Source organism: Lissotriton helveticus, chromosome 12, assembly GCF_964261635.1.
Source record: "Lissotriton helveticus chromosome 12, aLisHel1.1, whole genome shotgun sequence".
Taxonomy (NCBI): Eukaryota; Metazoa; Chordata; class Amphibia; order Caudata; family Salamandridae; genus Lissotriton; species Lissotriton helveticus.
Window position 1 is genome coordinate 262,661,639 of NC_136073.1, and position 72,089 is coordinate 262,733,727.

The window sequence follows — 72,089 nt, forward strand, 5'->3', positions numbered from 1 at the left end:
GTGGCCCAGATGTTCCTGAGCCTCCCACCACTCGAACAACGCCTGGCCAGCATCTATATGGTCCAACACTTGATCACGTGGTATGAGAGCCAATATCACCACCCTGGCAAATTATATAAAATACTGGAAAAGGTAATACTAGATAGATGGATGAAACAGGGCCCAGAACTCATTAACACCATTTTAGACTTCCGTCTCCAATATGAACAATTCCTGTCCGCCTCAATGACACCCGATCCTCGCCCCAGAGGACAGTACCCTCTGCGAGAGGTCCACCCCATAAGAAAACAAGATGGCTCTGTCCAGCGGGTACATGTCTATACCCCTCTCACCAAGCTAGAAATACTGGAAATGAAGAGATTGTTACCTTCCCATGATAAAGACCCGGGGGGGTTTTACAGAGAAATAAAAGATATACTCCGTATAGGAGACTATACTTACCCTGATATCCTAAGGTTACTAAAGGTCTTGTTACCAGCAGCCATTTACGAGAAACTTAAAGAGAAAGACTGGGATGTGGGAGATAAAACTTTGAAATGGGCAGAGTTGCAAGCTGAAGATGCAGGTAGGGCCCCGGGGGATGGCCTTGGTGAAAAAATTAAGGGGCTCCCCGAACTCCTTATACAAATTTTACCAAGACTATTACGACCAAAAAGGAAGACTGGGATGCAATTTCAGCATGTAAACAGAAACCAGAGGAAGACACGAGCGATTACTACACTAGGTTGGAGAAATGCTTCGCTGTCAACAGTGGTTTAAAACACAGTAGTGAAGCCTATCCCCACCTTTTTGTGACCAAACTGGTAGATAACGCCCTTCCTCAGATTAGGAATAGAGTGCTGAAGGTTGAGAGTACTTGGCAAGCAAATAGCCCCTCACAAATGTTACAGATGTTGCAATACCACCAAAATAGAATAAGGGAAGAACAAGAACAAGAAAAGAAGCGCATGAAGGATACAAAAATGAAGGTGCTAGTTGCCCAAACAGTACCTGCAAACACGAACAAGAATGGTACCGCACCCACTAAAGGGACCTGCAATTATTGTAAACAACAGGGTCACTTTGTAAGGGAATGCCCCGTCCTAAAGCACAATATAGCCACAGGTAAAACAAAGGAACGGCCCTATACACCTAGACAGTACAACACTCAGCAGACACAAGCCCCCACCCCGCAGCAGGTCCAGACGGCCGCTGCCGCTGCACCTCAAATGTATTAGTACACGCAGTCAGACTACCCAGAATACCAATCTTTTTCATGAAACAGCCTCGAGAGGGAAGATCGCTTGCCCCTTATCCCAGTTCCTGTGGACCAAGAGGGTCCTTATGTACATGCTCGTTTGCTGGGGCAAGATAGAAAGTTTCTGATTGACACAGGGGCAAGCAGGACTACCATCAGTCATGACGAGGTCCCAGGGGCACCTCTCTCGGGCACACAGAATATATCCCTGGGATTTTCTGGAAAGCCAATTGTCAACAAAGTATCAGAACCAGTCTCTTTAGGGGTGGGTCCACTGACACGCACCACAGACCTACTACTCACTAAAACATGTCCAGAAAATTTACTAGGTATAAAGACCCTAAAAGAACTGGGAGCAGTTATCTGTTGCTCACCAGAAGGAGTAAGACTGTTTTTGCGTGATTTCAAAGGGCATTTCACGGTTAGAGATTTTGATCCCAGACTTCAGGATGTCCCACAGTATCTATGGGCACAAGGTTCGACTGACGTAGGTTACATGGATATAACACCACACGAGGTCACTCTTAAGGAAGGAGTAGTCCTACCCCGAATACGACAGTACAGGATTCCACCTGAGGCTGAAACAGCCTTATTAAAAATAATTCAAGAACTCATTGAACAGGGGGTGGTGGTGGAGACAGACTCGAATGTGTGTAACTCCCCCGTCCTCCCTGTTCTTAAACGCACAGACCCTCAAGCACCCCCAGTTTACAGACTAGTAGTTGACCTTCGAGAAGTGAACAAATGTGTGGTCCCACAATACCCAGTGGTCCCAGACATTTCCTCATTATTTACTGCCATTGATTCTGAGGCAACATTTTTCACGGTCATTGACCTGAAGAATGCATTCTTCAGCATTCCAATACATCCTGACAGTCAATATCTTTTCGGATTCAGTTTAAAAGGACGCAGCTTCAAATAAGAGCTCCCCAAGGTGTTACAGAAAGCCCCAGTGTTTACAGTCAGGCATTAAAGAGACAACTTGACAGTATAAGTATGCCTACCAACACAGCATTAATACAGTACGTGGATGACATTCTCATCACAGCAAGATCAGAACCTGACTGTGAAAAGGCTTCCCTCACGGTCCTTCACTTTCTGGCGGACAAGGGGCACAAGGTGTCCCCTTCGAAGTTACAGTTCTGTGAACAGCAAGTGGCTTACTTAGGGCACTTGCTGTCCAAGAAGGGTAGGCAGCTGACACAAGAACGAATTAAATTGATTTCCAACATTTCACAACCCAAAACACAGAAAGAAGTACGTGCATTCATTGGCCTTACTTCCTATTGCAGACAATGGATTCCCCAGTATGCCCACATAGTCAAGCCACTCATACAATTGACTACATTGGAGGCGGCCACCTCTAACATCCTCCCTTGGACATCAGAGCACACCCTAGCATTTGAGGAACTAAAACGGGCGTTATGTCAAGCGCCAGTTTTAGCCACTCCTGATTACAAGAAACACTTCACCCTGTTCGTGACAGAGCGGGATGGAACAGCACTATCTGTTCTCACACAAGACCAAGCAGGGAAACACAAGCCATGTGCTTATTTTTCTAGTACACTGGACCCTGTAGCACAGGCTCTGCCAGCATGCTTGAAATCTGTTGCGGCCACAGCTTTGGCCATAAGACAAAGTGACTCGATAGTGCTGGGACACTCCCTGACAGTACAAGTACCACACGCAGTGGAAGTTCTCCTGAATAGGACACAGACACAACACCTGACTGTAGCAAGATTGACAGGATACGAGCTGACACTATTTCAACCCCACATAGAGATTAAAAGATGTAACATACTCAACCCTGCCACTCTTTTACCCTGAAGCACAGATGACACCACACCCCATGACTGTGTGGAAATAATAAATGTAGTGACGAAGCCAAGACAAGACTTGACAGATGTTGCACTCCCAGACCCTGACATAACGTTTTATGTAGATGGATCATGCATGAGAACAGGGGCAGGAGAATTAGTGGCAGCATACGCCGTAACTACTGACCATGAGATCATAGAGACACAAAGAATAGATATCCTGTCAGCACAAGCAGCAGACCTCATTGCTTTAATGAACAACAGGCGCTATACGGACTGGGGTTCGTAGCCACAGGGCTGGACGGTAAAGATTTCGGACACTCTCCTCTCTTACGACATAGGCGGAAGATTGGGAATATCTATCTAAGATACCTATAACACCGCTCGTTGAAGATATTACAGTTAAACTCAGATCTAGGTGCACAACCTATGGATGGTGCAACCTGGACACTGCATATTAACTTTAGTCTTGAGGAGATTTTGCCTAAAATTGACTCTATCGCAGTCATCATAAATACTTCTCTTAAACTCAGATATAGGTGCACAACCTTTGGATGGTGCACCAGGGACCTCTTTCTTCCGCACAGGATTACGCAAGAACGACTAATGAACGACTAATAATCGTCAAATTGACAGCATGCAGCAAATCCAGTTCTGACATCCACGGGAAGTACAGAATCGATATAACTCTGATACCTGGCTACTCATACTTATTTTACGTTCTTATCACGGTTTCAAACACCACAATACCAACAACAGGGATCTACTCATCTGTGCCTTCGCCACTTGATCAACTATACTACAAAAGATTTTCATACTACACTTGCCCTGAAGAAGTCCCTTCTGGGACGAAACGCGTCAGCTGTTCGTTTCTTTCTATCTGAAAAGAAAAAAATAAAGGAATCAACCACACAAGACTTTTTGGACATTACTTTCTATATTTGTGGAACAAACTTGTGGTTTCTTTGCAATTGTGATATGGTGCACCTGTGCTTTTGTCAATATATCTTATGGTCCGTTTTGGGACCAATACTGTGATGGTGGGTATTTTTTCAGTGTGCACATAACCCCTAACCATTTACTCATAAGAGGGATAATATTACTGGGATTACTGTGGATCAGGTGCATTTCCTATGAAGGTTCCGCCATCTACCATGTTTCAGTCTCATTGCTTTAACGCAAGCCTGTAAACGAGCAAAACAGTTAAGGGTTAACATCTACACTGATTCACAATATGTGTTTGGGGTAGTTCATGACTTTGGGGTACTATGGAGGGAGAGAGGTTTTCTGACCTCACACGGGGCCAAGATGCAGCATGGCCCTCTCATACAGGCCTTGTTAGAAGCAATACACCTACCTACAGCCATAGCGATCCTGAAATGCAAAGCACACACCAAGGCCACAGATGTCATTTCCCAAGGTAATGACCTGGCAGACCGAACTGCTAAACAGACAGCTCAGACTCTAATTGACATAACAAACTCACAGGTATTACCACTGACAAGGACTATGACAGTCAGGGATCCCTCCAAAGATGTACAAGATATACAGACCCATGCCACCCCAGATGAAATAAAGAAATGGACTGAACAAGGAGGGGTCCGGACTGACCAGGGTTGCATGACTAAAAACAAAAAGACATGGTTCCTCCCAGATTTTATGGTACAGGTGATAATAGAGACAGCACATAGCCCGGCACACTTGGGAGAGAAGGGAATGTTGGATGGCCTGCAGAATATCTGGCTTAACAAACACTTGCGAGCGGCAGCAAAGCAGAAAGTGAAGACTTGCATGATTTGTTGCCAATTCAACCCTGGAAAAGGCATCTCAGTGGAACAGGGTGGATTTCATCCCCCTGATCACCCTTTTGAGGTTCTCCAAATGGATTATATCCAAATGGACAGATGTAGAGGTTACAAGTATGTCCTGGTAATAGTGTGTGCCCTAACCAGATGGACAGAAGCTTACCCCGTCCCAGATTATACTGCAGTTACAACAGCCAAACAGTTAGTGAGGGAGTTCTTCCCGAGATACGGGTTGCCACGTGTCGTTTACTCAGACAATGGCCAGCCCTTCTCCTCTGAGCTCATGAAACAGGTGTCCCTTCTGTTGGGATATACCTGGAAGTTCCATTGTGTAAGGCATCCCTAAGCAGCAGGTTTAGTAGAGAGACATAACCAGACCCTCAAAACAAAATTAGCTAAAATCTGTGCAGAAAAGGGCGTGGATTGGATGGTAGCCTTACCGGTTGCCCTCTTTTACATGCGCATGGTAGCTCATTCTAGAACCGGCCTATCCCCATATGAGGTGGTCTTTGGAAGACCGCCGAATATGTGGGGTACACCAATGCCTAAAAGAATAACTGATGTTGACAGAACTATGCTCACAGATTACCTGGCTTCCTTGATGTCTGCACTACTCTCTTGCCGTTCGCAGGTTGCCGCTGTCTTCCCTGACAACACCCAGGTCGAGGACCATGCCATAGCCCCAGGGGACTGGGTGCTAGTGAGGAACTTCGACCGGACGAGCCCTCTGGACCCCAGGTGGAAGGCACCAAAATTAGTCCTGCTGACGACAAGGACGGCCATCAAAGTCGAGGGAAGAAAGGGGTGGCTGCATGCCAGTCACTGTAAAAAATACTTTGGGACTACCGGAACATTTGCTAAAAACAAAGACAGTACAGACTTTGAGCCCCCCTTTTTGGAAAAGACTCCCCAGCAAGAGTACACTTCCAAACTGAGATCTAGAAGGTCAGTCGACGTTTGATTGTCTAAGTCCGCTCGGTGGTGAAGCGGTTGAACATGATGTCTGACTTGAATAAACTAGTGAACAGTAAAGAAAAAAGGACTAATATGAGAGAGAAATACTGCAAGCTATTACACAGCAGATGTATAGTGTCTCTGATTATTGTAATTTTTATGAGCATTGTGGTAATTAGTATTGGCTGGTTCTTACATGTTCTCTATCCACCTGCTGTCTCACAGAACGCCACCACAGTACACTCACATGTTGAGCTCCCAGTACACTTAGAGAACAGAAGAAATGAATTTAAGAACAATACTTTCATCACCCTTTTACAACAACATCAACTGGCCATAAACACATCCAACTGCTGGGTGTGCGGTCTTCTTCCCCACACAGTTGCCAAAGGCATGCCTTTCATCACTCTCCCTTTTTCTTATGAAGGCTCTTGTACTGGTTGGTGGGAAACAAACAAAGCTTCCTATATGGCCAACACGGACACAAAAGAGCAGTCTCAGCTCCGATATCACCTATACATTTTATGTTGGCGAGGTGAAAAGAACAGGGCATGTGGTACCCCACTAGAGCAGGAAGCCTATGCTGACCACGGTAACAGATCTAATAAGTTATATTATCAGTATATGGACAGGAGAAAAAGATCCGTTTCACCTGTTTTTGTGGCATCAACGAAAGCCCCTTTTTGTGTCCAAAGTAAAGGAAAGATACGTATGGGTGATAGCATCTGCAATCACACAGTAAATTTGAATGGAACAAACAATGCACGGCTTATAGCCGCACAGGGCACCTACTTCATATGTGGGGATAAAGGTTATACATGGCTCCCACAGGGCTGGTCCGGCACTTGTTACATTGCTTTTCTCCTTCCCCCCACCTACACTGCCCCTGCGGACTATCATGAAATTGAGCCTCTGACTGTCTATAACAGACGGCGAAGGGGGGTCATAGATACAGAAGATACAGCAGGGCAGGAGGTGGGAGACTTCTTTGCCGGAGTCATTCCATTTTGGGGTCCAATGGTAAACAGCAGGAACATCCGCCACCTCACACGAGTGGTGCAAAATACGATAGATGCAACGGCAGGTGCCCTCTCTAATCTCACAGCCAAGGTGGTCGCGGATAGACTCATGACCCTACAAAATCGCATTGTTTTAGACATCGTCCTGGCTGACCGTGGTGGTGTATGCAGATTGATCTCCACGAGTTGATGTGTGTTTATTCCAAATAACGCACCTACGGTATACCAGGCCATTGCCAAGCTACACAAGATGTCAAGTCAGCTAGACATGGATAAAGGAGAATGGTCCTTATGCAGCTGGTTGTGGGGATTAGTATCAACATGGGGATGGAAAGTGTTGACTGTGGTAGGATCAATACTGTTTATCATCTTCAGTTGTTGCCTCTGCATCCAATCTGGCCCGGCCATCTGCGGTCTGTGCGCCACTGCCTGCATTCCCCGTCCACATGTGCAGAGCAGAAAAAATGAAAAGATCATGTTGCAAGAACACATTAACGGCCTGATGAAAATAGAGGTGTATTAGAGGGGTGCGCTTGGGGATAAGGAGGGAATGAAGAAAATTACATATTTATATGTATTTGTGCCCCCACGCGCTACCCTCTCACCATCTGCCATGTTGAATAAAAACCCCTGCATTACTTCACATTCAGAGGCCTTATTTCTCTGTCACCAGGCCCCTCCATGCCAGACCCTGAAAAAGGCACATGTTACATTTCTCTGCAGCACATTAGATATTTTGCTGAGCAGTCACGGAGAAGAGGACCAGCCCGGGGTGTCTTAACAGTGTCAAACAAGGGTCGACCTGATAAAGCTGCATTCCGGCCCTGAGCAGGAGGCGAGCAGAAGCCCCTCTGCAGAGATAAGGCCCAGTTTTGCTGACGGCTCTCAAGGATAAGTGGGGCCCATGTCAAGGGAAACCTCCAAGACAGTTACACAAGGGGTGGACAGGAAGGGCCAAACCAACTTGCTAGTATGAAGCAGCAACACTTCTACAGATGAGAGCAATCTGCATGCTGCCCCGAGCTAGAGATAAGACCAGACATGCTAGTCACTCTGACACCCAGGGCCCTCCCTGACCAACAGAAAGGAAACAGCCCTCGTGTAAAAGTCTGATAAAGTTACGCAAACAGGCAGTGCGAGTTTTAGCTGACCTTGCTGCCCCCTCTATGCACCCACCCACCTATGACTCATTACAGTGAACGCCTACATGCTCATATCTTTTTCTTTCCTTCTGCTTGGAGGGCTCCTCCCTATGTATGCAAAGAATGTATAAATATTGTACTCTGTGAATAAAGCTCAGAACTCTCCTGAACCTGCTTGGTGAAAGGAGCTCTCCCTTAACTCGAGTTAATGCAATAAAGCCCATTGACTCTAACACCACGGACTCTGCTCCTCATTTATATTTGATCCTTTTTGCATCTATAGAAATTATGATAGTGTAAATAATTTATTTACCACAGGGAGATCACTACAATCGTGACTAGCCTCTCGCAAAGATTTCCCTAATTTGTAGGATACTTAAGTGAGGGAGCCACAGTTTCTCTTGGAAGCCGGATCCTTGTGTTGCCCAATGACGGGATTGTTTAATTTCAAAAGGTGCCAAATCTTGCTTCAATCAATCAATCATTCAATCAAAGAACTTGTAAAGCGCGCTTCACACCCGTGAGGGTCTCAAGGCGCTGAGGGGAGGGGGGTGCCGCTACTGCTCGAAGAGCCAGGTCTTCAGGAGTCTTCTGAAGGTGAGTAGGTCTTGGGTCTGCCGTAGGTGAGTCGGGAGGGTGTTCCAGGTCTTGGCGGCGAGGTAGGAGAAGGATCTGCCGCCGGAGGTCTTTCGTTGGATGCAGGGGACAACGGCGAGGGCGAGGCTGGCGGAGCGGAGCTGAGCTTGCGGGTGAGGGTGTAGAAGCTGAGTCTGCTGTTGAGATAGGCTGGTCCGGCGTTGTGGAGTGCCTTGTGCGCGTGGGTGAGGAGCTTGAAGCTGATTCTCTTGCCAATGGGGAGCCTGTGCTGGTCTCTCAGGAGGGGGTGGTGTGGGTGCGTCAGGGCGCGTTGAAGATCAGTTGGGCGGAGGCGTTTTGGATGCGTTGTAGTCGACGCAGGTGTTTGGCTGGGATTCCTGCATAGAGTGCATTGCTGTAGTCTAGCCTGCTGCTGACGAGGGCCTGTGTCACTGTTTTCCTTGTTTCGGTCGGGATCCACTTGTAGATCCTGCGGAGCATGCGGAGGGTGTTGTAGCAGGAAGAGGAGACGACGTTGACCTGCTTCGACATGGAGAGGGAGGAGTCGAGGACAAATCCTAGGTTGCGTGCGTGGTTGGTCGGTGTCGGTGCTGTTCCCAGCGTGGTCGGCCACCACGAGTCATCCCAGGCAGAGGGGGTGGGTCCGTGAATGAAGACCTCCGTCTTGTCCGAGTTCAGTTTCAGACGGCTGCTCCTCATCCAGTCGATGACGGCCTTCATTCCCTCCTGGAGTTTGGTTTTGGCGGTGTGCGGGTCCTTGGTGAGGGAGAGGATGAGCTGGATGTCGTCGGCGTAGGAGATGATGTTGAGGTCGTGCTGGCGGGCCACTTGTGCGAGGGGGGCAATGTAGATGTTGAATAGCGTCGGGCTGAGGTATGAGCCGTGGGGGACGCCGCAGATGATGTTGGTGGCTTCGGATTGGAAGGGTGGGAGGCGGACTCTCTGGGTTCTGCCGGAGATGAAGGATGTGGTCCAGTCGAGGGCCTTCTCTTGGATTCCGGCTTCTTGGAGGCGTGCTTTTAGAGTGCGGTGGCAGACAGTGTCGAAGGCGGCTGACAAGTCCAGGAGGACTTCCACCTCATGCCTATTTCTTTACCCAACCGTCCTACATTTTTCATCCCCCACTTTCTCCCTTTTTATAGCACCACTTTCTCCCTTTGTCACTGTTTACCTGTTTCTCTTTTCTCCTTTCTCCCTCTTTTATTTTCGTCCTGTGTCAATTCTCTGACTACAGAGTGTCCCATTTATGAAAGTTCCACAGTTGTAGTGTTACAATATTTATGAAATGTCACAGACAGCTTATTTTTCTTTAACAAGAGTTCAAGTTCAAGTTCAAGTTCAGAAATTTGTATAGCGCACTACTCACCCAGAGGGTCTCAAGGCGCTTGAGGGAGGGGGGGGGTGCTTTACTTATCGAAGTTTTTAGTTGCTTTCTGAAGGAGAGGTGGTTTTGTGTAAGGCGGAGGTGGGTGGGGAGAGAATTCCAGGTTTTGGCCGCTAAGTAGGAGAAGGATCTACCCCCCATGGTGGACTTATGGATGCGCGGAATATCGGCGAGGGCTTGGTTGGACGTTTTTTAATGTGGTCGTTTTTCTTTCATTCTACCCCCATTCTTTTTTTTTTTTTAATTTCCTTGAGAAATGTTTTTCCTGAAAAGCTTCTCTTTGCTACGACCCTCTCTAACAATCTTGTAATTGTGATGCACGTTTCCATACTAAGGCTCTCGTTAGGAATGGCCTCTTAATTCTGATTGAGCCAGTAACTATAGAATTCTGAGATCCGGGTGGTCATTGGATCTGTATTTTTCCCAGATATCCTGGACCTATTTGGACACCACGGATCACCAAATGCTGAAAATGTTAGTGGAAAGAAATATGCAGCACAGTTCTTCAGATACGATATTGTTTATAAATTGTATCTATAAAAATGTGAAAGAAAAAGTCCAGCTAGAAAAGTTGATAACATTATTTTGCCTTACTTATAGTTAAAGTACTTAATAACACAATGCAAAATACTTTCTTAATCTCTTTAATTAAGAAAGAGATGTTGAAAAGTACTGTGACACCAATATTAGTCAGGGCACACATTTGTTGAATATGTTGAAAGTGTCACAAAATGTAGCAGTGACTGATTCATGCACTTTTGCTTTTTTTTGTAAGCAAAGCTGATGCTCACACCATATTCCAGCTTCGGGATAGATAACGTACTCTCCCGTGGCACTGTCTGCAATAAGCTGCTTGTAGATTGCACCAAGCACAGTCTCTTTATCAGTGGCGGCTGGTGACATTTCAAAGTGGTGAGGCATAAAACTATGGGCTAAGTTTTATATAATAAGCGAGTGAAGGGAGACAACCTGACTACTTAGAGAACGCAAGTAGTAGCAGACCAGACAACGACCCCCTCCAAGGAGGAAAACTCCTTAACTTCCAGCCAACAGACAGACTCCTTGTGTGCACACACAAACGCAGACAAAAAAGCAGACACACTGGCAGGGGTAATACAACACCACACACTCAACAGTTAACACACACAAACAACCCAATACACACACGTACAAATGCAGACCACTCAACACTGCGGACTGTTTATATCTTATCTAATGAGTGTGTGCTGTCAGACATCAAACATAAAAGATTCTGTAAATCCATATGCCATTTCACAAGAGTCTCGTGGCATGCGTTGCAGCACGTCATCGGTCTTCACAAATGACAGATTTGTGGTTAATATTTTAATTCACTCTTTGCAGCTTCTGGAATATTTACATTACAAATTTATGACGGTTTCTGAGTTACACATGGAATGTTTAGGCAGTGTCCAGACTAACAACAAACATACAGCATATCGAATCGTATGGCACCAATGGGAACTTCGCACAATTTCCAAAGCCCCATTTTCCCAAAACTCCAATCAATTAGGTCTTGGATTCCAGGATCACGCATGGTCACGCTCACATCCCATATTAATAAATGTTTCTTTTAATCAGCTCCAGAACGAAAGACTATTTACAATGTGCCGTTGACTGGCAGAATTGTCTTAGAGTATTCCTGCCCGTTGGATGTATTTTTCACGACTGTTAAATCAAGTGGAATTAATTAAATACTTTGGAAATATTACGGTTTGGTAAATGAGCTCCTCAGTATAATACTTAAAATTTAAGTTAAATTACAATGCGTCACCTTGGTGTAGATCCTCTTCGTGGTGCACATCAAAAGTGAGGGAATGCGTGAAGACGTTTTTCCAACACAGAGAGTCTGCAGACGGATGCATGGGATGGCCTGGAATATTCACCACTTAAAATGGAAGCCTCTGTTTAGAGCTCATTCATTTGTCGCTCTAAGTTTTGAAGTCGTATGTTTACCCTATTAATTTAAAAAGCAATGAAAGTTTCTTGTTATTGCATAACGTGTACAGTGGGCAGTTGAGCGGGAATGTTTTGTAACTGAGGAGGTATCGTATCTGAGGCGGAAACGTGTGCGGTTCTCAAGGCTAATGTACTACATACCACATACCAGTCGCGGCCGATATTACGGGCGGGTGGGGTGGGTGGAATGGGTCATCGCGCCATGGAGGGGATGGGGGGGAGGCAGGAAGGGTTTAATGGTAAAAAAATATATCTATAAAATATAAGAAAAACGTACCGTCCCGAGACTCCCACCGTCCTGCTTTTCAATTCCTGACTGCAGCTCTCATCATCAGGAAGGCAGCCTCCCTTCCCTCCACCAATCACAACGCTGCAATGGCACTATGGCAGCATTGTGATTGGTGAGGCCGCTGCCCCACCCGCGTAATTTTCTCTATGTATGCTGTAGCATACATAGAGAACAGGTAGAGTGGGCGTTGTTGCTCGAGGGCAGGGGGTAGTGGCTTGTCCACTGTTATTCATACTGACTGTTTGGGCGGCCTCAGGCTGCCCAAACAGTCAGTATGAATAACAGTGGGCAAGCCACTCTCCCCCTGCCCTCGAGCAGGTCCCCCCACCCCAACCAGGAACTTCTGCTTTCTCGCCGTGCGAGAAGGCAGAAACAAATGGTTACCATTTATGTTTCTGCCTTCTCGCACCGCGAGAAAGCAGGGGAGTGGCGCCCAAACGCCCCTATAGAGGAACCGCCACTGTATGTTTGCACACATTTATTTATCTCGCTCATTTTAACTCTCTCTATGTTACGGTGTATTAGTTCACTTCCTCTCACTCTCATATACTGTCTCACATGGTCACAAGCTCACACGCTGAGCTCTTTGTCATTTTAGATAACTATAAATGGCTCAAGTCTTTGTTAATTTCAAGCCACCGCCGGCCCGGAGGATGCGGGAAAACCGCTGGGGAGGCACAAAAGACCCACAGCCAAATTAGGATGGCGGTGGGTCTCAAAATCGGTCCGCAGCTTTTCCGCCGCGGTCGCCTTCCGACCGCGGCGGAAAAGCTCTAACATGGCTGGCGGTGTCTATCAGACACCGCCAGCCATATTAGGATGGCGAAAAACAGATGCCTTTCCGCGGCGGATTCTCTGCCGTGGAAAGGCATACGGTGAATTCTTTGGGTGCCCGTTGCGGGCCCCCTGGGTGAGTGGGGGGGTGGGGGGTGCACATGGGGGGTACCTATGGTACCCCCCTGCATTTGCGTGCACGAAGCGGCAGGCACCGCGCGGTGCCTGCCGCTTTGTGCATGCAAATGCTAAGCATGCATATTTAACCTTGCGGCGGGTGCTGCTTCAAGCAGCACCCGCCGCTATGTTAAATATTGAGGATGTGACCGCCAGGCTGGTGGTCACATCCTAATTGCACTGGAGGGACCGCCGCTGCCCCTGCGGAAGGTCCCTCCTCCTCTAGGGTGGCTGACGGACGCAGGTCCGTCCGCCATCCTAATAAGCCCCTTAGTGTAATAATTTAATTCAATAAAATCATTATATGAGATTAAATCACAACCAGTTGGTTTAAAAAAGCTGAGCATATGAAGCATCCCACGAAATGAAGTATGCTGCATTTTAGGTAAAAAATAAGAGAACTAGTTATTCCACAATTATGACAACAACAAGCATAAAGGATTGAATGCGTTTCATTCCTTGATACATAGGAACTTTATCAGGGCTGAAACAATCACATAAAAGACAGTATAAATCACCACATTTAAAACATTAACAGTGGCATTAAATACTTACATACAATGAACAGAAAACACATTTAAATCTCTATGTATCCCATAGAGAACTCAACCCAATATATAGGTTTTTGGCACATAACAAAACACAAAGAAAGCAAACTCGAAGTAATACAACACAAAATAGCCCACATGTACGTACATTTATAACCATCATGAGTCCCATATTTACCCCAATAGTATAAAAACTAACTTTTGGTATACAGACCTATGTACAAATATTAATCATATATAAAAATATATACATCCTCCTATCCCACCTCACGTGAATATATATTAGAAACTTGAATTTATATGAGTGAACAGCATATTCATTAAAAAAAGGAAGAGACTGATTAAATAGTGGGCATGTATTGGAGAGCCAATTGGACTATGCCTATAGCCCATTTGAGTTTAAAGTTCCAAACCACTAGCACAACATTTCAAACAGTTTATCTCTCAAATGTATTGATGTCTAAGGACAGATCTCACCCTATAAGATAGTATGTCGTATCACAATACTTGGGAATATTTGTTGATGTACCACCCTAGGACAACCATCATATCAAGGGGTTAAATTCATCCAATCCACAAATGGTATGAAGGGACCATATGTTACCCCAACTCGAGACCTATATAGAAGAAAAACCTTTAGCCAAAGCATGCAAAAGCTCATGCATCTCTCATGGTAATCCAAACTATCTGAAATATATCTTTAACAATGGGTAAAGTCACAATGGGACCAGCGTTAAATTTATAGCACACCTTCCTCTATCACGTCACCACTACCATAGAGGACATAGAAAATTGGTCAACCAGAAAAAGCCAACCCTTCAAATGGCCATTGCCGGATACAATATTAGTCATGTTACGATTTTATGACCTGGAAAACGTTTCTTAAAAAACTATTTTTTTGTTGTAAATTCTTTTTTATTAAACAGAAGATTAGTGCACCATCACAAGAGTCTGAACACAGGGTAATATCAATCAAATACATAGTACAATTAACAATGCATTACAATCATTCACACACCCTGACCTACTATTTCTTGTTCCACCTTGTGTTGTAGTCCTCCCTGTGTTATTCACCCAGTTTCAACCCTATATGCTTCCCATGCCGACCAAATCTTCTCCCACTTTGCTGGGCATCCTCTACTCTGGTAGATCGTTTTTTCTGTCTTTTGGCACCTATCCATGTCGTTTCTGCAGTCTTTAATTCTCGGAGGGACCTCTCTTCCACAGCCTTTCCACAGCTAGAATGCGCCATTTATGAAATCCTTGCAATTGCCCCACTGCCAACCAACATGTTGCTTTCCCATAGTGGGGTCTGTTCAGTCAGTTTAGCCTCCCACCCTAACTTTTTCGTGGTCTCCCACCAGGGTCGTGTCACCGTCTGTGTGTGTGTGGTGGATATGGTTGCCAGGGTTTTTTTTACAATATAGGGCCTTTAGATGGTTCTCATTCCCCATTGCCTCTCTGTCCTCCCAGTAAGCCGGTTCTGACACAGGTGAGAAACCCCATTCATTGACATTAATCAACTGAGATGCCAAATAGTAACTTTTAATGTCATATATAGCCGACCCGCCCTTGTACACACCTTGTTGTAATTTTCTTAGTGTAACACGTGGGACCCCCTCTTCCCATAGTAGATTTTGAAGCTCTCCGTCTATTGTCTTAAATACTGAATTGGGGATCTGATACAGCATGTTTTGCAGTACATACAGCAGGCGGGGGAGCGCCATCATCTTAAATTGGTCTGCCCTGCCCATTAATGAGACCGGGAGCCCCCGCAAGTGGGTCACATCTTCTCATAGTCTCACCAACTGTGGGTTCAAATTCAGTGCCAGTAAGTCAACTCCTGATTTGATGATGTTTATTCCCAGATATCTGAATTCTTACCTACTCTTCAGTGCTGCACATGCTTACGTAAGTGTTGGTTGTTCCAACGTCATTGGGAATACCGGTGATTTATCCCAATTTATCTGGTAGTCTGAGTAGCTGCCGAATAATTAGAGTATATGCATGAGTCTATGTATTGTCTGCTGGGGTTTATGAGCGTACAGCAGTACATCGTCTGTGTAGAGGGAGATGCGTTCCTCCCATCCTCCTCCAGTGTCAATCCCATGTACCGAAGGGTCATTGCACACTCACGGAGCAAGTGGTTCCATTTCCATTGCAAAAATCAGAGGGAAGAGTGGAATCCCCTGATGTGTTCTTCAGTGTATCTTAAAGGGCCTGGTTACTGTTCCATTTACCCTCTTCTGCGTAAATGGTTTGCTATACAAGAGGACTTTCTATGCCTGAAACCGCAGCCCGAAACCCAACTTGGTCAGAACCTCGAACAGGTATGGCCATTCAATACTATTGAACGCCATACGTGCATTCAGTGCCAGTACAGCCGCTGCCTCCCCCTGCCTTGACGCTATTTCATGCATTACTCCCTAGAGTCTTCTGCGGTTCAGCCTATAGCTTCTATGTGGTATAAATCCTGACTGGTCCAGGTGAATTATTGTTGGATTATTGGTTGTATTCTATTTGGAAGGGCCTTAGCTAGTACATTAGCTTCAAAATTAATCAAAGATATGGGGCTGTATGAGCTGCACCGCTCCAGAGGTTTCTCCTCTTTAGGTATTACTGCTTTTGTAGGCAATCTGATATCATCAGACAGTTTCCCCCTTCTAGTGCTGATTGGAACATGTTTACCATTGGCTGTACCACCTTGTCAGCGACACATTTGTATAGCTCCCTGGGTAGCCCATTTGGCCCTGCCTCTTTTCCAGTCTGCAACTCATGTATGGCACCTGTTATTTCCCCTTCTGTCAGGTCTCTGTCTATTTTGGTCAAACGGAGGTCTCTCAAAGTTTTTACACTATCCCCAGCCATTCTAGTAATTTCAGACTGGTATATCGCCTCATAATAGGTTGCAAAGGCCTTAGCAATTTCACCATTTGATTTACTGATTGAGCCGTCAGAGTTTTGTATTTCTAGGACCCAATTGCGAGCGTTATCTCTCCTCTCCAGCCATGCTATTAGTTTACTTGCTTTGTCCCCAATATCATATATTCGCCTTTGTGTGGCTATTGCCTGTTTTGTCTTCTAGGTCTTTGAGTTTTGACTGTCGTAACTGCAGTTTGTGTCTCATGGTGGGCTCCAATGTGTCCATTCTTCCAATTTGTTCCTCTAGTTCAGTTATCTCCCGTTCCAGCTCCTCGCATCTAGCCCGTCTTTCTTTCCTTTTACCCCCGCAAGTGCCTGTGCATGTCCCCTTGCCACTGCCTTATATGCTTCCTATAGAGTGCTGTGAGAGCTAACCGACCCAGTATTTTCTTTAAAATATTCTTCCATTCTTTCCCTAAATTTGTCCGCAAATTCTTCATCTCTGAAGAGCCAGGGTTGTACTCATGGAGGTAGGGCCCAATCCCTCACCGGGCCCTAAGCATTATTTCTACCGGTGAGTGATCCGATATTCCTCTGGCTTTATGTTGTCCTACCCTAAATAAGTCAGCATGTATGCTTTGTGCGAATATGTAGTCTAGGCGGGAACCGCTGGCGTGCACTGCAGAAATGTGAGTGTACTGCCTAGTATTAGGGTTGTGTGCTCTCCATAGATCTGTCAAACCCATTGCAGTCACGAACTGTCATAGCGGGCCCAGCAGCCGTTTCAGGTCTTGCGCTTCTGTCTATCTCCGGGTACATTACTGCATTCATGTTGCCTCCTAGTATTAGGAGTCCCTGGGGCCTTGCGAGCAGTACTTTATTAAGCTTTGGGGAGGTTTCTGAGTGGAGGTTTGGTGGTATGTAGAGGGATCATATTTTAATAGTTATTCCCTCCCGCGTCCCAGTCAGTGCTGCATATTTGCCCTTGGTGTCGCTCCAGACCGTTGACATTCTAGGACAGGATCATGACAGCGTTAGCCGTTCATGTTGCCATTGTTAATGTGTGGTTCCTCGTTCTTTCTCACCCCGCCCTCTCCCTTCCCCCTTGAATCTGTGACTTGTGTATCAAGCTCTTTGGTGCCTTAAACTCTAACTTGTACATAACATTCCTCATTTGTTGCAAACAATTATTCAAATAACCACAACTGTTCTCTTGTTTCAACTCCCTGCCACCCTGCACTGTAGGTCTAGAACTACCTACTGCCCCAATTTGCAGAGTGCCTGTATACCGTTTATGAGCATTCTACTTAATATGGGTCGGTGGGCATCGAGTCCCTCCTTTTCCCATGCCATCCCCCCCCTCCTGCCTGTCCCTTGTACATATCATGTGCGTCCCTTCATGTGTGGTTAACACAGTAGCTCTTCTTGCCGGGGCAGTCAGATCCATTATCCAACTCCCTCAGTGGCTTCTCAGCACAAGGGATCGTCCAGTTCCCTTAAAAAAACACTCCTGCTTACACCGTCTTGCTTTCTTGCCCACTATTTGGTGGCAGGATGCAGCTCCAGCAGGCCTTGGTTGTGTGTGGGTCCGGCTCTCGCTGTATTTTTCCTTCCCGCCTCCAGACAGGTTGTCCTCTCATGCCGCTAGTTGCCCCTTGTCTCAGTTTTGTCGCCTTCGTACTTCGCCTTTCCACCTCCTTTCCAGCCTGTCCCACAAGTCTTCTGGCACTGTGAAGTACCAAGATTCGCCATCCTGCACCACTCTTCGTTTAGCTGGTAAAAGCATTGCATACTTAAGTTTCTCCTCTCTCAGTGTTCTCTTAACTTTGTCGAAAGTCTGTCGCTGCTGTTGCACTAGCAAGGTGTATCTGGGAAGAAACTATTCATTGCGTTCTTGTGGAGCAGCTCTCCCTTAGTCCGGGCTGCCTGCAGAATAGCGTTGCGGTCTCAATACTTTAATATCCTAGCTATTATTGCTCTTGGCGGGGCATCTGGTCTAGGTGGAGGTATGGGAGCCCTGTGAGCCCTCTCGACCATAAGGAACCTGGAGAGACGCTTTGGTTTCAGCTGATTCAGAACTAGGTCCTCCAGAAAGAGGTCCACAGAGGGCCCCTCCATTCCCTCCAGCACCCCAACCACCCTTATGTTGTTGCTTTGGACCCGCCCTTCCTGGTGTTCCAGCTTTACCATCCTTACTTTCTGTTGTTGCGATAATCGTTGCACCTTCTCTTCTAGTCGTCTGGTTACAGTCTGCAGCTGTTTTTACCTTCTCCGAGGTTTTGTTCATATCTGCTCGAAGGAGATTAACGTCTATGTTCATTTTCTCAATCTTTGTTTCGAGGGTCTCACCCAGACTGTGGATCGACTCCATTATGGCCCCCAGCGATGGCTCTTCCAGTTCCTGGTCCCCCGGTGGCCCAGTTCCCTTTACTGTCGTGTTCTTAGGTATTGCGTTTTGTCCATTTTATTACTCTGGGTAGCTGGCGCACCCTTTGGCCTCATTATGGCTGCCTCGTGGGAAATGGCCACGTTTCCTACTCCCTGAGTAATTTCAACAGCTCTTGATCCAGCCTGCCTCTGGGTAATGTCTGTCGTTACTCCTCACCGCTGTGTCGCTGGGAGCTGTATCCTCGCCACATTAGCCCCTCTGTGGGCTGACTTGAAGTGGTCTGGCCCAAGTCTTCGGTCACTCCCTTCTGCCTGATCTCCCCTGATGCAATAGGCAATTAGCTGTGCTTGACACTCGTTTGATCTCTTTTTAATGTATTCTGGCCCCAGTGTGTTGCGCTGTGTCTTGCTTGTGTTTTGGCTTTCTCTGACCCCGTTTATACCAAAGTCCGCTGCCCCACTCTGCCGCCCCCGGCCTACCGTCTGCTCTTTGTTACCGTGCGGGCCTCGGCCAGAGCATTCTGGATAAGAGCGGGGTCTCCTACTCTGGGCCGACGCTTGGAGCAGATCGGTAGGTTTGTTCTTTAATCCCCGCTATGTGCACCTCCAGGAGTGCAAGGGGGATTCTCGGGTGCCTCTCCTGACAAACCTGGGACTCTGGTTCGGTGCCTGCAAGCTGTTCCAGGTCGCCCTCAGCACTCCAACTCCCCGCTCGAGAGGCGCAGATTCCTGCCGGCCGGCCGGCTCACTGTAATCGGCTCCTCAGCCATGTCTGCCATCAAGTATCTCTTTCACAGCGCGATTGCTCAATTGGGTTCTCCTCTTAATTAGGGACTCTCTGGTGCATCTTAATCTTTGGGTGCGGGTGGAGAAATATCAGATCTTGGACAGATGTCCAATGAACAGCACAGAGCACTGGTATTACACGGCCATCTTGGCTGGTGCCAGCCCACGCCTCCCCCCTCAGAACTATTTTTAAACTTAGACCTAGAGCACTAAATTGAAAATGCTGATCACTGTTAAGCAAAGAGCGATCTGGGGAATTTCTTGATTCTGTGTAAGGTGATAAGCATCTTGAAAAAATCTAGTAACGTCAGAAATTCTCCTTTTCTACCATTCTGATTTCCTGTTATACTATTTGCATTTTGCACTGGACAGTCACTATCAGTTTCTTTACTCTCTTTAGATTGTAGCATACGTCCACTGGTGGACTTTGGCACTTTGAGTATTACTGGGTAGAATCGTGATCTCTCTTTTTCATCCAATTCCTGATCACAACTCCCCTTGCTTTATCTCCATAATGTTATCTGACTTTGATCTCCCGCTCCTTCCCTATTGCTTTTTGGAACTTGCTATTTCTGACTGGAACAGATTCTGTTTTCAGGAAGAAGAAAAAAAACTGGGATTCCAAGTGTAAGTCCCCATTTTGAATTCCTGCAGTTTAGGGGTGGGGGTGTGAAGAAGGCAGTACCAAAAGCGGGGAAAGTGAATAGGATGACATTGAGGCTCTCTGAGACTATCTATGTAGTATTCGACAATTAAAAAATGGGCCCTACTTACTCTTTGGGAAAAAAGTGCAGAACCCCAAAGTTTTTCTTTGGAGCCTCCCTCCAGCACTGGCAAGTACCTGAGTTACCAAATGCCAAATGTTTTGATTCCACCTTGTGCCTCTTCTCCCACGTGCACACTTGCCACTTTATCAAATAGGAGTTTATTTTTTTCCTTTTAAGGTCGAGCCTAGGCAGTGCGCATGCTGTGTCTGCAAGACCTGCTGTAAGCTGTATAGTGAGAGTAATCCCGCCTGCTGCTTTCCATTGGTTAACTCCTGCATTGCTCTTGTTTCCTGGCTCCTTGTTGGTTGATGCTCCCGATAGGATCACATTTCCTTTTTATCTGAAGGAGCACCGACCAACTACAGTTTTATTACGCTGTAAGTGTTCAAATGTTGTGTTTAGGGATTACTGCATTAAGTAAAGGTCTATAGCTAGTTTACATAAGATCATGGACAACACCTATTCTAGAACTCTCTGTAAACAGTAACCACTAAAATAGAAAATATATAGACAATAACAAATCTGGAGAAAAAAAATCATTTTATTATTCTATGCAAATTATTATCATTTTAAATTCTCAAACTTTGTTTTTTTTATTTTTATTTATATCTTTTAAAACGAATTCATTGATCTCACATAATACATTTAACAAAGATCAACATAAATAAATTAATTCCACAGGTAAATACGATAGACGTGGAGTTGATGGAGGCAATGCGGTAGATGTGGACTACACGCGTTTCGGCATTGCTGCCTTCATCAGGTAACCGTCTATTGCACTGAAACTGAACAGGACATATGATATAACATTATAAAGTGGTCACATAAAACATATTTTGTACATGAGAGACTAGAACAATTCTTTAAAACTCTATTAAATGGACTCAATTGAACACTGTGCCAGACTAGTTTCCTATATGTACACGCAATATAGATATATTCTATAAAGCCAAAACACATGAACACCTTTAGTGAAAAACAATGTGCACATTAATAAATTCCAGACAAGAAAATAGGAATGTACCAAAATATACCAGTATATAGTACAGTAACTGGCAACATAATTCATTTATTAAATATATTTTGCAAACAAATAAGATATGCATGATTTTGGTTTGATCAGAGATAGATTTGTATATAAGCTATTATAGTTAATATAGACATGCCCTACATAAATATGAAAAATAATCCATCAGAACTATCCCTGGAATATTGCTCAAGGGATTAGAGCCACTTACTTTGAACTTTTGAGCTGGATTCCTATTGACAGCACAAGGTGGAAAACGTCTCCATATGTAAGTCAGCTATGGGGCTGAAAAGAGATATATATATATGATATAAAATATAAAATGCACCTTACATACCCACAACGATATAGATCGAATCACAGATTTAAAAGTGTATGACGGAGCTGCAGTATCTAACTATCTCATCGGAAATATAAGGAGTGATGGAATCATACTATATACTTGAAATGGGCCAAAGTTATTCCGGAAAACTTTTATGCATTAAACTTCCCAAAAATTAAAGATTATGTAGAACTCTGTAAAAAACCTGGTGTGCAAGGGAAAGAAATAGTATTAGCATACGAGGCAATATGTGCCCAGGTGGCAAAGGATCTTCTAGCAAAACCTATAAAGGGGAGCCCAGGAATTAAGCGCTGGTTTGACTCCGCATGTTCGAACGCCCATAGAGAATTGTTGGTAGCCTTAAAAAACGTTCCAAGGGTTAAAGACGATATCTCCAGATTAAGGAGAAATTATAAGGCAGCCATAAAGATTCGCAAGGATACCATCAAACGCGAGGCCTGGGACAACCTTCTTTCAGCGGCAGTGTTGAAGGATAGTAGGAGATTTTGGGATATCATCAAACAGCCCTTTTTCTCTGACGACAACAATGCACCCATGGACTGCGTGATCACTGATGAAAAATGGCTGTCTCACTTTAAAGCCGTCTATGGGGGCGTGGAAGAAGAAATTAAAGAGTTCTCACTGCCTACCGTGGAGGTACAACCCATCATCTTTAACCCCGAAGAAGTGAAAAAAGCTCTTTTGGCAACCACAAAACACAAGGCACCTGTCCCCGACGGAGTCCCCGCTGACTTTTTTATGTACTCTCCAAATTTGTGGGCGGAGGTGATGTCAAATGTGTTCAACGCAGTTAATGCCAACCATGCCCCCGTCTCGTGGGCCATATCTACCATCGTCCCTATTTTTAAAAACAAAGGCCAGCGGGATGACCCCGCGTGTTATAGGCCCATATCTCTTCTAGACTCAACCATTAAAATCTTGGGCAGAGTACTTTTATCCAGATTGAGGGAGAATGTTGAGGGCTGTTGCGGGCTGTCTGAACTACAATATGGTTTTAGAGAGAGAAAAGGGACCATTGAACAATGTATTAATCTGCATTTACTTATCTCTAAATATACTGTGGCCAAAGAGGGTTCCGTGTTTCTTGCTTTCATGGACCTCTCCTCGGCCTTCGACCTGGTCAATAGAACGAAATTATGGTCGATCTTGCTGGAGATGGGTATTGATGAAGCCCTTGTTATGTTCATGGCGACTATGCACCAGGAGCTCTTCGCAGCTGTTAGAGTGACAAACTATGGCAGATGCACCCCATTGTTTAAATCTTTAAAGGGGGTACGGCAAGGCTGTATATTAGCCCCCTTGCTTTTTACCATCTACATTAATGGCTTGGGAGAACATCTGCGGTCCCAGGTAGCGGATGTTCCGCGTGCAGGAGGTGCCCAAATACCGGCACTCCTGTATGCGGACGATGCCGTGTTGATCGCTCGAACTGGCGTTGGCCTTCAGCTCCTTTTGGATGCTTTTGGTTCTTATATGGACAATCTGGACCTCAAGGTTAACGTCTCTAAGTCACATACGATGGTAATGGGGCGCGAGTGCACAAAAAAAAGACACAAAACATTTTTCTGCAGAGGGGTCCCTGTCTCTAAGGTAACCACATTCCCCTATTTGGCCGTTTTGTTCGATCAGAAAGGATCATGGGGCCCACAGATAAGAGCAAAAAGGTTGGCGGTAACTAGATCTTCCTCAGCGCTCTTGGGCTTCGCTGGCAAGCTAGGAGCTAGGCCCATGGAAGCTCTTTTAAAAATCTATAAGAGTAAGCCTGTGGCTATTGCACTATATGGGTCCCCCTTGTGGGGGTATGCAAATCTTGACCCTATCCAGAGAGCAGAAAATAGATTTATTAGATCCTTGCTCTCTGTACCGCAGTCAACCCCAACGTACTCTATCCACAAAGAGGTGGGCTTACCCTATCTGTCAGACACACTGAGCCTAGCCCCTATGACCCTGTGGTTGAAAATGTGGTTGAACGAAGACCTTCCCTTAAACCATAGAATTTTACATGATGTCCTAGCGCTCGATAAATACAGCAGCATTCCTTGGCTGTCGTATTTGGCCAAATCGTTCTTAGATCTGGGTCGCCCTGAACTTTTTTCATTCCCTGAGAAAATTAGGGCCCAGGATATAGACTACATAAAAAAGTCCTTTATGGACAGGAAGGAAGTGCCCCGTGAGGCTCATGAATTGATGAAACCAACAGTGAGGGCTCATAGCCTCCTGGTTAGCACATCTTCGCTCGCACCTTACCTTAGCTTCGTTACTTTCCCTTACCACAGGTTTTTATTAACAAAGTTTAGATTTAACCTGTTACACCTTTGTCTAGGTTCTTTTAAGAGCTGGCAGAAACCAGACTTAGCCCCCCCTTGTAGCTGCGACCATTTCTCAGTGCAGGACACAATGCATTTCGTAATGTTTTGCAGTTTGTATCATGAGCAGAGGAAAAAATATTTGTTGCCAATCCTGAAAGAAGCCGGCTTCACACAGGTGCGCCCGGCGCTGCTCTTTTTACAACTTCTGTCAAACCCTCGCATTTCCTTCTGCACTGCTAATCTTTTGGTGGCCGCAGCAAGGGCGAAAGCTGCCGGCCATATTTCGCCTTAAAAGTAATGGTTCTACAATGTTCCCTTTGACATGAAATGTATTTATATTTTAACTATGCATATAGTTTTTCTAATTGTACAGTATGCTTGCTGCTTTTAAGATAATCATGGAACATGTATTTTATGTGATGTTTTTGTGTGTTCGTTTCTTTGTATGACTTGAAAAAAAGTCGAATAAAGATATTCTGACTGACTGACATACTATATACTTAACAATATATGTGCGCTGTTATACAAGATAGTCCAACATTACAGATAGTGTTCGCACCATAATAGTAATAGCTGGTAATAGCTGGAATCTATATTAACAACAAGAGAGTAAGGATTCTCATAGGTCACTCCTATATCCCTGATAAATATACAACAACAACTAAAGAGTGACTCGTAGGTGCTGTGGTCAGAAATAAAACCCCAAGCTACCAGAAAAGAGGCTCAAACCAAAAGTGATGAGACGTTGTTAGTGGAACTCAAAAGTGCTGCACACACAGTGGGAAAAATAACTCATTTATAAGAAGAACCCTCACTCACCCTAGTGGTGACATGCGTCATCATAGGGTTCCCACTGGAGGAACCGAATGTCCCTCCAGTGTGCTTCAACGCCTGATTTACAGCGGAGCTGGTTGTTGTAAAAAAGTTTTTTTTGGGGGGGTGTTTTGTGATAGTGGTAGTGAAATTAAAAGATACTAGCTGTGCCAGAACCAATTTTATTCAATGGTCAGCTAATATAATTAAAAACTGTGTACGGGATACTCCTTGCCAAATTAGAAAACATAAGCTGTTAAAAACTGACCAACGCACAGGTTTGAACATTGATAAGCAGGCCTTTCTCAGTGGTTTGTAGCATGAAAATACCAGCAGGCTTGGCTTCCCGATGTAATTGTGAAATTTACGGAGGCCTGTTTTTGTGTTTATTGTCTTGTTTGTGTTCACTAGCCTGTAGTGTCCTTCTGTAGGAATCTAAAAGCTTGGAAGTAAAGCAAGACATCCTCCCCCTTGCCATTTTTGGGTTTCGCCTGCCGAAGGCTGCGCTCTGCGCAGCTCTTCAGCGCAGGTGAAATCCTATGTCGTCAATAAGGACTCCTGGAACGTCCCCCGGCTCTCATTGGTTAGCTCCATAAATGGAGGCTAGCCATTGAGTGCCGGATCTGTCCATCAAGGCTGGACCAGATTCGGGGGCGTTCCGGAGATTTTTTCCCAGGGCGGAGTTACGTTTTTTCCCGTTCCCTCCCCTTTCACTGAAAGTGAATTCAGATGCGCTGTCCATTCCCGCCCCCTCCGTGTGCCTTTCCGCCCCCCTTGCTGTCCTGTGCACGTTTCCCGCCGTCCGTGTCCTCTCCCGCCCCCTCCCGCCGTCCGTGTCCTCTCCCGCCCCCCTCCCGCCGTTCGTGTCCTCTCCCGCCCCCTCCCGCCGTCCGTGTCCTCTCCCGCCCCCTCCCGCCGTCCGTGTCCTCTCCCGCCCTCCTCCCGCCGTCCGTGTCCTCCCCCGCCCTCCAGGGCAAAGCTTCGGGCCGGAAAGCGCCCCTATGGCTGCGAGCAAAGTTCCAGGGACTGCTCTTCCGACTGGGCTGCTACATTCAGAGGAACTGCGGCAAATTCCTGGCGGTGGGTCTTCTCATCTTTGGCGCTTTCGCCGTCGGATTACGGGCCGCCAACGTGGAGGAGCTCTGGGTGGAAGGTAAGATGTGACCCTTGTTACAACATCCTATTAACAGCTCACAGACAGGCCTTCATTGCGGGTGTAAAATATCTTGCTTAAAGGCGAAAGTGAACGTCATAACGGAAAATATTCTATCCATATGGATTATAACAACATTAGTCATTGATATTTTTGTTTTTTTGAGCGTGCTGTTGCTCTTTGCGAAAGTTTGCAGAGTTGCCATCTACCTCATTATCAGCAGCAACGTCTATTACAAGTAAATGGTTGTTTATCCGGCACTTTGCATGCCGGGACTCGTAGTTTGGAAGTTCCTGTGCCAACGTGATTTTTTAAGTCCGAACATGCAAAGTGGTGAAGGTAAAAGTAGGTGACCATAAAAAGGTGCACGCGATGACACGGCGAGTCTCAGTTTGTTGCGCAACAGAAGATTTTGCACTAGGTAAACAAACGGCCTGCAGCCGAGGGCCCTTCTCATCTGACTGAACGCCTCCTCGTGCCACACAGAATGCTTACCGAGGTCGGGTGCTTACGCCTTGCACTTTTCTCCCCCGCCAGGGGAGGGGGCAGACACAGTGGCCATATGATCTGTGGGTCCGGCGGTATCGGGGTGCTGACTCGAATCTAGGGTGCGCCAGGAATAACAAGCGTGAAGGGGGCCGGGAGAGAAGGGGCAGGGTCTTAACCAGTGCGGGGAGGACCCAGACCTACAGCGGCCTCACGACGGGGGGAGAAACCGGGAGCTGAGACCCCAGGACCGGGGAGAACCGGAGCCCCCCTGCCTGCTGGGACTGCAGCCAGCGGCACAGTGGAAAACCAGGAGGGGACAAGCTTTAGGTGAGATGGGGTGGAGCCTCTGGCTGGGGGGTGGAGGGGTTGAGTGGCATCTGTAGGGGGAGGGATAACTGACCCCGAGATCCCGTCACCCTGGCCCCCAGAAGCCTGCCCTGAGACCAAGCTTCCAAGACCGCCGGGTCAGGCTCTCCCTAAACACTGCTCGAGCAGCTCCCCATTGCTTCTAAGCACTATATGCCCACTAGACAAATGACGAGGAAAAATCATGTACCTGGACCCTGGGAGTAGAATATAAAGGAGAAGAAGGGTGTCTGCTAGAAAACTGAACACATTGCTGCTGGTGAACCTTACAAGTATATACATGGCACAAGGAGAGAGAGAGCACCAACAGGTTTTCATCCTTTCTGCCATTAAAGTGGTTGTCACTCTGGCAAGATGGTTTGTACCATGACCTCATCGCTGTAATGTAGAGGTCTCAATAAAAGGCAGCTCGCTGTTCCTTTCTTCTGAGGTCGATAAACGGAGTACTGTTAAATGAGCTGTTAACAGCATCTGTTATTTACCGTGCTAAGAGAAGGCAGAGGTGTAGTTTGAAGCGCTATATAAAAAGCCCATATTATTCAGCATGACGTTGGTGATTCGTGTTTGTATGTTGATTTATTAGTTCTTCCAATGTGTGTAATGGTAGGACTAATCAACATTTTAGTGCGTTTCCTGAGAGACAATTAGCATTTCCCTTAAATGCCAAACAGGTGAGATCAGTTGGTCGTGCATTTTTAGGTTTGAGGATGTTTGGAAGGTTATGGTGTTTATTTTGTACTGTGTAATTTTTGTCTTTAAGTATTGACTACTTATTCATTTGTACTCAAGGCTGGTGCTACTTTTAAGCAATTGGAGACGGCTGCCTTATGGTCCCTCCGCAAATATCCATAGAGTGCTGTAAATGGTCTTAAAAATGTACCTCTCGCTGATGGACACGCAGCACCCAAACAGCAAAATGTAAATTTGCCTGGGCTCTTACACTGAAACTGTTTGTAGTGTTTGATACTCCCCCTCGTTGTGCTTGCCTTCCTGCCCCCCCTCGTTGTGCTTGCTTTCCTGCCCCCCCTGGTTGTGCTTGCTTTCCTGCCCCCCTGGTTGTGCTTGCTTTCCTGCCCCCCCTGGTTGTGCTTGCTCTCCGCTCCGTCCGTAGGGTACAATAGTTCTCACATTTGCGAGATATTGAGCTATTGGCAATGTAAATGACAATGCCATTTATTTATCTGTTTTCAAAACCAGCACATAAATATAAATCTTGTCATTTACAATGCCAATAGCTCTAACTTCTCCAAAGGCGAAACCGTTGCATTGTAAATGCTTGTTTAAGGTTGCTTGAAACCTAGCGCTAGTATATTTCATCTATGTACTCCTGCCATGCAGATTTCAGGATATGTGGGCGGCGCATTCAATCATTAACTTTTCCTCCTATTACGTCTGCACCGGCTACAAACGATACAGGAGGCTTTTTGTTTTAAGGAATACTTCCTTGAATGTTAGTTCTGGATTAGGAACAAAGGCGACAGGCATTTCCAGATGGAGAGAAGCATGCTCCCTGAATCTTACATGTAGTGTTAAATATGCCTTGAAGTAAAAACACATTTTTGCTTTAGCTAATTGGTGTGCACAGCTTTTAAAGTGATATGCGGTACAGGCACACGTGCAAAATACACAAAGCCAACTATACTGACATAAAGAAGCAATCTAAAAGTACTCCAGGGTATGCGTAAAAAGATTTAACTGTGTGCCCTGAATTGTGTTTGGCCCTATGCCTCGAGCAGCTGGAAATTTAAGGAAATCTTTCACTGCATAGTCTAGTGGTCACTACGTTCTATAAAATGTTTTCAATGGGGAAAAAGCTCTGTAGATTTTACTTTAAATGCCAAAAATGCAGGATGTAAGTCTTTTTTCATACGGTTACAGACTACCTTTGTAGCAGTGACGTTTGAGAGCAGTGTGGAAGATTTCTGAATTACCAATGTTGTATACTTTGCTACCTAGTCTAAGTCAGTGATTTTCAACGTTATGTCCAAGAGGGCCAGATCATTGTCAGATTTTCAGCCTATCCACATAAAATGAATTGACATACAATTATTCTAAATGGGACTTTGGCGGTCATTGTGAAACACAGTTCAGGCCCTACTGGACTTGCATTTGGTACACGTGCTCTGAAACATAGCCATAGATAATTTGCTTTCCTTCTGGCCTCTATATTGATGAATTACACATTCATACAAACACACATCCATACTGATCCTCCTGCTCTGTCTTTACAGGTAATTAGCTATAGTACAAAACCAGTCCCTTCTTCCAGCTCGCACAGTCATCCATATGGCCTCAACTTTACCATGGTAACTGTCTGAATGATTATTCACAAGTTTACACCACTATAGTGGACCCTTTTCTTTCATAGTTGATGTTACAATTTAACAAGGTTTTTAAATCTCTCCAAGCGTCACAAGAAAGAGGGGCCTACTTCAGTGTGCATGTAAGCAGCGGGAAACTTCCCCAGCCTGCCACGAGTGAGTACCAGCAGCAGTAAGGATCAGTCCGGTCCTACATGTCCCTGTCCAACCTCTGCCCTGTGCCTTGGCACCTTCCAGGCACGCAACGCCCATTGGGCTCAACGGGCTTCAGCCAGCCCCCATCCCCCGTCGTGTGTGTCAGCCCGGGGCTGAGACAGCTTCCTGGGCACTCACACACAGTTTTTGAGCTGCTGTGGGCTGGCTTCTTGCAGCCGCACCCGAGTACTTCACAAGTCTTTAAAAGACCATTTACTTGTTAAACAGGCTTTGTTGTTTTTCACCCCTTCTTAGAGCCCCCCCTGCATCTACACTCTGCATATTGCTGGAAGAGTCAAACCCCCCAGATATTTTAAGTAGCCCCCCTGAAATTTGTTTCTTGTTGCGCCTCTGGCGCCTTCCCTCAAAGTCCCGTTGGCACAGTCCTCTTTCACAGTCCCGAGGGCTCCAGATCCCCACGCCCAACACTCCAACCCACCCCCTCTCCAGTCCTCTGTCATACAGTGAGGCAGGTGAGCGGCGGCGTTGGAGAGATCGGTGGCGGAGGGATTCCCTGAACATGGCCATGCCGCAAGTGTTGTTGGCATGGCAGGGAGAGATCTCCTGAGCGCGGCTGCCCCGCGGGTGTTCGTTGGCGCGGGAGGTCATCTGAATGCGGCTGGCTTTGCCGCGAGTGTTTGCCGATGCGGCAGGAGCCACAGGAGATTTCTTGCGCGCGGCTGCGCCGGGAGTGTCTGTGGACGCGGCAGGAGCCTCAAGAGACCTCGGCGGCGAAACAAGGCAGAGCGGAGCGGCACGGCACAGCGGAGCAGCGGATCTTACAGGAGCTTACGGGCTCGCTGACTCAGCTCAGCTCAGCTCAGCCCAGCTCAGCACGCCCGGCTGTGCGCAAGCCTGCCTTCTTCTCCCCTGCTCTTTCTTGGGAAGCGAGGGAGAGAGGCAACACCCGCCTCAGCAAGAGAGGACGGACTCCAAACTGAGAGCCAGAGCCAGAGAGCCGGAGAGCCGGGGAAGAGAGGTCAAACGCAGGAGAAGCTCCAAGCTCATCCAGGGTCTATTCTGGTATTCTGGTAAGGATCACCCTTTGAAGCATCCTCGGGTAACGACATGAGGTCAGGAAGGGCCAGGGGGTCCCCGGAGCCAAAGCCAAAATCAAACGCAAAAACGGGATACGGGAAAGGAAACAAGAAGAAAACAAACCCAAGCTCACCCACCGGCACGGAGCCGAATCTTACCACACCAGAGCAGGCTTCGGAGTTGAATCATATCAAAACAGAGCAGGGATCGCCAATGGCCTTGATCCAAGAGACGTCAGCAAGAGAACCACAAACCGCAAAAAAGCTCCACCAACCGAAAATATACACAAAGTTTGAATTCTAAAAGGATGCGGGCTCAGCCATTTTCTCCAGCAACAAACATCTGCACGGCTTGCAAACCCCACTGCTCCCCTCATTACTGAGATCAACATGCTCGCCACCACCACTGCTTGAAATGACCACAAGCCCCTCATCCCCAGAAAACTCCACGGCAGACCATCATCAACGTGGTACCTTAAAGCACAGGAATATCAGCACACCTCAGGAGATCTCAATCGCAAGAGGAAAGCCCCGCGATTCTACTTCCAATCTGCAATTATCGCCTGCCTACTCAGCCGGTCAGGCTACATGCAGTCGGGGCAATGTCCTGCGGTCCCCACTGGACGAACTCAAAGACAATGCAAAAACTACTTCGCCACCAAAACCAGGTGATAAATTAGATAGCCGTCCCACCGAAAGGGCTTCCGGGGGCCTACAGACACTAACACCGGTACTCCCCAAGGAAACACAACCTAGCCCGGCGCCGAGCATACAATCTATGAGCCATAGCCACAGCACACCCATCAAGTCTCATTCAACGGCTGGATGTGCTCTTCCACTCATAGATCCGGAAACCAATGGCTTAGCAACAAGCACCTCGGGTAGGGAGGCAGCAAGCCCTCCCAACTGCAGCCGGAAAGCTGATGGCAGGGCAATAGCGTCTTACCTTAATACACAAGAATGGGAAGACATGCAAGCAACCTATACACCAGATCACAAAGAGCCCCATTCCCTCGACCCATCTCTGGCAGCCAACAACACCAATAACTCCACTAACATCTCCAATGAGAAAGAGCGGAGGAAGGAACACAACACCGGAACATGGAACTCACTGCTAAACACAATTCAGCTAGCAGTAGATGCCCTGCAATACCAATCAGAAAAAATGGAGTTACAACTTACCCTCCTCAACACACTGGCAGTTTTTACAGCCGGCATCGATGACAAGCTGGGTAACTTGAATAATCTGATAATGAGAGCACAAACAAGCACCTACCTGAGCTGCAATTGCAGCCAGGCAGTGGATAAATTAGCCACACTGCCCTCAATGTTAACCGACTTAATAGGTGATATAAGGAACCTACATAGAGAAAATGCAACAAAAGAAATAGGCCCCAATAAAACCGAAGAGGGAGACTCCAGGAGCAATACATCCAGAACAAAGCTAACCGCCCATCATGCCCCTGTAAATGAGGAGACAACTCAGACGGGACTGGAGTTCCCGCAAAAACTTAACGCCAAACAACGGCGTCAACATAAAAGAAAAGGGCGCAACCAAAAACCTCAAATAGCTACAACAAAATACTTCCCCATCTTCTTTGGCCCAAAGGAAAAATCTTCGGTTAACACAAACAATGCCTATTTCACAGATGGGGAAAACCATGTGCCCAGCGGCTCCATCCAGCAGCAAAAACTAAACAGCAGCTTGCCGGACCAAGAAGGGCAATGGTACCAAGACCCACCGGCAAGAGACCAAATTGAACAAACAGACGCTCACAGAGATGAGGCAACAAAGACCAAACCGCTTACACAGCCTAGCAGCACTATGAACAAGCGAGAGTTGGTCTCCGAAGGCCAAGCGGGAGACCCACCACTTTTAAACAAGGAGCCTCCTTTCCAAAGGGAAATTCCCGACGAGACGACCAACCAAGAAACATCAATAACAGCCGCAAGTAAGCAACCACCCACGTCAAACTTCAAGGAGGGGGTCAGAAAAAGAACCATTGGCTCAACGCTAAGCTCAAACCATGAAGATCTAATCAGAGACACACCAATCACGACTATTCATTCTGTTCCTAGCCAAACAGAGTACTCACAGGTAAAATGGCCATTCGAAACGCGATCAATATTAAGGCAAACTATTTCAACCAAAGCAATAACACACACCGCCAACACGCCAGGCGAAGGTAATCACCAGGCATTCCACAAAGCTCAACCAGGTTATGGCTCAATAGTCCAAGCACACCATACATCAATAAAAAAGCAGGCGGAAGAAAGTATACAACAATCAACAGAGATCTTGGTTTTTCACCCGGAATACACGTCAAAAGGGCAGCAGGATCTGCTAAATCGTGGCAACATTCTTAGACTAACGGAATGTATTCCCAACCTGAGGGGGATAACTACCAAGGACTTAATCTCTGTAGAATTTTTACCCGCTGCCAACCAAAACAGCCCGGAGGTAACCAAGACAACCTGGTCTTCTAGTAATGTTGCAGATTCTATCTTAGCGGAAGCAGAGCATTTCAAGAACTGGGGCATTAAGCTGGTCCCCTTACAAAGACCAGCTTATCCCTCGCCACTCCTGAAGAGGATAAACCAAAATCAGAGACACAACAGGCAAATACCTCTAGTGTTCTCAGGGGTGCCCTGGGAAGCTCGCCCAAAATAAGTGAGAGCAGCCTCTGGCAGCGATCAACAGACAGTCCGACGGTGGCAGCTGGCCCGAAGCCAGCGTTCATTACAAGCAGGCAAAGCCCAGTTCTAAAGGAACATCAGACTCGTACTTTCATCACTACTAAGCCCTTGCGAGGAAGCCCGCCAAATAGGAACACACGCAGTCCCCGGGGACGGGCAGAAGCTAGCGTAAGGGGGGCACCACACCAAAATCAAGCATCAACAAGGGAAATATTGTCCCGAACCATCTTCATACGTCCTGAAGAGGCTTGACGCCACCAACAAATTAGAGATGGTAAAAGGGGAAGGGCTCCAACTATAGGCATTTGTTCTTGGAACATAAACGGCCTAACCTCAAAAATGGATGACCCAGACTTCCAAAAGTATATCTCTCTCTTTGACATAATAATGCTGCAAGAAACCTGGCTTACAACTTCACAACATATCACGGGCTTCACTTGCTTCTCAATAGTAGCAGTCAGAATTAACAGATTTGGCCACCAGTCAGGAGGCTTGGCCACATACGTATCCACTACATCAATACCTTCGGCAGTCCTTATGGACTCATCTATATCCACAACCTTAGCAGTAAAGATAAAATTACAGCTTGGGAATAAAGAAGAAGAGATATGCCTTGTCAACGCATACGTCCACCCTAAACATAGAGTTAAAGATTCCACCAAAATCTCCAACCAATTGGCGGAGTATGTCACCCAGATGGAAAAGCCACTCTTCCTCCTGACAGGGGACTTTAACCAAAATTTACTTGGCTCATCAGTAGAAGAAGAGGCCCTGGCTCTAAACAAAATCTACACTATACCATCACAAAGTGCCCCTCTAAACAGGAGAAAGCATCAAAACAACTGTCTACTCCAAGACCTAGAACACCAAAACCTTCGGGCACTAAATGGAAGATTTATAACTGACTCTCCTCCAGTAGAAACGTTCTATTCACACACAGCCAGCTCCATCCTGGACTACACCTTTGCCAGTTTGGCTTTATTTCCACACATCCTGGGGTTCAGAATGGGGGATAAGGGTGAAAGTGACCATCGCCCCCAGTAATGCCACATGACATTAATGACGCCAACTGCAATTAGGCCAGACAAAGTGCTTGGGGCGATTTATTCCATTAATCAAAAAAGGATTAAATGTACGCCAGCCAACTCAACTACTCTGGCCGAAACTGACCTTCAACTTTACAATACACAAAAACCAAATGCAGCTGGGCATATCTCTCACTGGGAGCAATATACAGGATCACTGCTAAAAGAACTAACAACTAAGACCGCCCCAGAAAGTAATTTCTATAAAGAGAGCAGTAAAACCAACTTAAAGAGAGGACCGAGAGCACAATTAAAGTTACAAAAAAGATCAGTAAACCTGATCTTACGGAAGCTAAGATCAGCCCCCAAAAACGTCTACCTACGAGCTGCGCTGAAAAATCAAAGGGCTGAGCTCAATCGCACAAAATGGAATATAAAAAAAGATGCTGAAAATGAGGCCTGGGCAAAACTACTATACGATACCAAAAGCAATAACCAAAAGCAATAACAGTGCCCGCTTCTGGCAATCAGTGAACAGGATCCTGCGCCCACAGCATAAAGACCTAGGATCTCACATTGTGGAAGAGTCATGGATCAACTATCTCTCCAGCCACTTTAACGAACATGCAGGAGTACAAAGAAGCACAAACACAGAGCCAGATTTTACAACGCTTATGCCGGTGCTACCAACTCAGAGAGAGCAAGGCCTACCCAAAAACAACTTGGAAATATCTGCTTCTCAGCAGACAGTCTTAATAACATAGCAGATTTGTAAGGGCAGGAAAGAAGGAGCTCCAGGACCCAACGGCATTCCGCCAGCCTTGTTCAAGGAAAAAATACAGAATGGGCGACCATCATGCAACCGTTATTCACGGAAATTAGACTCCTAAATAGAATCCCAGAATCTTGGAGGGGGTCGACGATCGTCCCCATATACTAAAAAGGTGACAAGACGGACCCTAATAATTATCGCCAAGTAGCCCTCCTTGACAATGAGGCGAAATATTTCACGGAAACCATCTTAGAGGAGATTGTGCTATGGGCGGAATCAAACCAGATCATACCACTGAACCAGACCGGCTTCCGGAAAAATACTGGAACAGCAACTAACATCCTGGCTATCTCACTAATTATTGATTAACCCTGGGCAAAGCACTACGCTACACTCGCGTAGTTTGCAAAGTTTGCGCAACTTCGCACTACGCGAACTTCGCGGTCCTCAACGTCATGTTCGCGACCGCGAGCAAGCAAAATGACATCCCGGCGAGACTCTCAACGCGGGGAGGTCAGGTTTCTCATTGCGAGTGGTCGTGCATGCTCGCGACCGCTCGCGATGAGAAACTACCAGTTCGCGTTGAGAAAGCTGCCGCTCGAGTAAAAATCTACTCGAGCGGAAGAAAACTACAGCTCGCACTGTGCAAGATGCCATTTTCAATGATTGCACAGTGCCGGATGCTTGTTCGCACTGTGCAATCATTGAAAATGCATCTTGCACAGTGCGAACATGCTAATACGCAGCTCCCGTAGTGCTACGTGAAGTTCGCGTAGTGCGAAGTGCACTTCGCGTAGCTTCGCGTAGCGCTACTTCGCGAACTACGCCCACCCTTATTATTGATGCAGCAAAAACCAAAAAATTGCCGCTGCACCTGTGCTACATCGATTTCAGTGCAGCATTTGACAACATCGAGAGAGGCAGACTTTGGGGGAAACTAGCACAATGGGGCATATCGCAGCCGATTCTAAACATGCTGAAGCTTCTCCATTCTGATACCTGGGTGCAGGTGAAGCTAGGAAGCGGCACCCATTTGTCATCCAAAGTTCGCACCACCAAAGGTCTCAAACAAGGGTGCGTGCTCGCCCCAATATTGTTTAATCTGTTCATGGAGGATCTACCAAGCCTACTCAACACATGTAACTCCCACTCCCCGAGGATGGGAGGGAAAACTCTGAGCAACCTTTTGTACGCTGACCACTTCCTATTACTCAGCCACACCTACATCGGCCTTCAGCAGCTTCTGATCCAAATGCACAGTTACGCAAAGGAAAACAACCTAAAAATAAACCTGAGCAAGACACGCACCATGTCAATTAACATCAACAAAAAACAACAGAAGCTCTGGACTCTGGGCGGCCAAAAAATTGAGCCAGCATGCGAGTACAAATACCTGGGAGTCATCTTTGACAGAGAAGGTACATTTGCACAGCAGAAGCAGGAAACAAGAAGGAGAGGGGCTTTGATCGCCGTTACGTTGAAAAATTTAGCCAATCAACTGACGGGGCCAACTCTGACCCCCTACTTGAAAGTTACTCAGGCTAAGCTACTCCCCTCGATCTCCTATGGCAGCGAGGCACTACGAGGAAGAGATTCTAAGAACCTGGATACTATCCAGGTAAAAGCCTACAGAACAATGTTCTCGCTCCCGCCCTACACCTCGCCTGCCCAAATAAGGTTGGAGTTTGCCTTGCAAAAACAGGATCTTGCCAGACAGGGAGCCTACATCATTTGCTGCCATAAACTCCGCTCTGCCGCTAATGACGCACTAAATTCGCTGTTATGGCAAGACATACAAAGCAGGGATGTATCTCAGGCAAGAACTTACCTGCAGGCAGCATTGGGGGCCACTAAACTATCTGCGATCTGGGACATGCAACTCGGGCATCACCCGTTTAAAAAACTAGTCTGGAAAAATATCAAATCTCTTTCCTTACTAGAGGACAAGGCAGCCTTTGCAAAAAGAAATCACGCATAGGTGACCCTCAATTCGTACAAATTCCTGACACCACAATCATACTTTAGTCAGGGCTATCCAAAAGCCATAAAATTGAGGTTTTTGAAACACAGACTAGAAGTTTTGCCCAGGAGAGAGCATCTCCCACCATGGCTTAGGAGTAACGGCTATGAAGCCTGTCCGCTCTGCAACCTGGAGAAGGGTGACATCCTCCACATGACCTGTCTTTGTGAAGAGCTTCAGCAAGCCCGCCAACAGCTCTTAAAGGACCAGTTCAGGCAGACAGGGATCAGCACTAGAAGGCAAGCGGTGCTCGCCTGCTTGAATCCTGCAAACACTAAACTGAACTGCAGATATGTCAATTCCTTGCGATGATCGAGCAAAGACTGTTAAAACTTCCAAAATCGGCGATCATCGACACAGGCGATAAGTAGGCGGACATCAGGTCGCAAGGGAACATGCTGTCCCGGCCTCAGAAAAATGCTCTTGGACAATTACACTGGGTCTTTTAACTGTATGCTTATTTCTAAAATGCTTATTATTTTTAAAAATGCTTATAATGAATAATTCTTTTTATGACATTTTAAGATCTTTTTGTAAAATGTTTTTTGCACTGGTTTTAATTAACTATGCATAATAAACTTGACCTATTGACACATTTGTGACTCTTAGGAGAGATGTTCCATGTGGAAGGTCTTAGAAACATGCAATGCATGAGGCAGTAAACAGTGTTTTCACATTCCAATTTTACAGACTCTGGTAAAGAACATAGAATGTGATCATCGCAATGTGGTAATACACATGAGAATATGCGTTTTTTAGTACAACTGCTCTTAATATTGTGTTATTGTGTCACAGTATATAAGAGAAAGGAAAGGCAGGGGCAATATGATGCAGTCCAGGCTTTGCCTCATGTCAGTCACCGCACCTCGCCACACTACGCAGTTGTAATAAAAAATGCATATGACATTGTAAATGTTTTCTTATTGTTAATTAGCACTTGTATAGCACGGACACCGCCAGTAATATAGCACGACAGTACCTTTAAAATGGTGTGTTTTTGTTACATGATAAGGTGACCCAAATTGACCAGTCCTGTTAATAAGTGTTCACACATCATTTAGCAAAAATAAAATAAACGGTCTCTAATGAGGTATTTTACTGGTTAGACGTGGCACCACCCTTCTCCAGAAGATAGCTCATTATAGGATTTAAGTTGTCTTACTCGTGCGAACGCTCCGTTTTTAACATAATATGTAGTGGCAGTGTGTTGTTCAGCACTACAGTGGAATAGCATGGTGCTATTGGTGAACTATGACTAGGGTGTAAGCCTAGGACGTGTGAAGGGAGCCTGCAGAAAGGGTGAAAGTGAGCAGAGAACCCAGCTGCACCACGCCCCCTCGATTCCAACCAACAATCATGTTGAGAGTTGAAACTGGTAAATGGCAAAGGCTTTTCCCTGGTCGCTGTGAGGGAGAGGGAGAGAGAGAGAGAGACGGAGAGCCTGTTTATGCTTGGTGTGTGTGCCCCTCAGCAGCTGAGATATGCATGCCTATGTGACTGTGTGCTTGTGCTCTTGCCAGTGTATATTATTGATCTACTTGATCATTTGTATATGCATTTGTACTGCATTCAAGTGTTTTGTCAATGGTATGTATGCCTTGTGTTTAAGTGTAGACTGACTGTGAATGTCAATGTTTGTGCCCCTGTCCCGTATATGTTTTCCTATTTTCCTTTTTTCCACTCGTGCCTTTGTTTGCGGTCAGTGTGTGACTAGCATGTTATCTGTGCGTGTGTTTGCGTTCGCTGTAGTTCCCTGGTAGCTATTGATGCCTGTCTCCACTGCGTGAGTTAGTGAATCCCTCACTACCACCCCCTTCCCATCACTGCGCTTCTGTGGCTAGAGGCGGCTCATTAGAAACAGATGGAGCAGTAATTCTGTAGGCACAGGGTTAGCTGCTGATCACAGCACTTTGACCTCGGTGAAATCATTTCTGCTCTGGAATAATGTTTGCGGCCTGGCAGATATGGGGAAACAAAGGCGGAGAATGGGAGACGAATTTAGCGAAGTTAACCGAATAGCTTTAATGACTGGCGCTTTCTGACTCCACTTGAAGTTCATGTCGCTGAGTGAAATGATGCACTGAAGCCAGGGGGTAGGGTGCCCCAGGAATGCAGACTCCCCGAGGGACCGTCATCGCCTCACCGCTTTGTTCTCATGTATCATGGAGAGGAATCGAAGAAATATACTTACTTAGGCCCCTGGCTAACATTTCTCCAAAGACCTGTAAGTCCGTGCACTGTGAGGGCTCTCTATCCCCTGGGGCTGCCTTCTTCGTGGAAGACACCACCTAAGGCACCGAGAATGCAGCGTGTGATGCTTTCACTGGAGCCTTTACATGAAAACTATCTCTGGCACCGCAAACTTGTCTCCAGTCAACCTCATCCTTCTATGTCAGTTTTTACAACCGTGCCTACGTCTAGTTGTCTAAGAACTGCCCTTAAGTTCCTAAATATAGGAAAAGAAAATGAGCTTGGGTTTCCTATGACGCCCTGATACAAACAGTAGAGGGAAGAACTTACTGGGTCTGTCCGTCGTGCGATGCGATTGTTACTCCCACATGTAGACACCCCAACAAGGTGCTCGTACTCAGCACCAACATTTCCCAAATTCAACCAACCATTTATAAAGGACAGCTTGTCACCCACGAGGGTATCCAGGCGCTAGAACCTTCACACCTGGATTGATTTCAGATTAAAGGCAAAATGCCTGTTGTATACATGTTAGAGGTCCCTATTTTCCAAGCTTTTTGGTTTCCACATACAGTATAGCCATCTGTTCTGGAGATTGCCACATATATCCAAGATCTTGGTCTTTTAACTGTGTTTACAGATTGGAACCAGGGTTATTGCAATAATCTTATGCTTTTCTATTATAGATGTGTATAACACTTAAAGTCACTGGAGTTATATGATTGTGTGATATTTTCCACATATTGATGGATTTGCCACATTTGCCACATAATTCTTTTCTTGCATCATTTGTGGATTTCAATAAAAAAAAAAACTGTTATTGGCTCAAATTGATCAAAATCTTTTTTTTAAATTGCCATGTGTGGCGCCACCTTGCTTCAGCTGTGTACCACAATAAAGGTATGCTTTCATTTACTGATTGCTGTATTCAGGCATTAAACTGGTAAACTTTTGCCCAACAGTATTAATATGTGTTAAAAGGACAAAATAGCGAAATAACGCAGCGACACGCCTTTTTTGCTGCATAAGTAAATCAAAACTGTCACATCAGTGGGCTCGTCATTGAGGCATAATTCCAGTGGCTCTGGCAACTCCTTTTTTGCTTCCCAGCTAAACTTTATGTTCCCCTTATAGGGAAGAGGCAATTATGGCCTTATTTAGTGTTTGTTGGACGGAGTTATCTTTATTGGCTTGGTGGAGGACTTATCGTCCACCAGGCAAGCTGGTGGTCATTTCTAAAGCATTGGCAGAAACCGCCTTAACAGCAGTTCCTGTCAGTGCTTATTTAAGTTTGAGGCACGACTCCGTCAACACGAGGGAGTGTCCTTTAAACGTATTTTTTTTTATTTTTTAAAAAGAAAATCCCAACGTGGGATATTCTTTAAAAAAAAAAAATGCTCCTCTCACCATGAAAGTTCTATCCAAATGCGAGGGGAGCATTAGGCAGTTTTCATTGCCCCTTACCACTAGGGGTTTTCTGGCATTGATGGGTAGTGAAAACTGACCTGCATGTCGGTTCTTCTAAATTATGGGGGGCAGACATACATAGAGGTGCGCCTCTGATGACCCTTGTCCCGTCGGGCTGTCAGAGGGCTATAACCATGGTGGAGAGGAAGTAGTTCATGCCGTGCATACACCAATGATCCACCCACATATAAATCTGGTGGGCGGACTATTATCCTGGCGGTAGGACACTCTGTTACTATTGCAACTGAGTATCCTTCACATCACAATATAAATCGGACCACTTGTGAGCTACTGTAACAATAACATTTAATTACTGCTCAAGATTAACGTGAGCTAATGGATTCTCATGTTTTAATTGAAAAATTAGCCTAAAGAACCGATTTTTTGTACCCCCAAGTCTTCTCAAATCCTGCGACCCCACATGTAATACAAAAGCCTTTGATTTGGCACTGTCAACTTCCAAAGTAACAGTCATAGATGTCCATCCAAACCGAAAAAAGCTGATTATGTCACCTGCACTCTGGGAATCAAAATTTTACCCTTTCCAATCTGGACTCACTGCCCAATCTTGACCATTTACATCTGTGCCTGAATGTTAGCCATGCTCCCCATCATGATAGTCACTCTCTTAGAGCATCATGTAACCTTACTTCTGAACATGCTACTTGTAATTAACTTAATCCGTTTCATTCAGAAAATGTATTTCCTTCTGAAATTGGGCTAGCTTTCGAAAGAGAAACTTTTAGGTCACACACCCATAAAACATATTTCCAGCAGGGCTGTAAATGTCACTCCTCCTTCGTGTGATGGTAGGGGAAATGGCAGAATACTCCTGTATATTGCAAATTCAGCCTTCAAGCATAGGGCTCAATTAGCAGAGCACTCCAATATTGAGATTTTCTGCTTCACTGAAACTTGCTTGACGACTTTCTGTTTTTCACTTACTCCATCATTAGGAACTATTGTATCCTTAGAGGGGGTGGTGGATTGGCCATTCTTTTTAGAGCCACGATTGAAGCAAAACTATAGGCCAGATGTGTGACCATTCACTTTAGCGAGTCGCAAATTGATCCAAATTGCAACTCACAATTTGCGACTTGCTAAAGTGAATGTACAACAGTGTCTCAGACACTCACCCTAAATTGTATGCCTCATCAATAATCATGAGGCAAGCACAATTTGCGACCCCATTGTGAATGAATGTATGATGTTACAACGCATACATTTACAGCGCATGCTTTCACAACTCAGTTTTTACATCGCAACATCCTTTACAACGCAGTCCATTACATCGCAGGACACTACATCGCATTTTTAGAAACTACCTTTACAACGCATTCGGTTACATCGCATTATTCCTTTACAACACATACAATTACAATGCATACCATTACATTGCATTTAAGGTAAGTATTGGATAGTATAGGGGTAAAAATTACTATTATCCAGTATTATGGGTGTCTTTCATAGATTCACATGCCTGAATCATTCCCCGTCGTCGAGACAAGAGTCTCCGGTACATAGAAAAGTAATGTCCTATAGACATACATAGAGAAAAGTAGGCCTAAGGGCCTTGCCTTAGTAGCCTATCTATGTCCTTTTGTAAAAAGGACCAAATTCCGAGAGGTAGCCAATCAGCTACCACCTCCCTCTAGAACCTTCCTGTCAGGAGCCTCAGTCTCTCAGATTTTCTACCGCACGTTGTGCTAAGGGAGTCTCCTCTGAGCTCTGCTCAGATTCTGTGTTTATTTTCACTTCATTAAATAACTTTACTTTTCTATTATGGATTATCTTCAAATACATTCTTTAAAGAAGGTCTGGTAAGGAGAATAAAGAGTTTTATTTTAGAGCCTGTGCTTCTTGTTCCAAGAAGTCGCTCTGCTCTGTTTCTCACACTGACCGCAGGCCAAAGACTGCAAAGTATGTTGCACTTTCTCAAGTAAGTTTTTGAGAGGTAGTGAAGGGCGACTTTTAATATGGTTATGACCATAAAGGAGGCTTTTTATTTTCTCCAGTTACTGTGATGAGGCGTGGCCCTCAACGTCTAGGAGACCTCAAAATAGAAGAGAATCTCCTCAGACTGATTCCTCAGGGGGACGTCCTGAGAAGGCCCTCAAAAAGACCACTCATGGGTCTTATGGGCGCAGTCCTTCAAAATCTCCTCACTCTGTGGAAAAGGAGAGTAAAGGAATTGCTTTTGGAGAAAAATCATATAAAAAAGACGACTTCTGAGCCGTCAAAATCACCTCCTCTGATCATGGGACCCTTCAGAAAGGGCGTCTTCTTTACCTCCTGAGGTAAAGACTAAGAAGCCAACATCGTCAACAAGACGGTCGACGGAAAAAAGCAGCATCATTGCCTATTGCAGTCTCTTCATCTACGATGGCCTCGTCTACGATGGCTTCATCTACGACGGCTCGTCAACTGTGGTTCTGAAAAATATGGATCCGTAACAGTACCGGACTCGAGAATAAAAACTTCGTCGAAATAGGACGAATTTGGTATCAAAAGACCGGAAATGACGAGTACATCAAGCACATGTATTTTCAGTATATTCGAGTGACAATTTCACCTCGAAATCGTCATTTACCTTCTGAACCCTTAATTGCATGTTGCCCTTTTCATAGGCCTTAATCCAGTCGAATTTGATTCCACAAGGACACGTACTCCTTAATCGACTTCTTCCTGACCCCAGTACAAGTTAGAACCATTGCCCCAGGCCGAGCTCGTTAGGTCAGTTCCCTCCCAGTGACCAAGCAAGATAGTATCTAGGCCCAACCGGCCATAAAGCCATTTCAGCACGCACACCTGCCATATCTCGCTCACATCTTTCTTCTTTCCTTTTCCTCATTTATTTTATGGTGGGGAGGTGACCATTTTTATTAGGGGTCCAGCGATATCTGATGAAATGTTGGGCCTTGCCGGATGATTTGTTATGGGCATCACAACGTGAAATATGTACATGTCATCATGACTCTGCTTTCTTTTGTAAACAGTAACCATAAATGAAATACCGCGCACCCAAGGAATGTTTCGCCAAAGGGCAAATGTTATGTATAAGAAGAGAAGCCTAACTTTGTGAAAGTGTGCAGTCTCCTGAATATACTGGCATTGTACTTCTAGGACCCTGTCACCTTGGTTGCAGCCAATAAACTAATCTTTGACTTCACCTAGAAGACTCTGAAGTTTCTGTGGGTCTGACTCAGGAGAACCCGAGGTCTTTGGTGTGTTGATCCCCTGGCACCGCTGGGTTACCGGTTCGGTACCGGTTCCTAAAAACCCAGTACCTCATTTGGCGCCCAGCGTTGGAGCGATTCCAGTGGTACCAATCAGCCTGAAGATCGTGAGGAGCTTCGTGTGAAAATTCCGGAGGAGGGCCCACCACCTCATCGACCCCTGCATGTCGACGTGGTCCGAAGGTCTTTACTGCGAGGTTCCCCGCTTCCCGACGGCTACAAGGACTGCTGCCCTGGCTATCGCACTGATGTTGGACCCTTGACATTTTCGGTAGAGCGAAACGCTGAGACGAGTCTTCTGGTGAAGCCATCGATAATTTTCAGTTAAGTATAAGTGGAGCGTCTCCTAGTCCTTAGTTGGACTTACTTTGTGATATCTTAGAGATACATAAAGGTTTTTATTGGTTCTTGCAAGTACCATAACCGAAGGATTCGTGTTTTCACGAGCAATATCGTAATCGATAACTCCTTTGAAGTTTTGGAACTAGACTAGAGAGAAAGGATGCCTAGTCTTAGACTCGGGAATTTGTTTTGTCTTGGTAATAATAATAGGGACTCCCGATTGGAGGACTCATGTCCGGTTCCTCCAGTTGGAACTCCGACTTACGAGCTATACGTTAAACATGGGGTAGGCCCCATCGTTTACAACGAGGTATGGATTAAATACACTAGGAAAGACGGTGTTTTAAAATGGCCCCAATATGGTAGCTTTGACTCTGAAATCTTAGACAACCTTGAAGTTAAACTCTTCAAAAAGAAAGCCCGGCCGGCGATGTTTGACTCTTTCCGCATATGGCGCAAAGAAGCCAAACAAAAAGAGATTAAATTAGCTAAGAAAAATAAGAGAGAAGAGGGACTTTCAGTAATACAAGCTGCCGTGCAGTTTAAAGATAATGAGGAAGAGCAGATAAATGAACAATTGCACAGGCAACGTAAAATGGCAATAGATAAATGTTATCCAGTTTTGCCGTCTCTTCAGCAAGGGACAGTAAAAGAGCGTGAAAAAGACCAATTAATGTCGCAATTGTTAACCTCGCCACCGCCCTATGCGCAGAATGCTACCGCACCCCCGCAACCTTTAGTTGCACAAGCTGCGCCTCTGGCTTTTCCACAGCACCCACCAGCTGTTCTTCAACTGGCTCCTACTTCTTCGGTGCAGCCTCCTCTAGGCCCACCGGCCAATTCTGTTGCTCCTGTGTTTTCTACGATCTTGCCTACTGTACTTTCTACAAATGCCCCTTCTATGATTTTGCCTAGTACCACATCTATTATTCCTCATACCTCTTCTGTCATCTCTGCATCCGCTTTACCTCACCCCGTTCTTTCATCTGTTTGTTCTTCCGTTTCACCTTCCTTTCGGCAGAAAATGGCCAGTACTGTTACTAATCTTCTTTTACCACTTTTCGGGTCGCCTGCTACGACCCCTAACATAGGAAAAAGACAGTTGCGAAGTCAACTGCCCGATTATCAAGAGAGAGATTCCCTGAATAATTTAGCTCGGAAATGGGTCATGGACACTGCAAAATATGATTTACAGTCTGTCATGGAAGTTTTCCATCAATGGGAAACAGCGACACATAGATATGTGTTCGAACAGATGTGTGTTTTTCTTTGCGAAGATTTAGAAGACAATGATCAGGATTGCCTCCCACAAGAGATGTGTCGTATAAGGTTTCATTTTAGTCTGGGTATGATTGTAGGTCCCGATGTGGAAGAAGCAGTTGAAATGCTATTATCACATCGAAGTAAGGGGAGTAGTTCTGGGTCACCACCAGAATCTAGTGCATCTAGTAGGAAAAAGGCACGACAATACCCTATGAGAGAAGTTCCCCCACAGTGGAGAGAGGGTGACGCGACAGCTGTCCCACCTGTCCTGCCCCACTTTCATCGAGTATGGGTACATGTTCCATGGAAGCGAGCTGAAGTTTTAGCACTCAAACAAACACTACCAGATCCGCGTAAAAATCCTGCAGGGTACTATAAAGAATTGTCGCAAACTGCTGGATCATGCATTATGAATTTAGCCGATATCGATATGTTATTCGGGAACGTCGTTCCACAGCCTTTATGGGGAAAAATTCGTCATGAAGATCATGACCAGGAATTAGGTGACACGTGGGCTAATATTACTGTTGCAGATGCACGACAAGTTGGTGGTGCCAAGCCTGAGCCCCTGATAGCGGAATTACCTGGTAGGATAGTAGATTACATGAAGACAATAATGCCTGCGATACGTGTAAATTGGGATAAGTTATCTGCATGCAAGCAAAAGAAAGAAGAAACCGTGTCAGATTTCTTCACCAGATTTGAAGAAACATTCATTGACCACAGCGGTCAAGATATGACTACAGAAGGTGGTCAGAGATTGTTCGTCGATAAATTTGTGCACAATCTGCTTCCAGACTTGTGTAGAAAATTGAAAGATTCAGAAAGCTCTTGGGCAGTCTCATCTTCAGCCCAGATATTAGCTACCGCACAATACTATGAGAATAGAGACAAGGATGAGAAAGATAAAGTAGAGAAGAAAACTAGAGAACTCAAAACAAAGGTTTTGCTACAGCAAGCATATCCTCCACGTGGTGGTGGTAATAAAAATAATAATGGTCCGAATCACTACCGGAACACTTTTCAGCAACCGCAGAGAAACTTGCAGAGATTCGATTACAATGAAAACCGCGTAGGTCCCAACCAGTGTTTATACTGCAAACAAGAGGGTCATTACAAATATGACTGTCCTGCTCTGCCGCAACGTACAAATGAATTTTCTGGCGTAAGAGGTCGTGGTAGTCAGCAAGCGCCTAGAGGTAGAGGGCGTGGAAACACCCCTCAGGACGCACGTCCCCTTCCACCACAAAACTCTATGAACAGGTTTGACCAGCAAAATAACGTATCTGACAGGACAGCTCAATACTACGTCGATGAGTATTACACAGAAAATGAGCAGTGGGAGAATAACGATTGCTAGGACAGCCTTAGACGAAGAGAGGGAGTTGTTTCAGTTCCAGTAGATCAGAGTGGACCTTACGTTGAGGTGATTACATCGGGTGTGTCAGAACCTTTTCTGTTGGATACTGGTGCTACAAAGAGTTCTATTATGCACTCCAAACTCCCTGGCGCACCTTTGTCTGGCGAAATGAACGTTTCCGTAGGTTTTTCTGGCGCCCCGGTTAGAAATCCGATTTCTGACCCTTTATCTCTTTCTGTTGGTCCTTGTGAATTCGAAGCACCCCTTATTTTGACAACAGGTTGTGGTGAAAATTTGCTAGGATTAGATTTGCTAAAAAGATTGTATGCGACTTTGTACTGTTCTCCCTCAGGAGTACAACCGACTTTAGGTAAGAAAGTGGTTTCTCCCATGTATTTGTCGAGAAATACGCTTCCAACAGAATTGACACTTCTTCCAGATATTCTTTGGGCTACTGGTCCGAATGATGTGGGTCTTTTAGAAATTCCACCATACGTTGTAACATTGAAGTCGAATGTCAAAATGCCACGAATTCCCCAATACAGAATATCCAATGAGGGCGAAAAAGCTTTGCTAGCGATTGTTTACGAGTTGATTGAGAAAGACGTAATTGAAGAAACACGAGGCAATGTTTGCAATAGTCCTGTTCTGCCTGTTTTAAAACGAACTGACCCTTCTCAGCCACCTGTGTATAGATTCGTGATTGATCTTAGGGAAGTAAATAAGATAGTGGTGCCACAATTCCCAGTCGTCCCCGACATTACAACATTATTGACTATGATTCCAGCCTCCGCATCATGGTTTTCGGTGATTGACCTGAAGAATGCTTTCTTCAGTATCCCGATTGCTGAGGAGAGCAGGGATATTTTTTCCTTTAGTTTAGGTGGTCGCAGTTTCCGCTTTAAACGCGCTCCTCAAGGCTACTGTGAGAGCCCCTCAATATACAGTCAAGCTCTGAAAAGTCAGCTTGACGCAATGGTTTTGCCCAAAGGTTCCACTCTCGTACAGTATGTGGACGATTTGCTCATAGCCGCGGATACTGAGAAAATATGTAAACTGGCCACATTGGCACTACTGCGTCATCTATGTGATCTACATCACAAGGTGTCACTTTCCAAGCTCCAATATTGCCGACAAGAAGTGACCTACTTAGGTCATCTCTTATCGAAGGAGGGAAGGAAACTGACCCCAGAAAGAATTCAGGCAATAGCTAAATTGAATGTGCCAAGAACACAGAGAGAAGTACGCGCTTTCTTGGGCATTACATCGTACTGTAGACAGTGGATTCCAAATTTTTCGTTATTAGCCAAACCCTTATTGGCACTAACGTGTACAAATACACCCAATCCCATTCCTTGGTCCGACGAGTGTCAGAAAAGTTTTCTCGAATTACGCACAGCATTATGTTCGGCCCCTGTGTTAGGTAACCCCAACTACAGTAAGCCCTTCACATTATATGTCCACGAGAAGGAGGGCTGTGCATTGTCTGTGCTGACTCAGTTACACGGAGATAGACAACGGCCATGCGCCTATTTTTCGTCAACTTTGGATCCGGTAGCACGAGCTTTGCCAAGTTGTCTAAGGGCCACAGCAGCAGCAGCTGTTTCTATTCGACAGTCTGCAGGCCTAGTAATGAATAATACACTAATCGTGATGGTCCCGCATGCAGTAGACACATTGTTAAATAGGACCAAGACACAGCACTTAACTAGTGCTCGACTGTCCAGTTACGAATTGACGCTACTAGCAAGCCATGTGCACATCAAAAGATGCAGTACCCTGAACATAGCCACATTGTTACCAATTGCTGAGGAATCAGATGCTTCAGAAAAGCACGATTGTTTCCTCAGGACGGAGGAGGAGACCAAAGGGAGAGTTGATCTATCCGACACTCCTCTCGCCGAATGTGATGGTACATTATGGGTGGATGGTTCATGCTTTAAACTCCCAAACGGTAACGTGACTACAGCGTATGCTGTCACAACTTTGCACACAATCGTTGAAACTGCGCGAATACCACATGGTTCGGCTCAAGCCGCCGAACTCGTGGCACTTACGAGAGCATGTGTGTTATCAAAAGGAATGAAAGTGACTGTCTATACCGACAGTCAGTATGCTTTTGGAGTGGCTCACAGTTTTGGACGATTGTGGAGAGAACGTGGGTTCCTGACTTCGCATGGAGCTAAGATTCAGCACGGTCAGTTGGTGAATGAGCTTCTTGAATCACTGACGTTGCCCCTGAAAGTAGCAGTTGTGAAATGTAGTGCACACAAGAAAGTGATCGATGATGTTGGTCGTGGAAATGCAATTGCTGATGAAACTGCTAAAGAAACGGCAAAGAATGTGATGAGCCGAATGTATGTTGCGAGCCCAGAAAGATGGACTGGCGATGTTGGAATATGTGAAGACACAATAGAGAGTGTGAAGTCCATCCAAGCTGAGGCCACGGAGAAAGAGTTAAGCATGTGGAAAGAAAGTACAGGGAGAATGGATGTAAATGGTTGTTGGATTGAATCGACAGAGCAACAAAGATGGTTGTTACCCGATGCGTATGTGCCTGCAGTGGTTACAATGGCTCATGGGATGGCCCATATCAGCGCGAAAGGGATTTGCGAGTTATTGGCCCCAGTGTGGAAGAATTCAGGGATCCCCAAGTGTGCAGAGAATGTTGTCAAGAATTGCATGGTATGTCTGAAACACAATCCTGGTAGGGGAACCCCAACTCCAGCTGGTCATTTCGCACCTCCTACGTATCCGTTCGAGGTTTTGCAGCTAGATTTCATACACATGGAGAGGTGCAACAACTTAAAATATGTGCTCGTGGTTGTTTGCGCCTTCTCAAGATGGGTAGAAGCCTATCCCCTAAGGGACAATACTGCCTTGTCCACAGCGAAAGCCCTTGTGAAAGAGTTCTTCCCCAGGTTCGGAATGCCTAGAATGGTCTGGTCGGACAACGGAAGTGAATTTGTGGGTTGTGTGATGAAACGAGTGTGTGAAGGGCTAGGCATTAGTCAGAAGTTCCACGCTGCAAATCACCCCCAATCAGCTGGATTAGTGGAATGTTACAATGGCACGCTTAAACTTAAATTGGCCAAAATCCAAGCGAGCACGGGTCTTAAATGGCCCGACGCTCTACCCTTAGCACTCCTATCCACCAGAATGACTGTGCATTCGCGAATGAAACTCAGCCCCTATGAAATAGTCTTTGGTCGGCCAGCCAACATATGGGGAGTGCCTAGGCCCACGAAGTTTAGCGAGCTGCAACACCCAATTTTGCTTGACTATTTGTATGAATTGACGGCTAAATTGCGTGTTTTATATCAACAGGTCCACAACACCTTGCCTCCGGTTTCCGAGACACCGGGTCACTCCATTGACCCTGGCACCTGGGTTCTGGTCAAGAATTTCCAGAGAACAAGAAACGACCAGCCCAGATGGACCGGACCTCACCTCGTCCTCCTGTCTACAAGGACAACTGTTAAGGTGGAGGGGAAGGCCAATTGGGTCCACGGGATCCATTGTAAGAAAATACCTTTCCCTCTGCCACATGACCAATGGGTCCGGACAGGAGGCACTGACTCAAAGCGCACAATTGATGAACGCGTAAAAGAAGACAGTAAGAACATTTTTCAAGAAACTACGCCGCCATCAGAACAATTGAACTCTGTGGAACCTGAGCTACTATTTCCGGACCAGACAGCACCCGGGAAAAGACGCTATAATTTCCGACCGAGAAAAACAGACTAAAGTAAAAGTGATTTATTTTTGATCCGAGAGAAAAACCTGTGGACTAATAAAATAACGAGTTTTTTCCTTCCAAAATGCTATTTTGAAAATGCAGATTCTCCCATCTAGGTAACTTGCTTATTTTTGTTTTTTTGAACCGCCATCCGGGTTCCGCTGCTAGGGTCGCGGTTGACTAAAGACTTTTGGGTGCAGCTGACAACAATAGGTTGCTGGTTCCAGTTGGTCGAAGGGAGCCACCCTAGACTGACGGAAGCATCCTTTAGCAGAAACAACCTACCGCCGCGGGCAGCACCTTAGAGAGGATGGAGTTTCCTGATGTGGAGAGAACTGCCAGACAAATGAGCTTTAAGCAGAGACTTTTGAAAACAATGAGAAAGAAAAGTTTTATAATGATGTTTATTTTTATGATATTTAGCGTAATGGTGTTTTTGATAAGCTATGTTTTATTCTCTTCTCATATGACATTCACGCCTACTACATCACCCATACCTCCCCCTACTGTTTCCTCTCATTCTTTCCACTCTTTGCCTGACCACGAATCAAATAGGAGATTAGAGTTCATTAATAACTCCTTCGTTCAGCTATTACACCAACACCAACTTGTAATGAACACAACCAACTGTTGGGTGTGTGGTCTCATGCCCCACACCACGGATAGAGGTATCCCCTATTTGGTCCTGCCATTTAGTCACAATGGGTCAGTATGGGCATATAGGACAATGTTCATATATGCACGAGAAATCCAACCCCTACGTTCTGTAAAAGACAACCTCAAGACTAGCGCCCTAGTGAAGGGTATAGTTGACATGATCAAGGAAGTGACTTCTTACGAAGATACCCCCGACGATGAGATACTTGCATATGTAGGTTGGAATGTGACCGGATATGGCACTACACTAAGTGAGAAACAGCAAGCTACGAGATCGTCCCCTATCTGGATCGTGCCCCATCAAGGTCACCTGTGTCTGCAAGGTATTGGTAGGAATTCCAGAGCTCAGCTAGGGAAGAGTGTCTGCACAGAAACGTATGTTTTTGATCTCAGACTTCCCCCGCCTTTTTAGCCGCAAAGGGTACTTATTTCATCTGTCACGATAGAGCCTATACATGGTTGCCCCCTGACTTCTCGGGCTCATGTTTTGTTTCATTCCTGTTACCTCCCACCTACACAGCAGCGGCGGATTACCATCGGACAAGGACAGTCCGAGGTGTTTTGAGTAAAGAAGACACTGCGGGTCAAGAATTTGGTGACTTTGCAATGGGTATTCTGCCGTTCTGGGGAGCCATGGTTAACAGCAGAAACATAAGGCAATTGACAAGGGTAGTTGAATCCACTGTGATCGAGACTGCCGGTGCCCTTAGTAACCTGACTGCTGAGCTCCAGTCGGATCGACTGATGACCCTTCAGAACCGGGTCGCTTTAGACGTAATACTTGCGGACCGGGGTGGAGTATGCAAATTGATCCAGTCCAGTTGTTGCATTTTCATTCCAGATAATGCTCCAACAGTGTACGGGGCCATCTCCAAACTACATAAGATTTCCGAATCTATTCATGTGGATAACGGAGATTGGTCATTAATGGGATGGCTCTGGGGACTGATATCTGCCTGGGGATGGAAAATTCTGATGGTCATTGGGATGGTCTTAGCCATTCTTTTCCTGTTCTGTCTATGCATACAGTGTGCTCCTGCAATATGTGGCCTCTGTGCTACATCATGTGTAAGGAAGCCTGTGTCAAGACACGAACTCAGCACTAGAATGATGTTGCAGCAACACCTCAATGACTTTAGGAATATAGATCTGGACTCAGATTAACATAAGGATAGATTAATTGCCTATGTAAGGGCAAAAGGAGGGTCTGTGGTTCTGAAAAATATGGATCCGTAACAGTACCGGACTCGAGAATAAAAACTTCGTCGAAATAGGACGAATTTGGTATCAAAAGACCGGAAATGACGAGTACATCAAGCACATGTATTTTCAGTATATTCGAGTGACAATTTCACCTCGAAATCGTCATTTACCTTCTGAACCCTTAATTGCATGTTGCCCTTTTCATAGGCCTTAATCCAGTCGAATTTGATTCCACAAGGACACGTACTCCTTAATCGACTTCTTCCTGACCCCAGTACAAGTTAGAACCATTGCCCCAGGCCGAGCTCGTTAGGTCAGTTCCCTCCCAGTGACCAAGCAAGATAGTATCTAGGCCCAACCGGCCATAAAGCCATTTCAGCACGCACACCTGCCATATCTCGCTCACATCTTTCTTCTTTCCTTTTCCTCATTTATTTTATGGTGGGGAGGTGACCATTTTTATTAGGGGTCCAGCGATATCTGATGAAATGTTGGGCCTTGCCGGATGATTTGTTATGGGCATCACAACGTGAAATATGTACATGTCATCATGACTCTGCTTTCTTTTGTAAACAGTAACCATAAATGAAATACCGCGCACCCAAGGAATGTTTCGCCAAAGGGCAAATGTTATGTATAAGAAGAGAAGCCTAACTTTGTGAAAGTGTGCAGTCTCCTGAATATACTGGCATTGTACTTCTAGGACCCTGTCACCTTGGTTGCAGCCAATAAACTAATCTTTGACTTCACCTAGAAGACTCTGAAGTTTCTGTGGGTCTGACTCAGGAGAACCCGAGGTCTTTGGTGTGTTGATCCCCTGGCACCGCTGGGTTACCGGTTCGGTACCGGTTCCTAAAAACCCAGTACCTCACAACGACGAGAGCGTCGACGTCGACGAGAGCGTCGACGACGACGAGAGCGACGACGACGAGAGCGTCGACGACGCCGAGAGTGTCGATGACGCCGAGAGCGTCGACGAGAGCGTCGACGACGACGACAACGTCGACGACGAGAGGGTCGATGACGACGACAACGTCGACGACGAGAGCGTCGACGATGAGAGCGTCGACAACGAGAGCGTCGACGACGCCAGCGTCGACGTCGGCGAGAGCGTCGACGACGACGAGAGCGTCGGCGACGACGACAACGGGAGCTTCGGCGTCGACAGCGTCGACGACGGCCTCGTCTATGTCTGCTGGTCTATGACTGCTGGTCTATGACTGCTTGTCTACGGAATCGACGAGGGCCTCGTCTACGATGGCCTCATCTACGAAGGCTCATCTTCGATGGCTCGTCTACGACGGCATAGTCATCGACGACCTTGTTAATGACTGCTCGTCTATGACGGCCTGTCTACGGCGTCGACAAGGGCCTAGTATAGAATGGCCTCGTCTACGATGGCCTCGTCTATGATGGCCTCGTCTATGATGGCCTCGTCTATGATGGCCTCATCTACGACGGCCTCATCTACGACGGCCTCGTCTACAAAGGCTAGTCTACGACGGCGTCGTCTATGGCGTCGCCTATGACGGCCTCATCTATGACTGCTCGTCTACGACCGCATAGTCTGTGACGGCGATCTACGAGGGGAAATCCGCCAATTCTGGAATTTCTTATAAGGTGGTAGAGAGGACTGCTCCACGTTTTAAGCTCTCAATGACCTCTCAAGAACAGGCCTGCTTCTTGCATGACTTCAAAGAACCTCTCAAGATGGCAGTAGGGTCAATATCGATTATCAATTACCTATAGTCAGAAGGGGTAAGGGTCATGCAGAACCCCTCCTCAGTATAACCAGTGATCCCTCAGTTGGATAACAAGTATAGGGCGCCAGATACAGCACCGGCGTGTTTAACAGGACATCCTACGCCGGACTCCGTAGTGACACAGGCGGCCCAGAAGAACTCCAGGAATCCTTCGGCCCCTTTGTCGCTTCCTCCTGATAAGGAAAAAGAGTGGACAACATTGGGAACAGGTTTTCCTCAATGTAGGCAATGACGGTAAAAACCGTGAACGCTCTAGCGCTCTTGGGACGCTATCATGGACAATGGTGGGCACACATAGCCCCATACCTGTCGGAATTGCCAAATTCATCCAAAGAGGAAGTAAAAAGGATTCTGCTAGATGGTGAAGCATCGGCGTCAGAAACTATAGTCTGCGCGATGGATATCGCTATGACAGGGTTCCGCCAGTTGGCTGGAGCAGCAGTCTTGCGGCTCCAAGGATGGCTAAAGGCAACCTCTTTCAGTCCTGAGGTGCAAACAAAGATTTTGGACATGCCATATGATAGCCAGTTACTATTTGGCACAAACAATTGACGAAGCAGACACTGCGAGAGCTTTGGGCACTCTTCAGTATAAGAACCAGTCCTTTAGTAGAAATAGAGGAAGAGGACAGTCTTCCTACAGAGGAAATTATCAATACAAGTCTTCTTGCTCTTCAGGCCAGAGTAGACCGCATACCAACAGCGCCAACAACAGCAAAACAAGCACTCCTCTTTGGGAGGTCATCCTTTCAAGGTAAAGGACAGCGGAAATGACAAAAATCTACGGCTGCTTCTATGACAGATCTAGATTATGCTGCAGATAGGAGCAATAGGGAGCGTACCTCCATCTCGGAAGGGAAAAGGGTTTTATTCCCGCCACTTTTGATCCAGAAAAAAAGACAAGAAGTGGAGACCAATCTTGGACCTCAGGGCCCTCAACACATTCCTAAGAAGCAGTCGTTTCGCATGGTAACGATCCAGGAGGTCTTGCGACTACTGTAAGAGCAAGATTTTAGGGCGTCCGTAGACATACAGGACGCTTACTTCCATATCCCAATTCACAGGAATCACATAAAAGTACTTGAGATTTGCAGTAGCGGGCAGACACTTGCAGTTTTGCGTTTTGCCCTTTGGGCTCAAGTCTGCACCGTGCATATTCATGAAATGTCGTACCACGGTGGCGGCATGTCTCTGACAGTGCCATCACCAAGTCTTTTCTAAATGACTGGCTGGTCAAGGCTTCATCCTTAAAAGATGCGTCCAGGTCTTCCAACGCCTGTTTAAAGCTTTTCGATTGCTTGGGTCTCACCCTCAATCAGGAAAAATCGGTCCTACAACCTTCTCAGTGCATCAGTTTCCTAGGTGCAACCCTGGACACATGGTCGGCATAAGCTTTCCCATCCAGAGAGAGGATGAACATTCCCCTTGCACTAGCTGCTATAATAGCCTCGAAGAATGTCTTGACAGTCCGCCTCTTCAAATCCCTCCTGGGGATGATGTCAGCGTGTATCCTCCTGATTCCTCTCTGTCGACTACAAATGAGGAATCTACAGGAGGCGCTCTCAAAGCAGTGAGCCCAATGCACAGGGTCATTCGAAGGCCACATAAAAGTGAATCCTCAGATGGTCGGAGCCCTTCAATGGTAGATGTCATCTCAAAACCTGTCTCAAGGTTTGTCATTCCTGCTTCCGGCTACTCCTCATATTGCCACAACAGGCGCCTCCTTGGAAGGCTGGGGAGCTTTTCTGCAAGAGCTACAGATAAGCGGGTAGTGGTCTCCTATGGAGAAGAAACTACATATCAATCTGCTTGAATTGCGGGCGGTCTTCCTGGCCCTTCATTTTTTCCTGCCAAGAATCAAATATTCCCTGGTGCTCTTCCGGACAGACAACACCACGACTATGCACTACCTCAACAAACAGGGAGGGACACGCTCGCTGACACTCTCTCGCGAGTCGCATAAAAATCTGGAATTGGCTCATACTCCACAATGTAACCCTAAGGGCGGAATATGTCCCAGGCACGGACAATGTGCTCGCCGACGCGTTGAGCATGCAGAAAACATCGTCACACAAGTGGGAGCTAGATCAACAAATTATCGACCAGATCTTCTCCAGATGGACACGCCGCAAATCGATCTATTTGCGACGAGAATGAACACCAAATGCCCACACTTCGCAGGTTGGAGTCCCTAGTCAGGGTCTCTAGGCAATGCATCGCATGTTGCAAGCGTCTTTGCGTACGCCTTTCCGCCATTCCCGAGGCTTCCTAGAGTCCTCAGGAAAATTTCGGTGGAGCCTTGTATTCTAATTTTAATAGCCCCAACTTGGTCGAGGCAACATTAGTTCAGAGCTCCACCGTCTATCCCTGGAGCCGCCGATCCACCTGCGGCAGTATCCATCTCTGCTCACAATGAACAACATCCGGATCTGAAGTCTCTCAGGTTAGCTACCGGGCTCCCGAGTTCAGAGGGTTCCACAATCTGAATATCCCACAAGACTGTAGGGACATTCTTGCCAGAACAAGGGCAGATAGAACGACCAACACGTATTCCCTGAAATAGAAGCGCGTTTGTGTTTGGTGTGCAGATCAAAACATTCGGCTTTTCTCCTCCTCACCGGAGCAAATCTTTCTTATCTATTACATCTGGCACAGTAGGGCCTAGCCCACTCCTCCATTAAGGTACGCTTAGCAGCAATATATCATTATAAAAGAACTTCAACGAGTCTTCTCTCTGGTTAAGCAGGTCGATTAAGCAATTTCTAAAAGGATTATACAGATCTTTCCCGCCAGTAAGTGTGTTGCCACCTGCCTGGCATCTCAATGCGGTTCTTAACCAGCTCATGAAACATCCGTTCGAACCAGTACACAGAGCTGACCTGAAGTATGTCTCGTGGAAAACAGCACTCCTCCTGGCGCTCACATCTGCAAGTAGGGTCAGTGAGCTACAGGCGTTTTCAATCCAGAATCCTTTTCTACAGTTTTAAAAACGACAGAGTAATCCTGAGAACCAATCCTAGGTTTATCCCAAAAGTCCCGTCGGACTTCCCCCTAAATGTACCTGTGGTTCTGCGTTCCTTCTTTCCAAACCCAAGCATGGCAACTGAATGATCGCTGCATTCTAAGGATCTCAACAATGCTTGAAGTTTTACATTGGCAAAACGAAAACATTCAGGAAATCCAACCAGCTCTTCGTGGCTTACAGCAGACCTAGGAAAGGTCTACCACGTACCAAGCAGAGCATCGCCAGATGGATTTCTGCAGCCATTGCTTTCTGTCATGACCAAGCTGGACAGCCATTGCATTCCAAAGTGAGAGCGCACTCCACGAGAGCTAGGTCTACTTCTATGGCACTCTTTGCAGGGGCGCCAGTCATTGGCATTTACAGGGCGGCAACATGGAAGTCGCCGCATACATTCACTAGACACTACTGCCTGGATACGGAGCTGAGGAAGGATGCAGTAGTGGGACAAGCAGTGTTCAGCTATATATTTCGGTAAGGTGAGCCTTCCTCCGTCCCTCCATCCTACTCTGCTATGCACATTTCTTTACTAATACTTATTGTGGATGTCTAATGATGGTTCATGCTCGCATGATGTGTATTATCTAAGGAATAGTATTGCTGTTCCGTCAGAAATGTGCACTCTGCATTGCTTGCTACTCTGATTCAGGCATGTGAATCTATGAAAGACACCCATAATACTGGATAAGAAATGCGTTACTTACCTGTAACAGCAGTTATCCAGTATTGGTGTCTTTCATAGATTCACATGCAACCCTCCCGCCTCCCCTGGAAGGTCTCACCTCTCTCTCTCTAACATGTATTACGCCTACCTAGCTTGGTGCGTACGAAAATCTGAGAGACTGAGGCTCATGACAGGAAGGTTCTAGAGGGAGGTGGTAGCTGATTGGCTACCTTCTGGAATTTGGTCCTTTTTACAAAAGGACATAGATAGGCTACTAAGGCAAGGCCCTTAGGCCTACTTTTCTCTATGTATGTCTACAGGACATTACTTTTCTATGTACCGGGGACTCCCGTCTCGATGACGGGGAATGATTCAGGCATGTGAATCTATGAAAGACACCAATACTGGATAACTGCTGTTACAGGTAAGTAACGCATTTCTTCTAACTCCTGGGGGTGCAAAAGTAGGGTAAGTGTTGGATAGTGTAGGGGTAAAAATTACTATTCTAACTCCAGGGGTGCAACAGTAGGGCAAATGTTGGATAGTGTAGGGGTAAAAATGACTATTCTATCTCCAGGAGCTGCAACAGTAGGGTACGTTTTGGATAGCGTAGGGGTACTATGCGCTGTAATGGTATGCATTGTAATGCCTGCATTGTAGTGATATACGATGTAGTGTCATGTGATGTAGTATCGTGCGTTGTAATGCCTGCGTTGTAGTGACATGCGTTGTAAAGGATGTTGCGATGTAATGACTGCGTTGTAAGTGTAGTGCGATGTAATGGTTGCGTTGTAAAGGATGTTTCCCATTGTGAATGGCTAGCACTCCCAGGCATGGTGGTCAGCAGACCACCATGCCTGTGACTGCTTTTTAAACTAAGCAGTTTTTTTGGTGAAGGTAAGGTACCCGGGGCCGACGTGCAACCCTATTTTGCATGCGCACAAAGGTTTGCGACCCATTTGTGCATACAAAATCTAATAGGGGCATGTACCATCCCTATTTAGCGAGTCGCAATTTTTTGCGACTCTCTAAATAGGAATTGCAGTCGCAAAGCACTCACAATTTACCAACCTCTTCAAGAAGGTGGTAAAGCACTTACAAATGGGAAGGGGTCCCCAGGGGACTTCTTCCCCATTGCGAATGCAGGGGAAAATATTCATTAGGGGCTGGCAATGGTCCCAGGGACCACTACCTCCCTTCACAAATGAAACGAAAATGTTTCATTTTTCTTTTTTAAATGCAGCCCGTTTTCCTTTAAGGAAAACGGGCTGCATTAAAAAAAATGCTTTATTTAAAAGCAGTCCCAGACATAGAGGTCTGCTGAGCCCAGTAGGCCACCGTGCCTGGGAGGGCCAGCCAGTCCTAATGGGGTCACAAATTGCGAGTGCCTCATTGATATGCATGAGGCATGCAATCTGTGACCCCATTAGGAATCACTAACAGTGTCTCAGACACTGTTGTACATGGCATTTAGTGACTCGCAAAGTGCGACACGCAATTGAGCGAAATTTGTTAGTCGCTAAATGACATGGTCGTACATCTGGTCCAAATGCTTTGAAGGCTGTGCTGGTAAAGCCTTTATTGAAGAAACCCTCTGTGCCTCCTGATGATGTAGTGTATCACAACCCCATCCCTCTTTTTTCATTCCTTGCCAAAATAATGTAAATCGTTGAGTTTTATCAGTGACAAGATTTCACTGAGATGAAAAAAAATGTATGCCACTGCAGGTAGATTTTAGTTGTTTTCATTGCTAGTGATCACGTCTACTCTTCATGACGTACATACATTGGCAGACTGCCGAGAAATCAGGGCATTGATTTTGCTCGAACTCTCCACAGCATGTGGCACTATAGACCAACAGGTTTTTCTGGAAAGAGGTCAATATTTTGAAATCCAAGACTAGACCATTAAGTAGATTAAATCCTTCCTGGCTGGCCCACAAAAAACAGCCATATTCCAGTCTGCTTCCTCTGCTACAAACCTAGTAAACTGGCATGTGCCACACTGATCAATACTATCTGCTTTGCTTTGTAATCGTTTTAGGACCCCCGCAGCCTGGGCTCTCTGAGATGTAGGCATGCATTTTTATATGTATGCCAATGACAAGCAATTGTTATCTAAACTTCAGCCTAAATCGAGGTTCTCTTGTCTGTTATTAGACTGCTATCTCTGGAATTTTGTTTTTTTTGTTTGGGGGACAGAAACAATCCCAAGAAGCAGCAGAATGTGACACATTGTGGGTTGATTAAAGTGCCAAAGTGGGAAGGAATATGGTTGGAGATTACATGGCATGTGAGAAGAGATGACTCCAAAAGGGAATAAGGTACGACTGTTGCTTAGTGAAAAAGAAAATCTTTATGTTGACTTGTGTATATATTTGGATGTTGTACCTCACTTTGTATCTCACTTCTTTGAAAACAATTATTCTCCAGTATTGGATCTTCCATAGATTCACATGCTCATCAAAGTAGGAGTCCCACAGTACAACTAGAAAATCAGTGTAATGTTAAACATAGCTTGGGAGGCTATAAAGCCTTGACTTTAGTAATACACCTCTCTCATTTAAGAAAGCCTAAACTTCACCTATTCATGTTGCAGCACCCTCTAAAACACTCCCCTCAGAGACTTCTGTCTCTCAGGTTTCCTACCACACGTCGTGTGAGGAAGTCTCCCTTGAGCTCTTCTCAGTTCAACTCAATCTACAGAGATATTATATATATATGGCTAATACTACCAGTTATCAGCTGCTTCATATCTGACTTTACAATGTCAGAACTGACTAAAAAAGGACTGTTTAGACCATGTGGAACTTGTGGGAAGAAGAGGTTGCTCTCTGATGATCAGCACAAGGACTGCATAGTCTGCCTCTACTCATCTTGCAAGGTAAAGAATTGTAAGATCTGCCATACTTTTTCCTCAAAGACCCTAAAAGACAGAGAGGGGAGGTTATTGCTGTGGCTCCAAAAGCTTAAAGCCAAAGAAGACCTTGTTTCTGGGAATAACAGTGAGGACTAGTCCTCATCTTGCAGGATGGTTCAAAGAAGGGAGCGGTCAGAAGTTTTATCACCTCATGAGTCTCCCTAGAAGTCTTTATAAAAGACTCACCATTGGTCTTACAAGGAGCACAGTCTCTCTGAAAGGCATTCTCACAGGTATAAGGGGCATGATATTTTCTCAGAAAAATGAGGGAAATTGAAATTTGAACCTTCTACATCTTCCCCTCAGATTTCTCACAAGTTTAAGAAGCCATTGTCAGCACTGCAGATGAAGAAATCGTCAACAACCACACCACCAATGAAAAAATCATCTACTGCACCTTCGACGACAGCGACAACTATGACGTCGACCTCGATGACTGCAACAACAGTGATCATGGTCAGTTCACCAACGACGACAACTACATTGTCGACTTTACAGTCTAAGGCGCCTATCCTGTAGACGGTCAAATTGGTCCCTGCCTCATCTCCAACGACAACACTATTGACAGTCTAACCGATTTCATCTGCAGTTCCAGTCAGACTGCCGTCGACCACTACATCGTCAATGAGAGAAAAATTCAGAGAAAAAACATATCTCTAATGCTAGAATATACATCCCCAAATAAGGTGTCACATTACCACCCAGCCATCTCCTGGATGAGGATGACTCAGATGATGATGTTCCTTTTTGGGGTAGCACGTAGCCCATCGGAGTTGCATCTAAAATATCAACAAGATGATGACCAGCAGGAAGTATTATGGCCCAGAATATTACCTCCTCAAAAATAGGGCCTACATTATCAGGAACAATTCCAGTCATATGTGCAGGAACAGTATCAGGAGGCTGTGGTATGTGTACCAAGGGGATTGGTCTTGGACCTGCAAATGATGCTGTCAGATTGCCACAAGTAATTTCTGCCTTCAACTACCTCACCTAGGCAGGTTACAGCCTAGTACCTGCCTAATACTCCACCAGTGCAGCCTTCCATTCCTCAAACGCCCTAAGAATGTACCGGCAACTGCATCCACAAGGCATATATGGAACCATGCCAGTGCACAATAGCTTGTCCTCGGATGATGAGAGGAAAGAGCTTGAACTGAGAGATATCCAAACTGAATGGGATGATTACCTCATTCTGACTCTGTCATCCCCTACCTGACAACCCACGGATTCACCCTTTGAGGATATAGGAGGTTTCCATAATCCCCTGAAGAGAGCAGTGAAAAATGTAGACCTTCCAATGACAACTAAGTAAGCTGACTGCTTCTTATGCAATTTTAATGAAACCTTCCATAAGAGTGTCAGCGCTATTCCTATTGCGGACTACACATTGGAACAAGGTATAAAGACAGTGAAAAACCTGGCCAGAGTTGCTGCAGTGTTACCACGCCTAGACAAGAAGTATGAGGCCCAGAAGATTCTACAGCCTGCCTTATTGGGCACCTAAAACCTGACTAAGTGGCAACCCTAGCAGCCCAGTGCCATTTAAAAAATCTATCAGCACTAATTTCAGTACCTCCTGGTAAGGAAGGAAGGTGCCTCAATAACATCGGAAAGCGCTTTTCCTCGATGCCGGCATCAAAGGTGCGAGCAGCAAACTTGTTGGCAGTGCTCTGAAGATATGACTGCCAAATGTGGTCAGACATGGCACCATATATTGATTGTCTACCAGAGGATGCCAAAGCCGAAACCAAAAGTTCCTACAAGAAGGCGAGCGTGCCACTTCTCAAATAATTGAATGTGCCATGGACATTACATCCGGTAACTAGACATAATATTGAGAAAAAAACTATAGAACAGTCAGAATATCAAATCCAAAATATAGACCGGACATAATATCGACTGGACATAATATAGTGGTTAATCATTTCGAAATGCAGGTGAGTAATATCGACTGTCAAAATATCGAAGTACATAATATACGCATTAAAATATATCGAATTTTTAATAATATTTGAAGTGTTTTGTATGTTAGTATATGTGTTAAAAGTGTATATTATTTTTGTTTTGTATGTTTAATTATTTTTTTAAGCTAAGAAATTTATGTAAAATAATTTTTGCCTATTTTACTTCCGTAACGGGTTGTGGGTTTATAAGGGAATAGGGTGGGAAGTCATTTAATTGTAATTAAGTAATTATTAAAATTATTTATGTGTATTGATAAGTTATTTTTAATTAATTATTAATTGGTATTTTTGTTATAACTTATTACATTTTTTGTATTGAAAATGAATTGGTTGTAAATTAATTATTAATAGGTAATTCATTTTTAATAAATAATATTTATTGGTATTTATAATTAATTAATTATTAAATATTTTGTAATTGGCCATTTTTATTGGTATTGATAATTAATTTATTTTTATTTAAATATTAAATCATTACTTTCCCTACTGTTGCACTCCCTGGAGTGGGAATAGTAATTTTTACCCATACGCTATCCAACGCTTTCCCTACAGTTGACCTCTCTGGAGGGGGAATAGTCATTTTTACCATCCCGCTATCCAATGCTTTCCCTACTGTTGCACTCTCTGGAGTGGGAATAGTAATTTTTACCCCTACGCTATCCAACGCGTTCCCTACTGTTGCACTCTCTGGAGTGGGAATAGTAATTTTTACCTTCCTGCTATCCAACACTTTCTCTACTGTTGCACTCCCTGGAGTGGGAATAGTAATTCTTACCGTCCCGCTATCCAATGCTTTCCCTACTGTTGCACTCACTGGAGTGGGAATAGTAATTTTTACCCTCCTGCTTTGCTACGCTTTCCCTACTGTTGCACTCACTGGAGTGGGAATAGTAATGTTTACCCTCCCGCTATCCAACACTTTCCCTACTGTTGCACTCTCTGGAGTGGGAATAGTAATTTTTACCCCTAAGCTATCCAACACTTTCCCTACTGTTGCACTCACTCAAGTGGGAATAGTAATTTTTACCCTCCCGCTATCCAACGCTTTCCCTACTGTTGCACTCTCTGGAGTTGAATGGTAATTTTTACCCCTACGCTATCCAACGCTTTCCCTAATTTTGCACTCTCTGGAGTGGGAATAGTAATTTTTACCCACCCGCTATCCAATGATTTCCCTACTTTTGCACTCACTGGAGTGACAAAAGTAAATTTAACCCTCCGCTATCCAACATTTATTTTTAGAAATTATATATATTATGTATTAATTTTAATATTTTTAAATTAATATTATGTATGTTTTATGTATGTTTTATTTAATGATATTGATTATTTAATTAAGTTAATATTACTTTAAACATATTTTAAACATTCAATATTTTTTAGAAACTATATTTTAAACAACGATATTTTGTCTTCGATATTTTTGTACTTACCTGTTTGTAGATAGGGAGGCGATAGTCTGAACTTCGATATTTTGGTGTTGATATTCTGTCCATTCTATATTTTTGTTGTCGCTATTTAGTCAGTGATCCATTACGTCCACATGTTTTAGACAGCTAGCAGGACTGGCAGTCCTACGGAGGTATGGACCGTTGTAAGCCACTTCTTTTACACCAGAGGTCCAAAGCGAAATCCTAGACCTCCCATATGAAGCTCTCTTTGGGAAGCACATCGATGAGGCCCTCCAATCCTTTAAACAGATACTGATACTGACAGGTTGATGGGCACTCTGCAATACCGAAAGGTTCCTTTTCATTGTGCATGAGGTAGAGGGCAATATTCTTACAAAGGAGATTACCAACCGTACAGGTACCCAACATACCAATCTGGATCACAGCAGTTTTGCCCTCAGTACCAACTACATCCTCCTCAGGCAGCTTACACAAGACAAATCCAGGGAGGAAAGCTGGGTCGACAGGGCAATGACACAGGACCTTGACAGTGATGGATTACAGGCACTGGCTACACCTCCATCTCCTCCGGCATGTCTCAGAAACAATGGCCCACATGCATCAAGCATTTTTGTAGTCGCAAACGGTGCGATTCCTTAAAATCGGCCGTTTGCGAATGCAAAAGTGCTTTTTGGGATGCATGAAGCAATTTTAGAATTCGTAATATTTTTGCGAGTTCTAAAATTGCGGGTGCTTTTAAGAAGTCGCAGATGTGCGACTTCTTAAAAGCAATGCATCATTACTTTGACAAGTGGAAATTCGCAATTAGGGTTCCAAATTTACCGAGTGGTTGAACCACTCGGTAAATTTGGAAAAAGTGTTTAAAATGCTTAAAATGTTTTTTTTTCAACATTCATGTTTCACACACACATGTCCTTAGGACATGTGTGTGTGAAACATGATGCGAAAAATACATTTCAGGGGTGCATGGGGGGGTCCTTTGGACCCCCCCCTGCACCCATGAAATTTTCTAAGTGCCACTCGCAATTCCCATTGACTCCTATGGGCCTTTTGGCCCATAGGAATCAATGGGAATTGCGAAAATTAACTTAAGAATTCGGTATTCATTTGGGATTCGGTAAAAATTGCGATTTTTACCGAATCACAAATGAATACCGAAAATAATGATGCATAGCATTTTGCACTTCTTAATTTGCGATTCCTTATTTTTCACAAATTAGGAAGTGCAAAATGTCACAATGATGCATGTGGGCCAAAATATCCAATCACCTACCTGAATAGAAGAAAATAACAACAGACCAATGATGTATTGGATTTTATTACATTCAGTCACACACTGGAATTAATTGAAAAACAAGCTCCAACTCCACCCCAGAAGTCTCTGCCAAATCATCTGCATCTTCTCAGGTTAAAAGTCCACACCATGCTCAGCAGAGGGGCCATAGAATGAGTTCCTGGAACCCAGAAGAAGAAAAGTTTCCACTCCTGTTTCATTTTGGTCAGGAAGAAGTCAGGGGAATGGAGACCTATCCTGGACTTGAGAAAGTTGAATAAATATCTCAGGCAACAGACATTTCTCATGGTCACAATTCAATATATCCTACAGCTTCTGAACCAGGGAGATTATATGATAACATTAGATCTCCAAGATGCCTATTTTCATCTCTCAATTCATCCAGTCCATTGAAAATTCTCAAGCTTCACATTAGCCGACAGCATTATCAGTTCAAAGTTCTCCTATTCAGCCTGAAATCCGCCCCCCTGCATTTTCACAAAGTGCCGGCTTCAGTAGAGATATTGTTCAGACAGGAAAACCAGCAAGTATTTCCATACCTTGACGATTGATTGGTCATGGCACCTTCCCAGCAATCTGTACAGAGGTCAACCAAGGCATGCTTATGCCTTTTCAGCAAACTAAGCCTTACGTTGAACCAGGACCTGACTGGCTACTGGGTGTTTTGGAATGCAGCTGAGCTGGGGGGTGGTTTTACTGCGGTGGGGGCTGATTTCATTCATGGAGACCTGTGTGTGCTTCGAAATAACTAAAGCAAAACTAATTTCGTATAGTACACGCAGGTCCCCATCAACAAAATCAGCCCCCAGCTCAGCTGCATTCCAAAACGCCCGGTAGCCAGTCCGGCCCTGCGTTGAACCCACCCCTTCAGCTGTCCACTAGGATAAGGTTCCATGGGGCGAAACAGGATACAGTGCAGAACAAAGCATATCCGACTCCAGAAAGATGTACAAGATGGCTGCATTTGGTCCATTTAGTACAAGGAAAAAAGTCACTTTCAGTTTGCCTATTCAAATCCCTGCTAGGGATGATGTCCTCATGCATTCTTTGGTTCTATTCTGCCATCTCCGGATGTGACAATTGCAAGAGGAACTTTACAGGCAATGGATCCTAATACAAGGATCTTTTGACAATATAGTTAGGGTCAACCCAGGAATACGTACAGCTCTTTCTTGGTAGATTCGAGAAGTTAATCTCTCCACAAGCCTAACATTCATACCCAAACTTTCCCAGTTGGTTACCCCAACAGCTGCTTCTTTAGAGGGTTGGGTAGCTCATGTCCAAGATTTGAAAATAAGCAGCAAATGGAAACCATCTCAGTTACTTCGGCATATCTACCTTCTGGAACTTAAGGCAGTATTGCCTTTCAAGCCTTCCTGCAGAGAATACACAGGTCTGCAGTGCTCATCCATACAGACAGCACCACAACCATGCACTATATCAACAAGCAAGGGGGCATAATATCCCATGCGCTCTCCCAAGGGGTGCAAAGGATATGGGAGTGGTTCATCAGTCCCCAGATACATCTGAAAGCGGAACATGTGCTGGGGAAGCAAAATATCATAGCAGACATGCTGAGCTGAATGAGAAGCACCTGCCATGAATTTGAGATTAATCAAGAAGTCCTAGAGGAAATTTTCCACCAATCGGGGAGGCCAACTCTGAACCTGTTCACAACCTCCCAGAATCTGAAATGATGATTCTACGAAAGCTGGAATCTACAGCCAAGGTCATGGGGGAATGCGTTTTTTATCGCATTGTCAGGAATCTTTCCATATGCTTTTTCTCTGACTCCCCTCCTTGCAAGGATTTTCAGAAAGATGAAAGTGGAGCCCTACAGGATGCTCCTTTTGTATTTTGTTAAATCTATTTATTGATTTTTCATCAGGGGAAAAACAACACAGGATGATCCTTATAGCTCTGAGATGGCCAAGACAACATTGTTTCACAGAGCTACGTCTCCTATCAAAGAGACAGCACATACAACTGCAACCTCGTCCATCTCTACTGACAATGAACCAAGGCCAAGTACTTCATCTGGATCCAAGATCCTTGAACTTATCAGCTTGGCTCCTAAATTAAATGAGTTTGCACATCCAATTATCTCAGGAGAATACTGCGATATTCGATCCAGAGCTAGAGCAGATAGCACAAACAAGACGTACAGTCTTAAATGGAAACTGTTTTGCATCTGGTGTCAATAGTGAAGCGTGCACCCAATGTCATCTAACCCAGAAGAAATCCTGCCATATTTGCTGCATCTGACACACTCAAGTCTCGCTCATGCCTGCGTAAAGGGTCACTTAGAGGCCATATCTTGCTTCAGAAGATCATCAACATTACCATCATATATGGACTAGCAGGCTCATCAAGCATTTTCTGAAAAGTCTGCTTAGGATTTACCCAAAAACAAAGGGGGGAGTGAAGAGGGATAGGGATAGAATCATCCTCCTCTAATTACCATTATTCAACAAAAAGATTCTACCGTTACATTACATTATGCCCTTCATTATTTGAAAGGTTACCATTATAATGATGGTGTAGAAGAGGTGTTTTTGCAAAAAAACTTCTAGTTGTTTACAGAAGGGAAACACTTTGGGTTTTTAAAATACCTCTCACACACTGAAAACGAATTCAGTGTCATGCTTCATCATTGGGGTCTTCCCGTCACTCTGCGGGGCATGCTACGACCTACGTAGACGCGGGAGCACTTTTTGGTTGTCTGACCATCGGATTACGAACACAGCGGAACGACCGCTGAAAGGCCACTGCAGACATTTGTCGCTACTGCGGCGGGAGATGCAGAGGCGGTTAGTGGAGGCAGTGTAGGCATGTAGACCGCCATCCAAATACCGACTTGCCTTTCTTCCAACCTTTTCCTGGCGGGGACCCCAGTATGCGCAAGTTGACAATTAGGCATGTAAATTGCTGAAAATGTAACCCCAGGGTGATTGTGCACTTAGGGTATGTAACTGGTGCACATACAAAGCGATCCAATACCTTCTGGTCTGGTTAGTGCTATCACAAAATGTATTAAATTAATAAAAACACACATACCCCTGACTGGTTGGGATGACTTTCTGGTTGTGTGTAGCAGTGAGCATTGTAATCCTGCTTGACTCCGCTGCCGTGAAACCTCTAGCCCTGCTTGAAACTCCAAATACGGCGGGCAAATGCTGCCGGCTCAAAGGCGTTTTCAGACCCGCGACAGCCTGGCGGTTCGACCACCACAATCGTAATCGGGCTCTAAGTTATTGTATCATAGAATCAAACGATGACATTTGCTATCAATAGTCTTTTTTATGTCCATGATATTCCAATATACTTTTAGAGTATACACCTAACCCGCGCTCAGTGCTCAAGTGATATCGGAGTGAAGAACATATAGAAAAACGTATAGGTGGCAATTGAACAGTAGTCATTTTGGAATTGCTGTTTGCTCCTTGAAAGTCTTTTGTGTCAATCTGGCAAAAGAAATTAATTATAAAACCAGTACAGTTGCCAGGGGCATCAACACCGTTGCAACCCGCGATCAGTTAAAAGGTCGTCATCAGGACCAAAAGGTACAAGAGCTGAGTCATATTCTGAAATTGAAAGTATAGAAAGGTCAGCTATGGGTATATGTTTAAGGAAAGCATGGCTTAGTCGTAGGAGGGGCATCTGTACATAGGCTGAATATGGGAAAGAAAGAGAATATGCATATGAGTATGTAACCTTGTGAGGTGCATTGAGTGAGCCTTCACCACAAGTTGTTTGGTAGTCTTTTAGATCTGAAAGATTAAGTAGGCTTTTTTGAGTTTCTGTTTATTTCAAAATAACATTATTAACAAATGCCAATGGTCAGGTTATATTGATGCAGCCTCGAAATTCCAGAGCGACTTGTAGAAGGTCTTCATAAAATGGCAGAAATTGTTGGCGTGCAAGTCAAGGAATCACCTGTATAGAGAACCACATGAAAAATAGTCGTAAGCAGGACAAGCAAGGCAGAATCTGACAATTATTTGTTACCAGAAAGTAAATAAATAATCAGTGCTACTAGTACACAATGATGTTGCAAGACAATTCACACCAAAAACTTGTTTGCAAGATGGGCATCACAAATTGGGCAGAAATGAAATGCAAAAAAACTGTTGTCTGCACTGAGATCAGAAGAAGGGATACCAATTGAGTACAATGCAAGGCAATAAATGCTACTCTTTGTCACACACAATAATGAAACAATAATTAATACTCATGGGAGAGAGGAGCCTGCACAAAATTGCTTTTGTCGGGGATGAAGAGTACAAGATGATAAAATGGAGATCTATGGAACAGAACTTTTAGTACCCAAGGGCAGGTAACATGCGGAATGAACATAGTTTTGGTACAGTAAACAAAATAATATAAGTGCCTGTGTCTTCGCTAACAATTGAAAATAAAAAAAGGAGGTCTTACTGTAAAAGTAATCTTAAAATTATAAGGGCCTCACCACCAAAAGGGAAAATGAAACTCTTCAGCAACAAAGAAGTAAGGAACAATGCTGCCGTCAGCATGCCTTCTCAGATGAATGATCCTTGGATGCACGCCGGAGGTAACATCTTAAGAAAAACAAACATGTCTACCTGGCCCACCTCCCAGGGAAAACAGAAGAAAGTCTGTAGAAAGCCAGACAGCAACATGAAAAGATATTCATGTCCTCAATAGGGGCCCAAGACTTAGGGCCCCATTAGGATGGCGGGCGGACTTTGCCCGCCCGCAACCCTTGCTGAAAAACGGGACCGCCCGTGAGCTGAGCGGCGGTCCCGCACTGCACATTAGGATGCGCCCGCCACAGTGGCGGGCGCATCATGCATTTTTAACATTGTGGCGGGCGGGGCTCTCAGCACCGCCCGTCACAATGCTAAAAATACAGTATGCATTTGCATACACAAAGCGGCAGGCGCCGCGCGGTGCCTGCCATATTGTGTATGCAAATGCAGGGGGGTACCACAGGTACCCCCCATGTGCACCACCCTCCTCCCCTTCACCATGGGGGCCCGCAGTGGGCCCCTGAAGTGAAGACCGCATGCGCCACGGAAAGGCATCTGTTTGTGCCCATCATAATATGGCTGGCGGTGTCTAATAGACCCCGCCACCATATTAAACATTTTCGTCTTTCCGTCCGCTGCTGTCCCCCCCGCCATCCTAATATGGCGGGGGGGAAGTAAGGTGCGGATGGCGGGCGGATTGCCCCTGCCAGGCTGGCGGTGGCTACCGCCAGCCTGGCGGGGGCAATCCGCCCGCCATCCCAATGGGCCCCTAAGGGTCTGAATACGATGTTGGTCGGAAAGGCCCCGAATGGCATTCCGAATGTCCTAACCCGTGTCAGAACCCATGTTCCTTACCAACTCGGAAACATTTCTGACCGACCGATTACGATAGAAGGTAACCGTTCGGTCTTTCCGACTCGGTTCCAACAGGCATTCGGAAACTCTGAGTCGGTCGGAGCCAAATCGTACAGGTCTATGGACTGCATTTCCGACCGACAAATTACAATGTCAGATTCTGACAGCCTTTCTGAATCGGTCTGTCCGACACGAAACGGCTGACAGAAACTGACTTTGGGGGCCCGTAGCAGGCCCCCCTTCACCGGGAGGCCCCCGGTTGGGGCTCATGGGGGTAACCATGGGACCCCTCTGTACAAACATGTACAGTGTGTTAGGCACCATGGGGCGACCCCCACTGGGTGCAAGGTTTTCCGCAATCACCCCTTTTTTCAATGGGAGCCTGTGTTGTCGGTCGGAACATAGGCTCCCATTGAAGTCAATGGGAGTCCGACCGAACGGTGTTCGGAAACATGGTAAACAGTCAGTTGGGCTGCCTGAATCCAAGTTGGTCAGAAACGATTCCGATAAGGAGTTTGTCAGAATACTTTCTGACTGACATCTTAATGAGGCCCTAAGTTGTAATGGTGTTTGGACACAGTATCGGGAAAAAAATATTATATAGCAATATCTTTAGAAGAATATTGGATGTTCAAATATCATGGACATAAATATAGAAGGTAAGAATATCACTTTAAGTGCTGTTCTGAGTATGGTTGTAAAAAAATATTGTTAGCAAAAATATAGTTGTATATAATATCATTTTTAAAATTAATTTATGTTCTTGTGTTTTTTAATAAATTGTTGTATGTCAATTTATATTGTTAACTTTTCATTTTGTAGTTATTTTAAAAATGTAATTTTACAGTTTTTTAAAATTATTTATTTTAATATTAATTATAGAAGTTATGTTTTTAAACGTTTTAGTAGAAGGATATTGCGTTTATAGGGGTAAAGGGCAGGCAATTCTTGTTGAAATGTTATTTTTATGTGACTAGTGTATAGTAAATAACAATTTGATACACTAATTGTTTACTATGTAATTGAATATGTTATATTTTAAATTGTATGAGAATTATTTTTCAGAATAAAAAAGTATATATTTTTTTTAATTGTGTACGATTCAATTATTTATGTTCTGTTGTAATAAATATATTTAA